The sequence below is a fragment of the Papaver somniferum genome, chromosome 5, assembly GCF_003573695.1.
Source record: "Papaver somniferum cultivar HN1 chromosome 5, ASM357369v1, whole genome shotgun sequence".
NCBI lineage: Eukaryota > Viridiplantae > Streptophyta > Magnoliopsida > Ranunculales > Papaveraceae > Papaver > Papaver somniferum.
This window is the reverse complement of record NC_039362.1, coordinates 94,008,512-94,080,600: the sequence shown is the minus strand read 5'-3', so window position 1 is coordinate 94,080,600 and position 72,089 is coordinate 94,008,512. Positions and strand designations below refer to the sequence as shown.

Genomic DNA, 72,089 nt, shown 5'->3' with positions numbered 1-72,089 from the left:
TCCGGTGAGTATGTCCTGGATTGTTTGTGAATCTACTCACTACTCCAACAGCAAATGCAATATCGGGGCGAGTACAATGCATCGCATACATGAGGCTGCCAATAACACTCGCATACTCTAACTGCGACACAGAACGTCCTTCGTTCTTTATTAACTTGACACTGGGATCAAATGGAGTATATGTTGTTTTACAGTGCTCATGGTTGAATTTTCTTAGGATCTTGTCAATATAATGAAACTGTGTCAAAGCAATACCATTTGATGATCTTACTATTGTGATACCAAGTATCACATTATATTCCCCCATGTCTTTCATATCAAAACAAGAAGACAATAATTTCTTAGTCTCTTCTGCTATTTGCAAATCAGTAGCAAATATCAACATGTCGTCGACATAAAGACAAATTATCATTCCTTTTCCTTGAGCAAATTTATAATACACACATTTGTCAGCTTCATTAATTTTGAAACCATTACTTATAACCTTTTGCTCAAACTTTTCATGCCACTGTTTAGGGGCTTGCTTCAAGCCGTATAGTGACTTCACAAGTTTACATACCTTGTTCTCTTGGCCTTTAATAATAAAGCCCTCTGGTTGCTCCATATAGATTTCTTCATCCAACTCTCCATTTAAAAAGGCTGTTTTAACATCCATTTGGTGAACAACCAAGTTGTAACTGGATGCCAAACTAATTAGAACACGAATGGTGCTAATTCTAGCCACAGGAGCATAAGTGTCGAAATAATCAACTTCTTCCTTTTGTCGATATCCCTTCGCCACTAACCTGGCCTTATATTTATCAACGGTTCCATCATCTTTGAGTTTCCTTTTGAAAATCCATTTACTCCCAATTGGTTTGCAACCTTGGGGTAAATCAACAAGCACCCAGGTCCCGTAGCCTAAGATGGAGTCTTTTTCGTCATTAATGGCTTCCTTCCAAAAAGATGAATCGCGAGAAGCCATAGCCTCGCTATAAGTCAATGGATCATTATCAATGGTGCAAATCATTTGAGTAATGATATTATCTTTATTTCCTTCCACTAAATATAAGTGAAAGTCTGAACCATACTTAGAGTACTTCTCATTTCTAGCTCTTTTGCTTCTTTTTGGTTGGAAACTATCGACCTTATTTGGTGTACCAGAAACACCATTATCCTGACCAGCACTATGAATTGGATTTTCAATGTCATGGTCAGCACTTACAGTTGGATTTTCTATAGATTCCACACGTTTTCTTTTCGAAGAAAATGTACTTTCATAAAATTCAGCGTCTCTAGATTCGATAATAGTATTATACGATACCGAATCATCGTAGCTCATATTTAAGAATCTATATGCCTTATTGTTTTGAGCATAGCCAATGAATACACATTCCAGCGCTTTAACGCCTAATTTTGGTCTCTTTGGATTAGTCAACCTTACCAAAGCTCTGCACCCCCATACTTTGAAATACTTTAGATTTGGTTTTCTATTTTTCAGAAACTCATAGGGAGACACAAGAGTTTGACGATGGGGAATTCTATTTAATATATAACAAGCTTTTATCAAAGCTTCACCCCATATATTCAAGCGTAATCCAGAATTCAACAACATACAATTAACCATTTCCGTTAATGTTATGTTTTTTCTTTCTTCTATGCCATTTTGTTGTGGGGTATATGGAGCAGTCGTTTGGTGAATAATTCCTTGGATTTCGAGATACTCAGAATCCATATATTTACCCCCTCGATCAGACCGTAAGACTTTAATCTTACGACACCATTGATTTTCCACCTCCGCCTTATAAATCTTAAATTTATCGAAGGCTTCATCTTTGGTTCTTAAGAGATACACATGACAGTAACGTGATGCATCATCAATAAATGTGATAAAATATCGTTTACCACCCCTAGTTAAAACACCATTTAACTCACATATGTCTGAATGAACTAAATTCAAAATTTCTAAGTTCTTTTCTGGTACTGATGGAAAAGGTTTTCTAGTAATTTTAGATTTCACACAAATATCACATTTATCATTAGAGATTTTAATGCCATCAGGGATTAATCCTAATTTAGTCATTCTTCTCATACGTTTGTCATTAATATGCCCTAGTCTAGCATGCCAAGTATCAAATGACTCAGAAAAATAAGCAGAAGAATTTATTTCATTACTCAAGTTCAACTTGTACATTCCATTGGTTACATAACCTTTGCCAACATAAAACCCTTAGATAATATGACTTTGTCCGATTCAAACAAGATTTTGAAACCATGTTTGTTAAGGACACTTACAAACATGAGATTTTTTCTAATTTCAGGAACATGGAGAACTTCATTCATCACGAGTTGCTTTCCGGAAGTAAGGTTGAGAACCACCTTTCCCTTCCCAACAATTTTGGCAGTAGCCTCATTACCCATATAAAGGTCCTGTCCAGCAATCTCAACATAGTCCTGAAATAGATTCCGGTATCTTGCAACATGTTTTGTTGCCCCCGAATCCAACAACCATTCAGTGTCATTATCCATTAAGAACACTTCTGAAACTACAACATCAATCTTAATGGGTTCTGATACATGATTGGCTTGGTCCGAACTCTTTTTTTTTTCACCAATCGACATTCCTTCTTAAGGTGTCCTGTCTTGCCACAATGCCAGCAAGAACCTTTCGGTTTGTCTCTTTTGTTCCTTTTGTTTGGTGTATCATTACTGTTTTCATCATGTTTTCGTTTATGAGATTTCTTTTGGGATTTCTCTTCTACAACATGAGTATTCCGATCAACTTCCGATAATTCCAGTTTTTCAAGATTTCTGGAATTTTCCTCTATTTGCAGACGCTTGAGAAGTTCTTGTAAAGACATCTCTTCTTTGATTAACTTGAGTTCTTTTCGGCATTCCTTCCATGATGATGGAAGTTTTGCAATTATAATAGAAACTTGAAAAGACTCTTCAAGCTTAATCACATCAGAAATAATGTATTGCATAATGATTTGTAATCATGAACTTGAGATAATACAGACTTCCCATTTATTATTTTAAAATCATAAAGTTTACTTACTAGAAATTTTTTGTTGCCAGCATCTTCTACCTTATACTTGTGGTTCAAAGCATCCCATAATTCCTTTGCTGCGCTAGTCATTGCTTCATAAACATCATATAAGATGTCTGACAGATAGTTAAGAATATGCCCACGACACATGAAATCGTCTAGTTCCTATTTCTTGCGTCGAACATCATCATCCGCGACTTCCTTTTCTGTTTCAGAAACTGTACTGTCTTCTACTTCTGTAGTTACACTTTGTTTCTCTGCAACTACATCTTTCTTTTTCTTTTCTGGTGCCGCATCAGTTAGTACATAGCCCACTTGCAGAAAGGTAAGATAGAAGAACATCTTTCCCTTCCAGCGTTTGAAGTTAGAGCCATCGAATTTGTCAAAGCAAGCAATATCGCTGGTTGTCGGTGCTTTGCTTGAAAACTGAGCCATGAATATTGTCTTAAGATTGTTAGTGATTAACCTGTAGATAGAGAGGAACTTATCTAGAAGGAAAGAATAGTGAATAGCCTGAGTCGAGGATCGCTCTTTCCTTAAGACAATATTTACACTCTCCTAAAAGATTTTCTGCAAAGAGTTACAACAAATTTGCCTCCCAAGATAAAACAGGCTCAGTTCTTCAACTGTGTTGGATATAAATTGCAGAGTAATATGTCCAACCACAAACACAGACTTGCTAATACAAAAAGGATGTCAGCGTTTTTCATGGATTGCACATGGCATGGATTGGATGTACTTATAGTGATTGAAAGGTTGCAACCAAACAATTGCGTTTCTTTGAAGAGATTAGCTAAGTGCCTATACATTTCAAACTCTCTAACCAACTGTCCTAATCCAAGTTTGAGTCTATTTGGAAAAGATACGACTCTTCATACCTGTAGTTATCCAAAAGTCATAACTTCTGAAAGTTATCTTTTTCAGATTTGAAAAATTCCAACACAGCCCGCAGTCAAGATCGTTGCAACACATTCCCTAAAAGAGTTCATCGTTTCTTCTCTGCGTCGCAACCACCACTTCATCACTATCACTTCTAGAATGACGAATGGGTATTTAAGACCAAAACATGACTATTTTTTTCAAAATAATTAACGTGGATGGAAAAAGGGTGATGATTTTATGAAACCAATTACGGGACAGAGACCATTGTGAAAAACGCCCTTTTTGTTTTCTTGTTTCGGCCTCACATATACAACCGGCAATATATGAGCATAACATCTCAGCGGAACGGCAAGACGGCGATAAATCGATGCACGTGACAAGACTTTAGTTGAGAGAGAGAGAAATTCTTTTGTTTTGATTCGGAGTCTTCTTTTTGGGGGTTTTGGAGTGATTTTTTTCTTTCTTCTTCACAGAGCTGTGGAACTCTACACTCAGTAGCGTGGTGGAATGCTAAAGTAAAGTCAGTGTTCTCTGCAAATAATCAATGGATCAAATTCAAAGAGGAGTAGGCGGAGGAGCTCCTCCTTCCAGAGCTCACCAGTTTCACCCTTCTCGAAATCCTATCGTTGATCTCTTCAACCTCTACCTCGGTGTATATTTCCTAGTCCCCCTCTCTCCCTATATATATTATTCGTTTAATTTGATCTCCTAATTGATATTTTTTTTTGTTTTAATTGAGCAGAGGAATTTGCGGCAAAAGACTGAAGATGTAATCAGAGAATCTCCGTAAGTTCTTTTTCTTTCAGTAGACTTGATTTGCATTGTTGGGGGTCAATTTTATCTAGGGTTTATGATTAAGTTGAAAATTGAAATTGGCTTGATCGTATAACACATATTACTGTTGATTAGTTGGTATCTTTTGATGTTCTGATTACTTGTTGTAAATAAAAATGATTTTTTCAGAAACAAGTCTCAAAAGAGGATAACTGCTTTTAACCGTGACCTTCCTCCTCGGAACGAACAGTTTGTTTCTGATTTTGAACAACTTCAGGCCCAGTTTCCGGTAAGTGTCTAACCGAAATTTTTTCATTTAAAGATTTGCATTTTGTAATGGTTGAGTTATTGATAGTAACAACATTGGGAGAGATAGTAAATAGTCGGAGTTGGAGAGACGTGTTTAATAATGGACTCATATAGTCATCTATTTGCATTTGTGACTTATTGACAAAAACTGCTAGAGGAATGTTGACCCAAATCTGAAACCAAAAATATGATTCTGTACGTGTTTATTATGGGAGATACTGGGGTAAAGGTTTTGTATCTCGGCGAATACCCTTGCCCCGAGCACAAGCTCTGCCTCCAATGTTTTGTTTGTAGCTGAGTCTTTGTTCTAGTTCGGTATATATGCAATATGTATGCTATCTCGGATGGATCTTTGACAAAAGAGAAAAGAAAACGTGACTTTGTTTTTATCATTTTGCAGGACCAGGAGCAATTGCGTGCAGTTACAGAATCTGTCCTTATTACTTTGGTTGTGCAATGTAGTAGTCACACACCGCGGGCAGAGTTTCTTCTGTTCGCGTTGCGTAGCTTGTGTACCATGGGTTATGTAAATTGGGACACATTCTTGCCTTCTCTCCTTTCTTCAGTTTCCTCAGCAGAGACATCCATTGGACAAACAAGTCATCAAGCAGCATCAAGTAGCCTTGCGTCTTCAGGTTTGACACATATTGGAATGATGCAATCATCAAGTGCAGTTCCTAACTCCACTTTTCATTCCACAAATCCTGCGTCTCCTTTAACCTCAATGCATGGCATTGGATCTCCTGCTCAGTCAGCGTCAGAACCATCTACAACTATGTCACCCATCAAGTCTTCAACTTTTGCCTCCAATGGGCAGAAAATTGTTTCTAGGACAAATCCTTCACTAAGAGATTCTGCTGTTAGCTGTTTACGTCAGTTGTCATGTAAGATCATTTTGGCTGGCCTTGAATCCAATTTGAAGCCAGTTACACATGCTGATATTTTCACCCAAATGCTGAATTGGTTAGTTAATTGGGACCAAAGAACCCAGGTTAATGAAACTGATGGACTAAAAGCTTGGAAACCAGATAGGTCTCTGAATGACTGGCTGCACAGTTGCTTAGATGTAATTTGGCTGTTGGTTGACGCAGATAAATGTAGGGTTCCGTTCTATGAATTGCTTCGCAGTGGCCTGCAGTTTATGGAAAATGTACCTGATGATGAAGCCTTGTTTACTCTGATTTTGGAGATCCATAGGAGACGAGATATGGTGGCCATGCACATGCAAATGTTGGATCAGCACCTTCACTGCCCAACATTTGGTACTCATCGATTAATGACTCAAGCTTATCCAAGTGTATCAGGTGAATCAGCAGCTAGCTTGCGTTATTCTCCCATCACATATCCGAGTGTACTAGGAGAGCCTTTGCATGGAGAGGTAAGAGCAATCTTTAATCTTTTGTGTAGCATGAACCTTAAAAGTCAAAAGATACTAGAACAAGAATGGTAGAGAGTTTTGATTTGACGGGCATGTGCCACACCTTCACCCGTAGGTGTATGCGTTTGAGAATTTTTCTCATGAGCTTGAGGTTCATTCAGAGAAACTATGAAACAGCATTCACCTCGGGCACACTGGCAGGGTGTCCTGTATCTGTCAAGCGCACACTCAATACTAGAATAACCTCTTGCACATGATCCCTGAGTTCGAATCCTTAGAGGCTTATACTAAAATTTGCAAAAACTAATTGGTCAGGCATATATAGGAACGGTTCATGTCAGGGAAGATACGCCTCTGTGATCTTCTCACCGAATCCTAGAACCTTAAAGTTTGTAGGGGTCAGCCTTATCACTTGGATTTTGGTGATAGTCTAATTCTAGCTGGTTTGGAGTCGAATAATATATTTATGTACACATGGATGAAATCATGGAAGAGTAAAAATCAGCTGTGTTAGGTTGATTATTAATTTTTCTGGGCGAAGGATTTCTTTACTTCATGTAACGTTGTTATGTTAGTCAGTTTGTTTTGTTAATTTGACATCAAGTAGCTGTAAGTTTTGTATATCATTTATTCATTTTACAGTTGTCAAGAGTCTATCTCTTACTACTTCAGGCTCACACTCTTCATATAGAAAGAAACCCTCGGTCAAAGGCATGTAGGACTTACTGCAGGAAGTCATTGCTTCACATATACTACTTGAACTAGGGACCTTTCAAGTTGCTAGAAAGTTAACTTTTCTCGCGGTTAGAGTTGATGCACATTTTTATTCCCGTTTCTAAGTTGAGGTAGTGGGCATTTAGCTATGAGATGATTTATTTGTTTCTGCTTGTATCAGAAAATCTAGCCTATGTCAACTTGTTTGGGACTAAAGTCTTGGTTGTCGTTGTATCAGAAAATCATGTTGGTCAGCTAACCAATTTTGCTTTCAACTTTGACAATAGCTATTGATGAGAAGTTATAAGCTTACATTTATTTTTCTGTAACTTGTCTTACTTTTATCATTAAGCTCTAGTAGGAGCATAAATAATCCAGGTAATTTTTGTTCAACTTTGGGGTTCACTTCATAACATATGGCTATAGTTGTTTTCTGTCTTACAGGCAACTCCCTGTTTTCTTTTATATTGGTGTAGGATCTAGCAACCTCCATCCAAAAAGGAAATATGGACTGGGAAAGAGCTCTTCGTTGTGTAAGACATGCTCTTCGAACATCCCCATCACCTGACTGGTGGAGACGTGTGCTACTTATGGCTCCCTGTTATAAATCTAATGCTCAAGGATCAACTCCTGGTGCTGTTTTCTCTAGTGAGATGATTAGCGAGGCAACCATCGAGAGAACAGTTGAACTGTTGAAGATGACAAATTCAGGTAATGGTTTCTCTTTCTTAATCTTTGAGCCTTCTCTGAGCTATATGCTTGAACTGAATTTGTACTTCAACAAGCATCCCTTTGTTGGGCTTTCTGACTGTTTATTTATTTAAAAGTCCTCGAGAGTACTGCAGGTGATCTTATGTTGTTTCTAAATGAACTAATTCTTTGCAGATACACATTTCTGGCAAGAGTGGCTTATATTTTCGGATATATTTTTCTTTCTCATGAAGAGTGGTTGTATTGATTTTCTCGATTTTGTGGACAAGCTTGCTTCTCGAGTTCTGAAGGGTGATCATCAGATTCTTCAGAGCAATCATGTGACGTGGCTGCTGGCACAAATTATTCGAATTGAGATTGTGACAAACGCCCTAAACTCAGACCCCAGAAAGGTTTCTTTCGATCTTTTCTTAAGTGTTGTAATGAGGCTTTTGCAGTCTTGTTTTTGTTTATTGCTTGCACAGCTGCCCCCCTTCTTGCCTCTGCAATATTTTCTTTAGCCATTTGGTATGGGGGATAATCTAACCATATCATCGTTGACATGCCAATAGAACATTAAGTCATTTGTATTCTGACTTTCTGAGATAAGAAAAGTTATACATTTCGTGGTATGCGGCTACTTGCAGATTGGTCTTATTGAATTTACTGCAACAATATACTGCATTATTTTATGTTAGGTGGAGAGTACCAGAAAGATTCTATCTTTTCATAAAGAGGATAGAAACTCAGATCCGAATAACGTTACCCCTCAAAGCATCCTGTTTGATTTTATAAGCAGTAGTCAGACTTTACGTATTTGGTCTTTCAACACTTCAATTAGAGAGTATTTGAATCACGAGCAGCTTCAAAAGGGCAAGCAGATAGATGAGTGGTGGAAGCAAGTAACAAAAGGTACATTCCCATTATCCTAGCCACAGTAGTTTGTTGGATTGAAGTATATGATGGGAATTAACAATGCAATCAGAAACTTTTCCTAAAGTGTTATTGCTTTTTTTTTCTTTCGACTTTTGTCCTGCTTTTAGTTTGTTTGCTTTGATTTCATTGTTCATGCATATTGTCTTCGCTAGTTGTTGGTAGTGCCTGAGTGTTCCAATGTGATGAGGGAACTAGAAAAAATACTATTGAAATTTTACATTGTACTGATTATTCCTGGTTGTTAAAAAGGTCTGGAAACTGTTTATGTGCTTGATTTCAAAGTTGTTATAGGAACGATTAAAATAACAAGCAAAGAAAACTTTAAGCACAGTTAATTTTTTTTCGTTTGTGAAGTGTGCTCCATGATTTATCAATTATATGGTCACTAAGCTGCTGTTTGAATGAGTAGAACACCTATTCTTGTTGTACATTTTCTGATACTTTACTAAGTAAAACCGGTCTCTTGTGGTTAATCAGTTTCTGGTAGTCTTTCTTGAAGCATGCATTGACCTTCTAATGTACCTTAAAGCCAATTTTCAATTTGATATACAGGCCCGATTTCAGAATGTTTCCATTATTGGTCTCTTATCCTGAGTATAACAGGTACTTTTAGCAAACATAATAACCAAAAATTTAATTGCAGGAGAGCGTATGCTTGACTATATGAATTTGGATGATAGATCAATTGGAATGTTTTGGGTTCTGTCATATACAATGGCGCAGCCTGCTTGTGAAGCAGTTATGAATTGGTTGACCTCATCTGGAGTAACAGAATTGTTACCAGGATCAAATGTGCAGTCTAATGAGAGGGTAATGGTGATGCGAGAAGTTTGCCCCATGCCAATGTCACTATTATCTGGTCTTTCCATCAACTTATGTCTTAAACTCGGCTATCAGCTCGAAGAATCTATGTTTTTTAATCAGGTAAATGTGAATATAGATTTATTTTTACCATACCTTCTCCCCATATTTTCATAACCAAATTACCAATATATCTGCGAATCCTAGAGCTAGTTTTACTTACTTGAGTAGTTTTTTTGGGTAATGGTTTTCAGCTGATCCCTTATTTTCAACGCAGGTTATTCCGAGCATTTCAATGGTTGAAACGTACGTCAGATTGCTTCTAGTTGCGCCTAATTCATTATTTAGAGTGCATTTTACGGTAATCGATATTTGCTTTTTGAGTTATTTTTTTTCTAAGCTGCTTATTGCTTGTATGCTTATTGTAGTTTCCATCCACTTCCGAATTTACCATGATTCACATATACTGTTATAATTATGTAATTCTCGCTACAATTATTTTCAAATATATCCGAGGATGACACTGTGATTATATTTTGGGAGCTGTATGCACAAATATGATGAGAGGAAGATGTATGATCAAGTGCAGGCAATCGGCATTATAAGCAGTTAACCAAAGTATATAAGACACCTGTCCCTCTTATCAAAAAAAGAAAAAGAAAAACACCTGCCTCAGTTTCTTCACTACCAGCAGAGAATATTCTTATCTTTTCTCAATTGCATATTTTTTCGGACTTCTTTTAATCTGACATTCTTTGTTTTCATGAATCTCATTGGATATATGAATATCCGTTAATGAATACTGAACAATTCATTGACATCTTTTTTTCAATTACCAAACTGATGATACTGCTGAAACTGAACCTTTCTTTTTTGTGTTAATATTACCAGTATGTACGTGTTATAGTGATATTGTTTGGTAGTTCCTCTTGCATGTAATGCACTTCTGTAATATTTTCTGTTTATGTCTGCAGAATTTGGCGACGAGGAATCCAGCTATACTAAACAAGCCTGGCGTATCCCTACTTCTGCTGGAAATACTAAACTACCGTTTCCTTCCACTTTATAGGTGATCTCTCCTGGACAACCTTGTATATAAGTGAAAAATGATTCTGTACATTATATATGTGACATACAGGCAAGCTGTTTTATTTTATATAACAAATGTCGAATATCAGATTCCATTTCTAAAGTTCAGTGTAGAATCTTAATAGCTCCACACATGATGTTTAAAGAAATTATTGTTTGCTTATAGTATAATTATGAGGATTCTCTGTTTGCAGGTATCATGGGAAGTCCAAGGCATTAATGTATGAAGTTGCAAAAATAATTGCGATGCTAAGGGGAAGACGAGCAGAGCATCGCGTATTCAGATTGGCTGAAAACCTATGCATGAACCTCATCTTGTCACTACGAGATGTGTTTTTGGTGAAAAAAGATTTGAAGGTGAATTTTTTTCAAGTTCTTAATTTTTCGAATGCTAGTTTGTTTTAATTAGCTAAATACACTTTACCATTTTTGCAGGGTCCAACCGAATTCACAGAAACATTGAATAGGATGACGATAATCAGTCTTGCTATTACTATCAAGATCCGTGGTATTGCCGAAGTTGAGCAAATGGTTTACCTTCAACCGCTTTTGGAGCAAGTAATGGCAACTAGTCAGCATACTTGGTCAGAGAAGACAATGCGCCATTTCCCTCCTGTTATTCGTGAAGCTTTATTGGGACGGATGGACAAAAGAGGGCACGCCATTCAAGCTTGGCAACAGGTTTGTAGACAATACGCTTTGAGGTCATCACATCTTTTAATTCCTGGCCATATTTTTCTGTCTCACTGTTTTCTTTTAAGACACATCACTTAGTTATATAGTTTTCTTTTCTTGTGGCAGGCAGAAACAACTGTTATTAACCAATGCACACAGCTTCTGTCCCCCTCTGCTGATCCATCTTATGTTCTGACTTACATTAACCATAGTTTTCCTCAACATCGACAATATCTATGTGCTGGTGCTTGGATTCTTATGCATGGCCACCCTGAAAGCATTAATAGTGCAAACCTCGTGAGAATCTCTCTCTCTCTCTCTCTCTCTCTCTCTCTCTCTCTGTCTCTCTCTGTCTCTCTCTCATGGATTCATTTGGTCCCTTTGCATCCAATCGTTTTTCGGAGTTTTTGTTGCAGGGACGTGTCTTGAGAGAATTTACGCCCGAAGAAGTGACATCTAATATTTACACTATGATTGATGTACTTCTTCATCATATTCATATGGAAATGCAACATGGGCATCTCCAACAGGTACTTTCTCTCTCTCTTCTCCTTTAAAATTTTTGGTCACTTCCAAATCTAATTTCTCTTTGTTTCTTGTTTATACAGGACCTTCTAGCAAAAGCTAGTGCCAACCTTACGTTTTTTATATGGACACATGAGCTACTTCCATTAGATATCTTGCTGCTAGCACTTATTGACCGTGATGATGACCCTAATGCTCTGCGGATAGTGGTATGTTTTTGTAGTGATCAGACCTCTGTTATCTTCCTTTAAGTGCTTGATATTCCATTACTGCAAACCATAACCTATCACAACTTTCATGGCAATTTAACAAACTTCTTTACTGTAGACTAAGAACACCAAAGTCCATGAGTGGTTGGGTACTTGAATTGGAAGGAATTCTTAAAGATAATTATGCAGATTCTTTGTGTCCATTTCGCAGATGGCTCTGATTGATAAGCAAGAGCTTCAACAAAGAATCAAATTATTTTGTATGAACCGTGGCCCCCCTGAGCATTGGCTTCACTCAGGAATTTTCAAGCGTGTCGAGTTGCAGAAAGCTCTTGGGAATCATCTCTCTTGGAAGGAGCGGTAATTTTCTGCAGACCAACATGCTAATTATGCTTTCTTTTCATGTAAACTTGTACTTTCATTCCCTTTCTCCACTTCTCGTCCTTACTTGTCCTTTCTCCACTTCTCGTCCTCACTTGTTAGTTGTCACCTTCATTTCTGTTCATTCTGAGTTGAAAAGTTATGACATGTATTCCCACAAATGAGAATTCCACTAACTTTTAGTCGCTCTGGTCTTCACAGGTACCCACCCTTCTTTGATGATATTGCAGCTCGCTTGCTTCCAGTCATTCCTTTAATTGTTTACAGGTTTATTGAGAATGATGCTCATGATGTGGCCGAGAGGTTCCTTGCTGCTTATTCTGCCTTGCTCGCCTACCACCCTTTGAGGTTCACATTTGTCAGAGATATTCTTGCCTATTTCTTTGGTCATCTTCCAAGCAAGTTGATTGTGAGAATTCTAAATGTACTCGATCTTTCCAAGGTACTGATGCTTTATATTTCTGGCTTATTGCATCTACTTATTTTTCAGCTGCGCTCTTTGCTGAATTTTGGGTTTTTCTTAGATCCCATTCTCCGAATCATTCCCTCGTCACATTAGTTCATCAAATCCTGCAACATGCCCACCACCAGACTATTTTGCAACTCTCCTGTTGGGAATAGTAAACAATGTTATTCCCCCTCTAAATAACAAATCCAAATCTGGAGCGATGGGAGACACTGTTACCAATTCTCGGACCGCATATAACAGAACCCAAGCACCATCGCATTCGGGCCCGATAAATGCTTCGGAGGTTCAGAAACCATTTTATCAAATTCAAGATCCTGGCACGCTTACCCAGCTTTATCTTGAAACAGCAGCCATTGAACTCCTCTCACTACCAGCATCGCCTTCTCAAATAGTAACTGCACTTGTTAATATAGTCGTGCATGTTCAACCCACACTAATTCAGTCCAGTAGCGGTCTTCAAGGAACATCAAGTGGTGTTAGTCAAGGATCTGTTCTACCAAACTCACCTACAGCTGGAAGCACAGACTCCATGAACACAAGCCGATCGAATCCTTCAACTACAGGAATCAACACCAGCAACTTTGTTTCAAAAAGTGGTTATACGAGCCAACAATTATCCTGTTTGATGATCCAAGCTTGTGGTCTTCTATTAGCTCAGTTACCTCCGGATTTTCATGTGCAACTTTATTTAGAGGCATCACGTATAATTAAAGAGTGTTGGTGGCTCACTGATGGGAAAAAGTCAGTTAAGGAGCTAGATTCTGCTGTTGGATATGCTTTGCTGGATCCAACGTGGGCCGCTCAAGATAACACATCAACAGCCATAGGTACTACTGTCACCTCCATTTTATTTCAGTATCTTGCATCTTCCTCCATCTTAGATTCAGGTGTTTATTTCAGTATCTTGCATTTCTTATCTGATGTTACTTAGATTCTGTAACTCTGTTTTTTCCCACCTGCACCACTTATGTTTTTGAGAAAATAGCCCAGCAACTTGCGAGCTTCTTTAGTTTGCTCTACTGATTTAAGACCACACCTGTTGTTTTCACACAATAATTTTGCGATTGTCAAAATACCCTCAAATATTAGTGGTGACAATTTTAAACCCAGAAATGAGACCAAGGTTGCTTCCCAAATACAATTCTTTTTTTTTTTTTTAACTTCAAATACAGTTTTTTCTCCAAGAGATGGACAGCAGTTGAAATTCAAATACACTATCCGACATTTGTTCGAGTAATTGCATAGAAGCAGGGTACATTTTGAGAGTTAATTGGCATATAGTATGATGCGTCCAGATGTTGCATGTAACTGTGTTTGTGCTAAAAAAATTTAAAATCATAAAACCAAATGGTAAATTACTGGGTTAACCTTTAAAACGAAGTGAATAGGGTTAGTCAATGTATTGTATATTGCTTTAATATGCAGCAGGCAAAAGGATACAGAGGAGTTGTCCAATTCTCACCGTTGTTATTGGCTTATGCTTATCGCCTTATTTTTCCTTCTTTATAGATTGTGTTTCCAATATACATTCTGACATTTAGCTTATAAATGTTTTATATTATAACAGGTAATATAGTTGCGCTCCTTCATTCTTTCTTTAGTAACCTTCCTCAGGAATGGCTTGAAGGGGCACATGCAGTTATTAAGCATCTTAGACCTGTCTCATCTGTTGCAATGTTGAGGATAGCATTCCGTATACTTGGTCCTTTGCTCCCTCGTCTTGCCTTTGCACGCTCACTATTCATGAAGGTACATAAGCTCACATCGAATCTTATGGTTTTCCTGTTATATTGAAACCCAGAACATTGGGTGCGAGCTAGACTCGAGACAGTATTATAACCGTAATCGTAAGAAAAACCAATTTTCCTCGCGGTATTATGCATTTCCTGAATGATTTTTTACAGCACCAGACTTCCAAAAAATTTAATGTATCGAATTTCATATTAAGGTTCCATAATAAATCAGTGCCGGTTTATCATTTTTCTGTTTATGAAGTAATATATTTAACGCTCTTTTACTATTATTTTAGTCTCTGGCTTTGCTATTCAACTTAATGGCGGATGTCTTCGGGAGAAACTCACAGCCTTCTACACCCACGGAAGCCTCAGACATAGCAGATCTTATCGATTTCTTGTAAGATTCTCGTTCCATTTTCTAATTCGATTTGCAGATCAACTTCTTCGGTTCATTTTTACTTTGGGAGCATTATCATTTGCTTTTTCTTTCTCAGACACCATGCGGTTCTATATGAAGGACAGGGAGGACCGGTGCAGAGTACTAGTAAACCTAAAATAGAGACCCTAGCTCTCTGTGGGAAGTTAATGGAACTTTTAAGACCCGACGTTCAACACCTTCTTTCTCACCTTCGAACTGATCCCATGTCTTCCGTTTATGCTGTTACTCATCCGAAGGTGGTGTCTCAGAATCCTCCTCAGTATTAAGTTTGTTTGGTGGTATATATCTTCTTTTTTTCCTGTCTTTTTTAGAATGGCAGCAGCATGTACTAACTCAACAATGTATTTATTGACGTATGATATATATGATACATTAGATGTAAGGGTGGTATGTCATTTTTGACGTATGTATCAACCCAAACAATCAACCAGTAAATCACTATTTGTCACTCGATCCTGAAATCTTGGGGTTTCTACAGTGATTCTGTTTAAGCAAGACTTGAAATGTTAGTAGAATTTTTATGTGTGCACTTATACTGCAAGGGAAGGCGCAACTCAAGTGGATTTATAACTTATAGCAAGCCGAGAGTTTTTTCTTTTTTTGTGGTAAGCCCAGAGTGAATAAGAGAACTTTGCCAAATGACTCGCTTCTAGAGAAAAGGGTCAAGTCAAAACTGAACACAGAGGAAGTTAATGATGCGAAACAGTAAAGTAAGCAAGTTTAGAGTGAATACCACATGAAAAGTAAGTAAGTTCATGACCAATCCATTGTAGTCCAGCCCGGTTAGGATACCTGGCTTTCACCCAGGCGACCCGGGTTCAAGTGGAAACATAAAAATAAAACACCCATCAAAAAGAAAAAAAAAAGAACACCACATGAAAACTAGTTTTTCTAACTAGTTTTCAAAATGTTTTATTAAGAATCATCATTTTTTTGTTAAAGCGAAAAAGAAAAATTTCGCTTATGACTTCAGAAAATTGTTTCTGCTTCTGCAGTAGTAGAAGCAGAAACAATATGCGGTGTGTGTCAACTGGAACTCGTTAAACAATTAGCATTTGGTAATAATGTATGAAGTGAATATAAAATGTACACTTTTTCTACAGAAAAAAAGAAAAAGAAAACCTCTAGTGGAACTGATAAATATAAGGTGGTGCGGGGCATTGTCTTTTTCGCAACGCAAAGCGCTGCCAAAAGTTTCTGACTTTTCAGGGGATTCATAATGGTTCAACTGGATTCATGATTCTTCTTCTATCCTTGCCAGTTGCCATCATCACCAGAAGAAGAGGAAGAAGAAAATGAGCTAACTGTGGGATGTGATGTTTATTTTCTGGACCCACTAATCATCATCCACGTGGTCATGACCGACCAATCGACGAATGCCCACACACAGAGAAAGTGTTCGGTAATTCCCCGCTGTGATTCCAATTAACGCACCAAGTCATGAGTGAGACAATGGGATATCTAAACCGCGTTTTTGTCACTCCTCTTGGTTGCCAAATGCGCGTACTTAGAGTAAGGCGTTCATATATTCTATATTTGGTTATATGCAATAGACAACGAGAGTCATTTGATGATTGATCCATTCATTTTGTCATTAATCATTATTAGTGTGTTTTGAGATATAACTTTAGATTTAGGAGTGGAGAAAACTGAAAGGGCCCAAAACGCACTAACAAACCAGTGGAAATTCACCTATGTGGCACAATGTGCGCCAATGGTTGAATGAAATTAGTCCCTGCAAACCGACCAGTCTTGGAGCATGCACACTCTGAATCTCCTGATGGAGCTATGGTCTTCTGCCACATTACCAACCTTAAACCTTAGCTTGATGGAGTGACGACTGAATTGACACACATACGCACAATCTTATCTCATTTTCATGCTTATAAATAAGCAATCGAGTTATAATTTCTTAATAAAAACCCCACACTTTTACTGAATATTCAATCAATAAATAAATTATATAGTCCATGTTTGCGATTCATCCTTCCACCACTAATGGGGCAGCAACAAAAAGAATGATGATATCCTTGTGCTGGGCCTTTTCTTTTCTACCTTCCCTTCTTCATGTAATGATTGTAAAGTCGGCAATACCCTTTTTAGTGGTTTGTAATCTTAGTTAAAAATAAAAGATAAAATGGTTTTTCTGTATATAATATGATACAAAAAGGGAGTAAGTCAGAAATAAATGGAAATATAATGTTTGTTGTTGTCTAGATGTCGTTTTTGGGTTAGTGGTGAATGGTTTTCGAAAGGTACAGATTTGATTCTTTCCATTACTGCAATTATTATCTTATATGCACTGTGGAGTGTGTTATAATTCTGCAGGTATTTAGATTTTGATTACATGTAGACATTATTAGTTTCGATTTAAGTTACACTTTCAGATTTCTATCACAAAAAATGGGAGAAAATAGAAAATCCAAACTTCTACGGTGAAAGTCGATTTCCTTGCCTCCAGCATTATGGAGGGAAAGGCTCACAAAAAATCACTAAATATATCAAAGTCAAAAATAACAACAGTATAAAGTGTTTGTATGCAGAGTAATTTTGTAAGAAAAAAAAAGAAAAAAAGAAAGAAAGTCATGCAATGCCAATTTTTGAAGAACTAGAGTCGACGTCCACGTCCGGTCTTGACAAAATGGAATTATCATGAAATTTGCACCATTTTTTTTTTTTGACATGACGGAGTTTATACAGTCAATCGAACAACCTAACCACCCGAGAATCCTCCATGTTGTCTAGGGCTGTTCATGGTCGGTTTTGGTTCGGTTTCTAGCCAAACCAAAACTGAAACCAATACTATCGGTTTCTAAAAATCTAAAGCAAACCAATCCATTAACCATTGGTTCGGTTTCCAAATGGTTCCAGCCGGTTTCGGTTTGTCCCAGTGATTTTTGGTTAACCAATAATTATGTCAAACGACTCAAACAAAAAACAAATACACAAATTTGCAGATAAAAAAATCGTAACTGCCGCTAGTATTGGTTTACACAAATTTACAGACAAAAAAAAAATCAAGAATAGTTAAAGCATACTCTAAATCTAGAGATTAAAAGAAGATATATAATATATCTTAATTTAGTTATTGACAAACAAAAAAAAAGGAAGAAGGGAAGTAGAAAGTCGAGTAGAAGCAGTGGCTGCTGTAGTTAGGGGCGGAGAAGGGAGGCGACTAAAAGGAGGAGAAAGAGGGAGAGTATTATAATGAAATATTAGATTTAGGGTTTTTATTTATCCTCTAAATCAATGGGTAGAATCTAATACTTGTAAATCAAGGTAAAAATTAAGTCTAAAAGTTAATCGGTTTTCCAACGATTTTTGGTTCGGTTTTAGTGGTCAAACCAAACCAAAACCAACACTATCGGTTTTTCACTTTCTAAACCATAACCAATCCATTAGTAAATGGTTCGGTTTGATTTCTTCCTAATTGGTCTGGTTCGGTCCGGTTTCAGCAGAAAACCGAAACCATGTTCAGCCCTAATGTTGTCAGTGTCGATCTGAAAACACAGGTGGTTGTGGTGATATGGTGCATGCATATAGGCGTGTGGTACCTGATCAGTGAAAACTGAAAAGTACATTTGGACGACTACTACTACCTGTTCTATTCCGGTGAATCCTTTCCATGTAGGTCATACTTTCTTATATGACATTAACATGCATGAAAGGCATGCGTTAGCTAAGCATACCCATTATCCTTGCGATGTACATTACTTTCCTGGACGAATTATAAGTAGTAACAAAGCACATTGACCCAAACGAATAAATCAAAATTTGTGGACTGTATAGGCCTACCGAGTGTGAATGCATTACGCGCAACTTTCAGTAGTTTGTACTTTGTAGCATGTGGTCTTCTCCCGTTCTTCTTTGTCTAAGTTCATTATCTCAAAATATTCCCCTGGCGGAAAATAGTAGCAGAATCTCCTAATCATAGAATGTATAGGTTCTAGTGGTGCTCAAATGCTGCAGTCTAACGTCTTGATATGTCTTAATCAGTTGCCATACTTTCTTTTATATATTTGGAGTTGTCTAACTTGCAATATTCCATACATGAACTTCGGTAGTCAATTACGTAATGGATTATTCTAACATTGTTTTAATAATTATGGATATGTATAATTAATATACTCCAAGAAATTAACAGAAAAAAATAACAGAAAACACGCTACTTGATCCTCATTTACGCGCTGCTGGAAACACACAATGTGTTTTCGGGCGTTCATTGTTCCAATTACTCATATTCTGATTGACGGGTTTTCTGTTATAGTGTGATTTAGTTGTCCAAGTAGTGACGTGCATATACTACCTTAGGTCGATTTCATCAACTAAGTAATCATGATTAATTGAACGTACGATGGTCCAAATGAGAAGAGAAAAAAACAACATCCCAAAGTTAGAAAGGATGTTTTCAAGATTTTACACTAACATATAAGCGAAAGAGATAGAAGAACATATGTAGTATTATCCATTTCATTCATGAGTCAATTTTCTTCTTAGAGTAGTACTCGTAGTGATGGTCATCATCATGATACATTGATACTCATGAGTCAATTCTCCCAACGCGTTTGCTTACAAATTATCTATCTATGCTTTGTCAAAGCCAAACAAAAAACTAAAAGTCAAGATTTAATTCTATCCATTTAATGTGCAACTTGTTTGAATATGCTATTTGTTCTTGTTCTTGTTTATGCTCAAGATTTTTCTTCGGCCTAGTTTGGGTTCATATTGATTTTCGAGACTCGAACAACGAGAAGGGAAAAAGAAAATTTTCAACACGTAATTATATACGGATTTGAAGTCAATATTCACAAACTTTACATGGTTCTAAATTTCATAATTGAAGATACACTCACATATAATCCCCTGGAAGTTTACACTCCGTCTGAACTCAAAATATGGAACTGTTGACTTACTTTCTTCCACTTGTATAACTAGTGCGACACGTGTCATTCCTCTTCCTACATGGGTTAATAATTTCCCAAGTGCTATTACTTATCATCTTCTCCTTCTCATTAGTGACCACTGTCCAATAATATTTTGCAAAAATTCTTTACGAACAGTACAAATAAACTCCATAAAAACCGTCCTCTCACATCTCTTTACATGATGGGGTCAAAAAATGATCACCTGCTAATCCTAAATGGGCTGGGCCCACCCTCATGTGAGGTGGCGGAACCACATGTTACTTGTGGGTGGCCATGGCCACCCAAAAATTTTCAAAATCCATACAACTATAAGTATACTGCATGGTTTCATTTTTACAAGCTGATGTTTATGGCCCCTCCAACATTTGAATTTTGGCTCCGCCGCTGCATGTGAGAGTGTGGTTTTTATGATATTTTTGGACATAGTTAATGTAGAACCACTGTATATATTTGTTGCCTATAGGGAAAAAAAATGATACACATAAACCACTTAGGCTTAATAAAATGTGGTTCAGAGACGAAATTTAAGAACGCGCGGTTGGGGATACTAAAACTAATTGGGGGATATATATTACTAACCCCATCCAATAGTGTCTGCTAAAGGGTGTTTTGGGGGGCAAAAATACTAAAATACCCTTTAGGTTAATATCCTTCCCTCTAAATTAAAATTTAAAACTAAAAATCAAATCAAAATTAAACCCCAACAAGTTCTTAAAGATAGGTTAAATTGAATTGTTGTGGAGCAAGAAGAAGAAGAAGAAATGGCTTCATTGGGAAGGTACGCGATACCCAATCTTATTTAAAGTTTGTTGTTGTTTTAAAACTTCATTTGGGTTAGCATCATAAACTGAAACTTTTCAGTTTCAGTTTCAATCCACTCCAACATTGTGTTCGTGATGAATACCCTGCTGATTTCTTTTTCCGGCATGGTCGATCGTTTGAATACCATGCCGATATCTGGTGCCGACATTGCTTTTAGGATGAATATCATGACGATATCTTGTGCATGCATGGCTTTTAGGATGAATACCATGCCGATATCTTGTGCCGGCATGGTTTTTAGAATGAATACCATGCCGAGACCAACATAACTCAGAAATTCTGTCCTAAAACTTGTTTGTGCCGGCATGGTCGATTCCCAAGTGTGTCGTGCCGATATGAGGAAAAAAACATACAAAAAATCTGTCTGAAATAGCAAGTTACAATACATTGCCGGCATACTACCGGCATGCTCGATAATGAACTTTCTGTGCCGGCAGTGTACTTACAATCTCAAAATTGGGGGATATTGTATATCGACATGGTTAAAGTATGAATACCATGCCGATTTGGTCCCTACCGACATGGTATCATACTTTTACCATGCCGACACTGAGTTTTTCAGCGTAACAATGGTGAATTCAATGAAAAAAATCAAATTTAAATACATTAATACCTATACATGAGTGATTGGAGCACTTATATGTTCAGCTTGTTTATTTTTCTGTGTTGGTTCTTCACCTAAAATTTCATGATCATAAATATCTTGATTTAATGTTGTTGCATTTACAAATTCAATGATAATGATTATCAAACTAATCTATTAACTTAACTAATTATATTTAACCACTAAACATGATTAGTGAGGGATAGAGTAGGAATTATATAAATTATCCGGATAAGAGGGGGTGACCTTGATTTACTAATTAAATCCCGTTTTTGTCTTTTTACTATATCCCCTAATTAATTTTAGTATCCCCAATCACGCGTTCAAATTTAAGGCAGGAGCTAGTTTTTTCATTTTGTTTTTCAAATAAGAAAGGGTATTATATTAAAACGAAGGAAAGTTATACACAAAAATATCCCAACCATTTACAATACCTTTAATAACATTAGGTTTGAACTAATACGAAGGGGACATCTACTACAAAAAAACACTCTTCTTACTCCTTACCCATTTAGCTAGTTTATCAGCTTCCTTATTTAACATTCTATTTGCATACACGACCTTAATATTCACATTCGACTTCGAAAGAACCTTCACATCAAATAATATCGATTTAGTTCTCTATTCATAGTTTGAAGGTTGATTGTTCGAAAAAAGAAACACATTTCTTCAATCACGTTCTATTTGAAAACTCTGTAGATATAGCTCTATTTCCCATTCGAAAGCTCTTTTTACTGCGAAAGCTTCTCCACATTCTGCGCTTGTACTGGATCCTTTAAATTTTGTACTGTAAGTAATACAATCTTATCTCCAAAGAATCTTGCCAATAACATATTCCACCGTGTTCTCATCAAAAAATACATTCACCTTTTTTTCAATGTTTCTACCGATACTGTCATTATTGTTTTTATTTCCACCCGACCTATCATAATCGCAATATTTACAGGTTTAATCCCCACATCTAAGTTATCTTTGTTTCCAATCACTAATGGAATTTATTATCAAACTAATACAATCTATTGGATTTTGGGAACACCGAAGTAACGAAGGTAGCTTCGTGTCCACAATCAATATTCACAGTGTAAAACAAAATATAACAAGTTAAAGGAATGAACCATACGAGGAAGAATAAATATATACGATGATGTGCATCAACCAACTACCATCGATATGCAAATGCAAGTAATGCTAATATAAAGGACATGCATAATTAATGATTATAATAAGACTAATACGATGACAATAATAATGCAGAATGTAAATGAAACGATGATATACATGGTTCAGCACTAAAGTCTATATCCACAGGGTATTGGGAGGTTTTCACTATGAGTTTAAGATAATTACAGAGTTTTAGTCAAATGTCTTTGAGTGGAAGATGAAGGTAAGATTGCATGGATGAAGCTCTCTTCTAATACATACCTTCTCTTTCCTAAATACTTTTCCTCTCATCTGTTGCAATTATCAAATTTATTAAAAAATTCTTTTTGAAATTCGAAAACATTTCATTTGGTAAATTTGGTACGCAGACAAAGTTGAATTTATAGGAACAATTTTTCCTGCCTGCGACAAGATTTTTCTTTCCATCTACTCAGAGATTTATAGGATCTATCCAATAAAGGTTCAAATTTAAAGCCTTTCTTCTTTTAGAAAACAATGGAGTTTCTAAAAAATTTCATCTTTAGAAATTCTTCGAACTCTCAGTATTCTAGCAATAAATTTCTCATGTTTTTTACGAACCTTTTTACTAAAATGTACCCCTGATTTGTGATAGCTAATAGTCGGAAAAGAAGAAGAAGTAAATGCATCCAAAATATTCATTAATTTTCTGAATTCCTCAATATCTGCCTTACAGAAGATAAAACAATCATATGCAATAGAAGGTGTGAAATACAAGGGCAATTCTTATTTAACTTTATGCCAGAAAACTGATTCTGGGATTCAACATGCATAAATAATATCAATAACCCATCAACTGTAGTGATAAACAAATAAGGGGAAGTGGGTCTCCCTGACGAAGACCCCTAGAAGGACTAAACTGAATTCTAGGAATTCCACTTATTAGAACAATTGAAATGGTTTAAAAAATTAATCACACCATTTTTGCGAAAATCCAAAATTTTCTAGACATATGAATAACAAAATTTCATTCCATTTTTTCGATAACTTTAGATTAAAGCAACTTCAAATCCAAATAACCTTTTTTGGATTTACTAATAGTTTTTAAACTATGCAACATTTCATGCGTCTTTATCTATATTATTCACTATCTGCCTTCTAGGAATAAATGTTGACTGATAGGCGAAATGATTTTAAGCTTATTAGTCTAGATGTCAGAATCTTAACACCTTCAAAACCAATTTAATCCTAGATGTCAGAATCTTTGAGATTAATTTATACAATGCATTACTCAAGCTTATCGATCTGAAGTCTACAGCGGTGACTGAGTTTTCTACCTTAAGAATTAAAGAAATAAAAGACTCATTCAATGAGTGCTGAAGTTTTCCAATTTCAAGAAGCTTTTTCAATTCTACCACATCGATTCTACCAAACTCTAATGTGGTTGAAAGAAACCTGGCCACAAAGATCCCCAAGCATTCGTACTAAATAATGCATTCCTTATATCCTCTACTTCTGGTGTTCTAACTAAATTCTCATTTTCTATATCTGAAATAACATTCTCAATAACATCATGAAAAATGTTATCTATTTGGTTACCAGGAGTGGAACTGATATTAGAAAAATGGATTTTAAGAAGTAAGTCCAACTGATCCTTACCCTCAATCCACAAACCAGAATCCTCCCTAAGAATATGAATTGAATTACGTCACTTTCTATTAGAAGCCACAACCCGAAAATACATAGTACATTTATCATGTTCTTTAAAAAAATTGTCTCTGTTATTCTATAACCATTAGATATTTTTGATTTTATTTCAGTTTTCTAATTCACTTTTAAGGTCACTTAACACCCTTTTCGACACCAAATAACCCGATTTAGCATTTTCCAATTCTCTTTAAAATCATCTCTTTGTTTTTAATTACATTCTTAAACACATTTTTATTCCAGTTTTTGAAATTCACAAAAGATTCTTTAAAGTTGTCCCAATACCAATTTCAGAAACACCTTCGTTTTCCAACCAAGCATTATCTATAAATATACTGTATTCGTTGTGTTTTTTCCACCCTATGAAATACCTGTACGGTATATTATATTTTACCCTAATAGGATCCATATCATTAAGAAGAGGGTTATGATCTGAAGCACCTAGATGATGAACTAGAATCCGAAAAAGTTTCAACCATTTCACATTTAATAAAATTCTGCCAATCCTTTCCCTAATGTTTTCAGATCTCTCTCTTTGGTTAGACCAAGTATAAGGATCTCCTTGGAATCTAAAATTTATGAAACCTATTTGTTGTATTTCATTATGAATCATATTAAACACTAGTAGAAACCTCATTTCCTCCCTCATTTTCATTTCCATCAAGAACAAAATTCATATTTCCAACTAACATCGAAGGTCCCTTATTTTGTTCATATATATCTGTATACTCCCATTACTCAGTTTTCTTCTGAGCATTCAAAGCTTAAATGCAAGAAAAAAACATATAATTCTTTTAATCTTAACTGAAACTATAATAATATTGAATTTAGCCTCCACCAATTTAGCATCAATAGAACTATTCAAAGCCACTAATTTACCACCAACTCTTCCTATGGTGGGAATACTCAGTCCCTAATTAAAGTTTTTTTTTTTTTTTTTTCGTATGTTCCATTTTTTCTAAACCTATTTTAGTTCCGACAAAAAGACAATTTTTGGCTTATATTTTTCTAGAAAAAACTTCAGATAATTAAAAGTTTCGGGACTATTACATACCTGAGTATTCTAAGAAACAATATTCATTTCTCCTAAATTATAGAACTGACCAGAATACATATTTCCTAACAACACTTAAAAATCCAGAGAACTTACAAAAGCATAAATCACCGAGCAAATATGTCACATACACAAAAAGAAAAAGTTTAAATGCCATCCCAATAAAATATTTGTCAGAGAAACTAATGCAGAGAATAAAAAGGTGCAAACAAAGTAAAAAACTGTAAAAATTGAGAAAGTTGAAATTGAGATACTAGCCAATTCAGAGCTTTTGGTACTAGAACTCCCTACTCCAACTTTTATATCCTTCAGTTTCTCAGACACCATGGCATCTTCTTTAAGAACTTCTTCTGCAACAATTATATGTGTTGGGTTGATTGGACTAGAATCCCCTTCACTGGCAGTCAAAGCATTAGAGATGATTTCAGATGGATCACATTTTCCCAAATCCTTATACTTTGCTAATAACCAAGAACATCCTTGCAAACAGTGCCTCCAGCTAACAAGTCTTGAAAATATATATTTTTCCTTCCTTTTTCCATATTCAGAGTCCTCCTCTTCCGCCTCACTCACTGATTTTTTCCTTTTATCTATTTCAGTTGTTTCCGCTGGATGAAGTTCTTCTTCAACGACAACAACTTTAGCTTTAAGAGATGGATTAGGACTTCTCTAATCTACATCCATTCTCTATCTTTTCCATTAACCTTGTTAACAACCTTTTTATCTATTAAATTTCTGAATTTATTGGAGGTTTCATCCATCTTCTTCCAATTCTTTGCCTTATTCTTTTTCAAAATTAAAAAGCTTTTAGCATCTTCTTTAGTTCTTACCATAACATGGGTATTTCTTACTGCGTGCAGAATATTCTTCTTACAGTCAAAACCATATGGATGAGAACCACATGCAATATAAACAAACTCTAGTAGGTAAACCAGTGTAACCTATTTCTATTTGCTTCTTATTATTACCCATATCGTCCATTATCATATCCACTTTGTTCACTAAAAGTTTATTCAAATCCACTATAACTATAGCTTTATAAGTACCATTGCATGGACCAATCAACATCAGCTTTTCTCCTACTGTTGCAACTACTTTTCTATCCATACAAACTCTTTCAGAGAAAAAATTACTGAAATTTTAATTGAATCTAGAAAATGTATTTTGAAAAATCCAAATCTGATAGTAGCTTTTCATCCACAAAAGTAAAAGACATTATTTACATCTCTAGCAAATTCATCAGGGTCTTCAAAGGCTAAGAAAAACATATTGGTAGTTATAGTATCCCTAATTACCTCTAGTTACCATTACATATCCCATTTATTCTTCAAATCTCTTTTAACTTGATCAATTCTGATTTTTGTGTTATAAAATCCCTCTTCTTTAAAAAGTTTACCTACCAGCTACATAGGAATTTGCTTAGTGTGGAACAGAGTTTTAATACAAGTAGTAGTTTTCTTAACAAATTCCAGAAGCTTGTTATTTCCCATATCTAATGGATTTTTCTTTTTTCCCATTAACTTAGCGACTGTACTAATCTCTTGTGAGATGATGGGATCATCATGATTGAAAACTGAAGATTATAGCTAACAAAAGAGCAACCATAAACAGAATTTGAGGTAAGATATTTACTTTTAGAAAACTTTTCCTAAAGCTTGTGCAATTTATATGACTCTAACCTATTAAAATATAGGAAAATCTTTTCTTTCTTACTGCCACTTGTAAGTTTTTTCTTTTTTTTTTTTTACAAACTTTCCCATGCAGTTAGCTGCAGTTCTTACAACAAAGATATCCAACTTTTCTTATAAACAATGAAAAACAGAAATTTGGAAAGCCTCATGATTACTAACCTCTGGTTTCAAAACTGCGAACATTTATTCTTGAATATGATAATCTTCCACCATCAAAATACCCAGACGCGTGGAAATCTGCTTCTTCCATATGTACATAAACGAATTAGTAAGAACACCACCTATTAAGAATCCATCGAAGAGGATCCACCTAATTATATCTTGCATATTTTTCCATGAAATTCGGTAGTTAAGATTCTTTCCTAAAAACTCCAATTTATTAAGATGAAAACATACCCATGAAATCAAATCGATTAGTTAATCAACAGAAAGATCAAAACAAAACCCTAATTCTCGAGACTCTACAAAAGCTTTTCGTACTCAGATTAAGAAACTAATTTAAATTAACATGGAAATTTAATAAGTATGGATCAAACAATCATACAGAATTACCACAATCCAAAGGTGGCAGAACCACCAACTTTTTGGCGCACCACTAGGAAAACCACAAATTACATTTTGCACTGCTCCAACGCTTCCACACCTTTACCTGTTTCTAATTTACAATAATTGGAATATTATGTATCTGGTTGTTCAACTTTCAGACTAATCAAAACTCTATTCCACACTAAGAAAATTCTCAGAAAATGCAATTGTGAACACTTTGGAATATTTTACACTCAAATTGTTAAAGTTAAAGCTCAAAATTGGCCATTTAATAGCCCATAAGACTAGTCTTAATGATCCTAGCTAGCATTGATTTTTTGAAAAGCAGACTGAGTCATTGGTATGACTATGAATATGATTTCTGGAAACAAAGATGTAAAGATAATGAACTCCTCGTAGGTGATATAAACGCTAATTATTTTCATCATAGAACTAATTTTAGGAGGGGGAAAACTCCAATAGACACTTAGGAAAATGAATTAGAATTGTGACTTACTGACAGGTTGGGCATCGCTAGTAATCTTAAAGCTCATTTCTATAAAATAATGAAACCAATTATCCTCCTTGTTCCGGTTTTTACTATAACTTCATTACTCCATGCATTTATGTTGATGATAATGCTAGACTAATTAACGTACATTCTGTGTTGTTTTGATATGAAAATCTGGACTAATCCTGGATAGATGGATTTCCACCAGGTATTTTCCAAATTATGTGGGATAATATATGCAATGATTTATTTAGTTAAGATAGTGTAAGTTTTCTTTTCCCTCTCAATGCATATTTTGAAACAGCTAAATCATAATTTTACATATATGATCCCAAAAAATAATCTTCCTAAACATGTTGTGGATTTTAGATCAAATAGCCTACGCAACACTTATTATGAAGTCATTTTCAAATTGTTAGCATCTAGAATGAAGGTCATTCTTGTAAAAATCATTGTGCCTCATCAAATTGCTTTTATTTCAGGGAGATATCTAACTTATAATATTGTAGTGGCTCATAAATTAGCGGACTCTATGAAGAAAAATAAAGTAAAAAAAGTTTAGATGGCTATCACACTTGACATGTTTAAAGCATTTGACATGGTGGAACAGAACTTCGTGGTTAGTACTTAACAAAAAACTTGGCGTTTGTAACTTGTTGGCAATATGATTGAACAGTACATGTGTACTCTCTCTATTTCAATCCTATTATATGGTTCTTATGGTGAAGTTTTCACCCCTCACAGGGGCTTGGGACAAGGTGGTCCTTTATCTTCTTATCTATTTATACTTTGTACGGAGTCATTCTCCAGAGTTTTACTACAAGTTAAATAGAACAATCAAATACATGCCATTAAGGTAAACAAACATTGCCCTGCTATATCTCACTTATTCATTTTTTTTTTGCAGATGATTCCCTTTTTTTTTTTTGAAAAAAGCTAATGGAGTTGAAGATAGATATTTCCATAACCGTTGAGAAATTCAGTTACTTTTCTGGCCAGTCTATTAATTTTAAAAATCAGGATTGGCCTCAGTTCATGGGTGCCTAACCATGTCAGAAATGAGGTTTATTTTGAATATGAAATTTTTTGCCTTTATTGGTAAGTATTTAGGAGTGTGTTTCTCCAAGGCAGTAAAATTCATTATTTTAATTCTCTGATAGATAAGTATACTGATAGGTTTGCTAATTGGATTTTTTTTTTACCGAAGTAACCTGGCAGAACTTTCATTGCTCATTCAGTTCTAGATTGTCTAGCTACTCCTTGTATGCTTTCCCAATCCTTAAGGAGTTAACTAACAAAATGGATTCTGTTCAAATGAAATTTGGAGGAATAAAAAGAAAGGAACATACGAAGGGTGTGTGTCTCAAAATTGGAAGAAAGTTTATCAACTAAAGGATCTTGGAGGAGTGGACATCAAGCAAACTACAATCTTAAATAAACTCTCTTAGCTATATTTACCGGAGACTGTTGATTTTCCAAGTGCTCTTTAGGTTCACATACTCAAAGCTAAGTATTTTCATGATTATGATCTTCTGAAAGATATTGTTTCTTTTCATGGTTCTTGGATTCAGAAAAGTCTTAACGAGGGACTTGAAATTAGCAGCAAGTTGCCGTTGAAAACGAATAGTAAATTCTAAGTTAGGAACCAAGCACCTTGGCACGTTCTTCCACTACACTAGCAATTCATTGGCCGTCGAGATAGTGTCATTTTTTCTTTTGATCGGTTAAAGAAAAAATTCATTGAAAAGAAAAGGCATTTAAGAGGGGTACCTCAACCCAATGAATACAAACGGGAACACAAAAGAATAGAGAACCAAAAGTGAATTCAGCAATCAAAACAACAAACAACAAGCTCAAGAAGGCCGGAATAAAGAGTCACATAAAGCCACTACCATATTTTCCGATAGACATAACATTCTTGTGTTTGATTCGACCCAAAAGAAAGCTTGTAGTCTAACGTTTCCAATGAGGCTAACCAAATTTTAATTTTTTCCCCCCAAAGATTTTGCGTTTCGCTCTCTCCATATGCACCACCATATTGGGACCGAGATGTTATTCCATATTCGGCTAAGTCTTTCGTTTCCCCAATTAAACTTCTAAGATTTCACATTTGTGGTGATATTTGAGCTATAAGTCCAACAAAAATGACATCCTTTAACAAATAGTCCCAAATTCTCCAGATCCTCCAGCATTCATAGAAAAAATGCGATCTAGTTTCATCGTTTTTGTCACAGAAAAAACGTAAACTAAAATCATCTGTACCCCTTCTTAAGAGCTTATATGCCGTCATTATCCTATCATGAGAAAGAATCCAAATAAAAAAATTGATTTTGTAAGGATAATCACGACTCCATACAACATCGATTGAAAAATTTGGCACATCTTGATCTTCTTCATTCCTAATACCATCCTTAACCGTATGTTGACCGTAATCATTTCCTTTCCAAAGTCGGCTATCCAAACACCTTCTTGAATAGATATGGAAGAAACAAGATTTGATATGTTTATAACTCACTTGAAATAACCCGAGAGTATATTTTTCTAGACATAAATCCTCACCTTATACCATCCTCATTAACTTCATTCATACTAGCCACCACAAACTCCTTGGTCCTTGAAGTTTCTTTGATTAAGGAGATAGTGTCGAATTAACAAAGGTACTGTGACTATGAAAACCAGAAATATTCACATGCATGCCGACTACTTACATTGGCGAGGGTGTAGGCCCATGTGCGAGGTCCCCCAACTCGATATGAACATGTCTGAGAGAAGATCATAATGTGTAGACGAGACGCGATCAATACTTGCCGGATGAGGATACGAGTAGGATTGTTTATTATGTTCCTATCAATGTACTCGATGGCAATGTAATATACGGTTGTTTGGACCTGTCGTTGTTACTAGTATATTACGGTTATAAATTTGCACGAAAAAGCAATCTCTACATCAAATAGTATCTTTGTCCCTGACATTAACCATACGAACTCAATCGTCAATTAATTAAAGCCATTACAGTGCAGTGAAGTGAAAATCCACAAAGGTACCAACAAATAAGAATAACTCATTTGTAAACTAACACCATGTTTGTTTACTCCTGACTCATCTGAGTCGTCTGGATCTGAGTCATCTAGATCTGAATGAAATCACTTGACCATCTGGATCTGACTCAATATATTTATTTTGAGTCAGATCTGACTCAAAAATATGTGAGTCGGTGGTTTGGTCCTATGAGTCAAGGATACTTTGTTACCTGACTCAAACGGTTCCGAGTCAAAGGTCGAGTCAGATCTGACTCAAAGCAGAAAACAAACAGTCTAACTGATGACTCTGTGCGAGTCAGGGATTGACTTAGACCCAGACGCCGAGTCAACTGCAAACAAACAAGGTGTAAGATCATTGCAATACTTCTCTCGTTGTTTGTCTGGCGGTCCTATTGCCAAGCCTAGTAACTCAGATGGGTTTAAGATGGAAGCAAGCCCAGAGTTCAAAGAGAGGTGCAACTCCACCAAGTGTATAAAGAAAAAGATTGAATTACAAATGCTAATGATAGAAAACAGTAAACAAAAAGTAATTGAAAAAGGTTAAACTAGTGTGCTAATAGAAAAAGAAGCCTAATCCGACAAAGTTAACTAATGTACTAATAGAAAAAAAACACTTATAACTTTTTTTTTTATCAGTAAAAAAAAAAAAAAAAAAACTTATAACTTAGTGGCCTCTTCTAAAATGATCTCAACGATTGACTTTGTGCAAACTCTAAAACAAACAATATGGGCTCTGTATCAAACTAGAACTCCTTAATTATCTGCATTAAGATTTGTGAAACAAAGTGTACACTTTTTAACACTATTAGGACTCATGTATAATCCAGGGGAAAAAATGCTTTAGTGGAACTGATAAGAGATAAGGGGGTACTTAAAAGGTGTGGGCATTGCCTTTGCAACGCATTGTAAGAGTAAAACAGCATTGTTCGTTGCCAACACAGTTTTGACTTTTCAGGGGATTCATAATGGTTCAACTGGTTTCATGAATTTTCTTTCATCTTAATCATCATCACCATGATAATCATGGAGGAAGAAGAAGAAACAAGCCAACGGTGGGATGTGATGTTTATTTTATGGACCCACTAATCATCGTCCACGTGGTCACGACCGTCCAACCGATGAATGCCCACACACAGAAAAAGAAATGAGTGAATCCCCGTTATGATTCCAATTAACCCACTAGGTATATCTAAGCCGCGTTTTTGTCACTCCTTTTGGTTGCCAAATGCGAATAAGACGTTCATTCTATTGTTGTTGCGAAAAGTACCGATGGAGTGGAAAGCAAAGACTAGTAGTGAAAAGACACCTTATGGTGGATCTACTTATAAATGTAGAATGAAGATCGACCACAATATGCTGCAATTTTTGCTTTTTGACCTCATTAGAATAGTTTCTATCATTCTATGGGCTTTACATGTAGGACATTATCAGCAGCATAATGAGATGGAAATGTTAATTTTCTAATACTGATCATGCATTCTTCACCGGAACACCCTCCGACTATACATAAGTATGAACGCATGCAATAGATCAACAAGAGTCATTAATCCATTCATTCAGACATTATTAGTGTGTGATATCTTATTGGGATTAAAGTATATTTGTAACATATTTTTGTTTACTTTGCAATATTTTCTTACTTCTTTTACGCTGAATGTCGGCATCTTTCTTTACTATGTATGTCGACATCCTTTGTAATATTTTGCAACTCTCTGTATATAAGGCCACACCTAATACTCTAACCATCAATGGGAATATTTTGTAATTCCATTCACGTTTACATTATGGTATTTTAGAGCCAGAATATTTTTTTTTCCAACTTTTTTGAGAGTAACAATGGAAACACCTTCTAAGGATACAGAGATCCCACCATCATCTTCTTCACGTCCTTCCAATCTTTTGTATGCTCTAGCTCCTAATGATGGTCCAGGGACAATCATCATGCACATTGTTCTTAAGGGATCCAACTACGAAGAATGGGCTAAAGAGATTCGTGTTTCGTTGGGAGCAAAACACAAACTCGGTTTCATCAATGGTAAAATACTTAAACCTAAAACTGATTCTGATGATCTTGAGGATTGGTGGACGGTTAACTATATGATTGTAGCTTGGATTTTTAATACTATTGATCTGAATATTCGTTCTACTATTTCTTATCGTGATATGTCGTATGAGTTGTGGGAAGATATTCGCTTACATTTTTCTGTTGGAAACGGTATTAAAATTTTTTAATTAAAGTCTGATGTTGCTGCTTGTAAACCAAAATATGGTGAATCGATTATGGCCTATTATGGACGGTTAAAGAAATTATGGGATGATATCAATGACTTTGATGCTTTGCCTTCTTGTTCTGGTTGCACATGTGGTTTGAATCAAATCCTTCGTAAAAGACGTGAAACGGATCAGGTGCGTGAATTTCTAATGGGTCTTGAATCTTATTATGTTAATGCATGTTCTAATATTTTATCCGTCGACCCATTGCCATCTCTTCACTCTGTTTACTCAATAATTACACAAGAGGAAGAGGTTTATCTTTATACCCAACGAAGGACTGAGGAAGCATCTCCAATGGCTTTTTCTGTTCGTGGTAGTATGCCACAAGGTCTGAAATCTGGTCGATCATCATTGAAGTGCATTTTTTGTGGCTATCATGGACATCTTGAGGAACGCTGCTGGGAGAAACATGGTTATCCACCTGGCCGTGAACCTAGGCGTCCGCAAGCCACAGGTCGTAAAAAACAGAGCATGAATACCCCTGATAAAGTTGCTGCACCCAAAGTGAATGCTGTCTTGGGTGAAATATCTGCACCTACTAATCCCATTCGATTAACTGGTAAGGGAGTTTATACTTGGATTATTGACACCGGTGCTTCGAATCACGTTTGCTGTGATGAAAATCTGTTTGATTTCTCTCGTGCCATAACTCCTATCCACGTTGGTTTCCTAATGGTGCTACTATTAAGGCCACCAGAATAGGGGAAGTTACTTTAACAGATTCTTTGGTCTTGAAAAATGTGTTATTTGTCCCTTCATTCACTTGTAACTTACTCTCTGTCTCGCAACTTCTGTCTTCTCGAAAGTTAAGCATACAATTTACATTCTCTTACTGTGTTGTACAGGACCTTGTCTTGAGGATGAAGATTGGTATGGGTGAGCTTATTGGGGGGCTTTATCATTTGCCGATGAGGGAACCAACTCGTGTTAATGTTGTTCATGGGAAAGACGTGGCAGATTTATGGCATAAACGGCTCGGACATCCTTCTCGACAAGTAATGGAGCTACTACCTCAAGTTTATCGTAGTAATAATAATAAGTTGGAGTTTAAAGATTGTGATATTTGTTATCGGGCTAAACAAACTCGTAGTATCTTTCCGTCAAGTGAAAATAAAGCAGTCGATTTGTTTGATTTAATTCATTGTGACGTTTGGGGTCCTTATCGTGCAAATCGTGCTTGCAATTCTCGGTACTTTTTGACTATTGTGGATGATTTTTCTAGATGTGTGTGGGTATATTTGATGAAAACAAAGGACGAGGTTCCACGTTTATTAATAAATTTTTTCGCCTTGGTTGATCGTCAATTCACCAAAAGAGCAAAAGTTTTGCGAAGTGATAATGGGACAGAATTTAAGGGTCTTGGCACTTATTTTCGTACGAATGGGATAATTCACCAGACATCCATGGTTAAAACACCTCAGCAAAATGCTAGAGTAGAACGTAAACATCGTCATATTCTTAATGTTGCTCGTGCTTTACGTTTTCAAGCTTGTTTACCTATTGATTTTTGGGGAGAATGTGTTCTAACCGCTGCTTATCTGATTAATCGTACTCCTTCTCGTGTGCTTGATTCTAAGACACCTTTTGAAATGCTTTATGGTCGTGCTCCTACTCTCGATCTGCTTAGAGTTTTTGGATGTTTATGTTATGCTAAGAATATTAATCCTTGTGATAAGTTTGATAGTCGAAGTTGTCGGTGTATCTTTCTTGGATATCCTTTTGGGAATAAAGGATGGCATCTATTTGACCTTGCGACAGGGGATTATTTTCAGTCTCGTGATGTTAGTTTTGTTGAAGATGTTTACCCTCTAGCTGATCCCGAAGAAATGGATCGTCTTCACTCATTATATCCAACAGAATTTGGTGACTTACATAATTCTGTGGACTGTGGAGATCTTTTTGAGGAATGTACACAGTCATCAGTCCCTAAACAGTCGCAGCAAAGGCCTCCAGAAGCTTCCATACTTCCATCTAGCACGTCAGTTTATGATGCACCTTCACCCACGTCTTCTGAGGATCTGCCGACTCTTATTCCACTTCATACACAGGCACTGCCCAGTGACGCTCAACCTTCATCCACTGACAATGTTTTGTTACCAGCAACTTCTGAAAATTTGTCTGTTTTGGGAGAAAGTTTGGTTGAAAATGAAAGTGTCCCGACAGATGGTGATGGAAATATTTTGGTTAATGATACTTGTGGTGCTGAAAGAACGAAATTGGTTGATGAGAATCTTGGTCGTGGCAAACGTACCAGATTCGAAAATGTCCGACAAAAAGATTTTGTAAAATGGCAAAGTATGGATCCGAAGACTAACACGACTTTGGTTCCCCCTCACACTTCACACATACCAATCCATTCCTCAGGTACTCCGTATCCTATAACACATTATGTAAATTGTAATGCTTTTTCTGTTGCGCATCAACATTTTCTTGCAGCTCTTTCGTCTGATAAGGAGCCTACATCCTTTAAGGAAGCAATGAACGATCCTTGCTGGAGAAAAGCGATGGAGGAAGAAATTGCGGCTCTTGATGCCAATAGAACTTGGACAATTGAAGACTTACCTCCGGGAAAATTGGCTATTGGATGCATGTGGGTGTTTCGGATCAAGCGTCGTTCTGATGGTACTATTGAACGATACAAGGCACGACTGGTTGTCTTCGTTAATCATCAACAAGAGGGAATAGATTTCAGTAATACCTTTGCTCCTACTGTAAAAATGGTTACTGTGCGTACTTTTTTAACTGTTTCCGCTATTCAAAATTGGGAGTTAGTTCAAATGGACGTTCATAATGCTTTTTTTTCACGGTGACTTGGATGAAGAGGTATATATGCGCCTTCCTCCCGGTTTTAGTAATGGCGTGACTGGCAAGGTATGTAGGCTACGTAAGTCTCTGTATGGTTTGCGACATGCCCCTAGATGTTGGTATGCCAAGTTAGCCACAGCCTTGCGTGCATATGGTTTTTCCTCAAGCAAATCTGATCACTCATTATTTGTTTATCGTAAAAAGGGTGTGATATTGAATATTCTTGTTTATGTGGATGATCTTGTTATTGCTGGGAATAATAGCGATGCTATTTGCAAACTGAAATCATATCTTGGTGATTGTTTTCATATGAAGGACTTGGGAAAATTGAAGTATTTTCTTGGAATTGAAGTAGATAGAAGTTCGAAAGGGAATTTTCTTTGTCAACGCAAATATGCTCTTGACATATTGTCTGAAACAGGTCTTATAGGTTCTAAACCGGCTAGTGTTCCAATGGAAGAAAATCATCGCCTAACTCTTGCATCGGACACACCTATGACAGATCCTGCTCGTTATAGACGACTCGTGGGGCGTCTAATTTATCTTACCATTACTCGCCCTGAGCTTTCTTATGCGGTTCATATATTATCTCAATTTATGAAGCATCCAAAGCAATCTCAATGGGATGCGGCTTTGAGAGGTGTTCGTTATTTGAAATACAGTCCCGACCAAGGTATATTACTTCGTTCTGATTCCACTTTAGTTCTTGATGTTTATTGTGACGCAGATTGGGCTAGTTGTCCAATCAGTAGACGTTCTCTTACTGCTTATTTTGTATTCCTTGGGAACTCTCCTATCTCTTGGAAAACAAAGAAACAAGCAACTGTCTCCCGCTCCTCTGCAGAAGCGGAATATCATGCCATGGCCTCAGCCACTTGTGAAATTATTTGGTTGAAGAATTTGCTTCGGAGTCTTGGTGTTGAGCATGCTGCGCCCGTATCTCTTCACTGTGACAGTCAAGCTGCTCTACATATTGCAAATAATCCAGTCTTTCATGAACGTACAAAACACATTGAAATGATTGTCATTTTGTATGTGATGAGATTCTCAAAGGTACTATTGCTCCTGCGTACGTTCATACTACTGTGCAGCTTGCTGATATTCTTACTAAAGCCTTGGGTCGTCAACATTTTCAATCTCTTCTTGCCAAGTTGGGCATTTCCAATCTTCATGCTCCAACTTGAGGGGGTATTGGGATTAAAGTATATTTGTAACATATTCTTATTTACTTTGCAATATTTTTTTACTTCTTTTACGTTGAATGTCGACATCTTTCTTTACTATGTATGTCGACATCCTTTGTAATATTTTGCAACTCTTTGTATATAAGGCCACGCCTAATACTCTAACCATCAACGAGAATATTTTGTAATTCCATTCACGTTTACATTATTATATCTGTCATATGTTCCACGCAAAGGACCCAAAAACCCACTAACAAACCAACGGCGATTCATCTATGTGGCACGATGTGCCAATGGGTTCATTATAACTTGACCCTACAAACCGACTAGTCATTGAGCATGCTCATGACTCTGTGTCTTTCGGATGTCCAATGGAGCTATGATCTCCTGCCACATTATCATCCTTAAAAAAGATGAAAATTAGAAAAAGAATATAACTCTGAAAAAAACCTTAGCTTGATGGGAGTGATGACTGAACTGAAACACACACGCAGAATCTTATCTCGTTTTCATGCTTACAAATAAAGGATTAAACCCCACACTTTTACTGAATTCAATCGATAAACAAATTATAAAATCCATGTTGCCAATTCATCCTTCCACTAAGAGCAACCACAGTCACAATCAAATTTGGGGACTATAACCAAATTTAGGCCGAAAATGAAACACAATGTAGAGGACCATAGTTATATTTATCTGAAAAACTAGGACTTGAGACTAAATGTAGTCGTCAACCCATACCAAATCAAAATACAGTGAGGCGTAGGTATAACGAGCGTGTGATGTTAGGCGTGAGTATAACGAGCGTCTGGGATTAGGCGTTAGTATAGTGAGCGTCTGACTGTGGAGCGTTAATAGAATTAGCGTCTGAATGAGACGCGGTTATAAACACTGCCAGGAAAAACGGTTGCTATATGTACGCCTCACACCAAGCGATGTTATAGTCTCCGCCCCAATTACATAATACTTTATGAAAATTGAAACAATCATACTTCACATAACTAACCCATGTCAGGCGAGAGTAATATTTTCGCCCCACGCCAGGCGAGAGTAATATGTGCGCCCCACGGCAGGCGTGAGTAATACTTGCGCCCCATGTGTACGTACACAATACCCACTCCTCACTACCATAAGCACCTTATACACCCGCTTAACTTCATGCGTTGTTATATCGTCCGCCAGACTAAATTTTAATCTTTTATCATTGCGCTTCACCTCCACTAAAACCGCTTTTTTTTTAACTTTTAGTCTGGTTTATAGTATTTAGTCCCGCCCATGACTGTGGTTGCTCTAATGGGGCAGCAACAAAAAGGATGATGATATCTTTGTGCCGGGCCTTTTCTTTTCTACCTTCCCTTCTTCATGTGATGATTGTAAAGGCGGCAATACCCTTTTCAATGGTCTGTAATCTTAGTTAATATCCATGTTGGAAGTGGCATCTGTGTATAATTTAGAAAATGAAGGGAACAAATAAATGGAATTATAATGTTTGTTGCTGTCTAGACGTCGGTTTGATTCTTTCCATTACTGCAACTATTATTTTGTGGACTGTGGAGTGTCTTACTTCCTCTGTCCCACTATTAAGTGATCTAGTTCAAGTTTGCACAATTTTTAAGACAAGTAAGGGGAAAAGTATTTTTAAGCATTTTTTACAATCATACCCTTATGAATAATAAATAGTGAAATTTTGAAATGATTTATCTCTCAAACTACACCACGGATGTTCGCAAGCTTCGTACCATTGAAAAACATTTTAAAACACCTACGTAACGAATATAAACATGACTATCAAATTATGCATATTTCTTATATTTCTTATAATGAATAAAAGGATAATTTTAGAAATATCTCCTTATTTAGTGATATAAGTCACTTAATGGTGGGATAAAATCTAAAAGTAATTAGGTCACTTATTAATGGGACAGACGGAGTATAATTTTGGAGTATTTAGATACATATAGACCAATCACATTATTAGGTTTGATGTAAGTTACACTTTTAAAATTGATCGTGCCGAGGAAGTTGGAGAAACCAAACTTCTCTTGCGGAATCGATTTCCCTACTCCTACACGTAACTTATGGCCTAGTTGCCAACCTCTCTAAGAGCAACCACAGTCATGACCAAATTTGGGGACTATACCCAAATTTGGTCCCAAATTCAGCCGCAGTGGTACTGACTAAAACCATATTTAGTCCAGTTAATTAGGGTTTGCGACCAAATGTGGTCGCCAACCGAGACTAAAATGATTATAGTGGGACGGAAGTATAGTGGGCGTATGATTTCAGACGGAAGTATAGTGGACGCTCCACATCGGGCGTACTTATAAATAACGTATGATAATGGGACGGATGTATATAGAGCGTTTGAGTTAGGCGTTATTATAAACACCGCCGGGCCATACGTAGATAAAACCTACGCCCCATAGCAGACGCAGTTATTAAAAACGCCTGGTTTGGACGCAGTTACTAAAAGCGCCTGCTCCGGGCGCATGTATTATGACCGTATGCGGGAGACGGACGTATTATTAACGTCTGTGTGAGACGCATGTTTTATGGGCGTATGAGTGAGACGCATGTTTTATGGGCGTATGAGTGAGGCGCATATATTACGACCGTATGGAGTGGGCGCATGTTTTAGAAGCGTCTGGGATGGGCGCATATATTAGGACCGTCTGGAGTGGGCGCATGTTTTACGAGCGTCTGGGATGATTTATATGAGTATTATTGAACTTTTGAAACTGCTAAAGATGTGTGGGATGTATTACAGAAAAAATATGACACTGAGGAAGCTGGCTCAAAGAAGTATGCTGTGAGCCGGTATTTGAGATACCAAATGGTGGATGATAGGTCAGTTGTTGCACAGGCTCATGAACTTCAAAAAATTTACCACGAAATTATGACCGAAGGTATGAAAACTGATGAACAATTTCAAGTTTCTGTAATGATTGACAAGTTACCACCTAGCTGGAAAGATTTTCGTAATACTTTGCGTCACAAGACTAAATAATTTTCTCTTGAAATTTTGATTGTTAAGCTCAGGGTTGAGGAAGAAGCTCGAAAACAAGATAATAAGGAAGAGATTCTCATTGTTTCTAACAATAAGACTCATCCTAGTTTGAAACCTAAGAAGAAGGACCTGAAACCTAACCCGAACCAAAAGAAATGAGGAAGACCTACTCAAAACAAGAACCAACACCCATCAAGAAATGGACAGAATTCCAATTATGAGTTTCTTTGTTATACCTGTAATAAACCAAACCACGTGGCTAGGAATTGCAGGTTTAACAAGGAAAAGAATAACGCACAAGCTAATGCTGTGGGTGACGTTATAATTGCCATGGTCTCTGATCCAAAGTTCTACATGGTTGGTGGATCTGATGGGTGGTGGATAGACAGTGGTGCTTCGCATCATTGTTGTTTTGATAGGTCCATGTTTAAGACTTATGCTGAAACCAAGGATAAGAAAGTGCTGTTGGGAGACTCTCACAGCACTATGGTGAAAGGTTCTGGTACGATAGAGTTGAAGTTTACTTCTGGGAAGACACTCATGCTGAAAGATGTCCTTCACACTCCAGAAATGAGAAAGAACCTTGTTTCCGACTATCTTCTCAACAAGGCTGGGTTGTATCAAACTATTGGGTCTGATATTTACACTATAACTAAGAATAAGAGTTTTGTAGGAAAAGGTTATGCTACTGATGGAATGTTTAAGCTTAATGTTGATGCTATGAATAAAATTGAATCTTCTGGTTATATGATTTGCAATTTTAATGTTTGGTATGGTAGGCTTTGTCATGTGGGTAAAAAGTTAGTAAATAACATGAGCAAGTTAGGTGTCTTCCCTGAATTTTCTGAAAATGAATTTGAAAAATGTGAATACTGCAGTCAAGCAAAAATAACCAAAACTTCACATAAATCTGTTGTAAGAGAATCCAAACCACTAGACTTAATACATTCTGATATGTGTGAATATGAAGGTATCCTAACTAGAAATGGAAAAAGGTATATCATGACGTTCATTGATGACTGTTCTAGTTATACTTATGTTTATTTGTTGAGCCGTAAGAATGAAGCTAATGAAAAGTTTAAGATTTTATTGCTGAAATTGAAAATCAATTTGGTAGAAAAATTAAGAGGTTTCGTAGTGATAGAGGAACTGAATATGAAGGTATCCTAACTAGAAATGGAAAAAAGGTATATCTATATTACTTAATAAAATCCGGGAGAGCGGGGCCTTGGGGGTGTTGGGAGGTCTGGTGATTCAGAAACTGATTTTTTGCAGGTTTTAACTCTTGATTTCCAAAACGGTTTTCTACTTAATATTCTCTAATTAACTCTATTAATTTTTGGTAATTATATTGTTACCGTTTTATGACTGTTATGGAGGATTTTCAGTGAGCACTAATTACGAAATTTATTTTCATTAAAAACCGTATTGATTTTTTTTGAGATATAAAAGAAAAGTTTCTGGAGAAGATGAAATATATTGTTTTTCATCTATTTTTGAGTTCTGAGCAAGTGAAGAAAGAGTAGTTGTTGGTTCGATTTCTCATAGTGCAGAGAAATCGAACAAGAGAGTATCAGCTGTTTTATCCCATAGGGTTTTCGACAAGCTTTGACTGCTAGCACAATCAAGAGGCAGAGTCGCGAAACACCTTAAAGATAGCGACCTAGTCCGCGACTCAGCTGTTTGAGATTTATTTTTGTGAATTTTCTATATTGTTTCCAACAATTTTAAGGTGTTTGATTTTGCTATGGAGGTTGAAAAGAAGCGTGTTCATGATACCAACGAGCCATTCAAATTTGAAGGGTTGCATTTCAGAAGATAAAAGCTGAAGATGTTCTTTTATCTCAAACTCATGAAGCTGCATATGATTGTGTCGAGTGTTCATCCCTGAACCCTAGAACCTGCTGCTGATAAGACTGCTGATGTTGTTGCTGATGCTGATGATGGTGCTGCTGCTACTGATCCACCTCCTACCGGTGGTGCCAAAGACGTTGTTTCTCAAACTCCTGAGGAGAAACAGAAGGCCATTGACAAATGGGTCGATGATGACTTTGATTGCAAAAACTACATTCTTAACGCATTATCTGATGATTTATATGAGTATTATTGAACTTTTGAAACTGCTAAAGATGTGTGGGATGTATTACAGAAAAAATATGACACTGAGGAAGCTGGCTCAAAGAAGTATGCTGTGAGCCGGTATTTGAGATACCAAATGGTGGATGATAGGTCAGTTGTTGCACAGGCTCATGAACTTCAAAAAATTTACCACGAAATTATGACCGAAGGTATGAAAACTGATGAACAATTTCAAGTTTCTGTAATGATTGACAAGTTACCACCTAGCTGGAAAGATTTTCGTAATACTTTGCGTCACAAGACTAAATAATTTTCTCTTGAAATTTTGATTGTTAAGCTCAGGGTTGAGGAAGAAGCTCGGAAACAAGATAATAAGGAAGAGATTCTCATTGTTTCTAACAATAAGACTCATCCTAGTTTGAAACCTAAGAAGAAGGACCTGAAACCTAACCCGAACCAAAAGAAATGAGGAAGGCCTACTCAAAACAAGAACCAACACCCATCAAGAAATGGACAGAATTCCAATTATGAGTTTCTTTGTTATACCTGTAATAAACCAAACCACATGGCTAGGAATTACAGGTTTAACAAGGAAAAGAATGACGCACAAGCTAATGTTGTGGGTGACGTTATAATTGCCATGGTCTCTGATCCAAAGTTCTACATGGTTGGTGGATCTGATGGGTGGTGGACAGACAGTGGTGCTTCGCATCATTGTTGTTTTGATAGGTCCATGTTTAAGACTTATGCTGAAACCAAGGATAAGAAAGTGCTGTTGGGAGACTCTCACAGCACTATGGTGAAAGGTTCTGGTACGATAGAGTTGAAGTTTACTTCTGGGAAGACACTCATGCTGAAAGATGTCCTTCACACTCCAGAAATGAGAAAGAACCTTGTTTCCGACTATCTTCTCAACAAGGCTGGGTTGTATCAAACTATTGGGTCTGATATTTACACTATAACTAAGAATAAGAGTTTTGTAGGAAAAGGTTATGCTACTGATGGAATGTTTAAGCTTAATGTTGATGCTATGAATAAAATTGAATCTTCTGCTTATATGATTTGCAATTTTAATGTTTTGCATGGTAGGCTTTGTCATGTGGGTAAAAAGTTAGTAAATAACATGAGCAAGTTAGGTGTCTTCCCTGAATTTTCTGAAAATGAATTTGAAAAATGTGAATACTGCAGTCAAGCAAAAATAACCAAAACTTCACATAAATCTGTTGTAAGAGAATCCAAACCACTAGACTTAATACATTCTGATATGTGTGAATATGAAGGTATCCTAACTAGAAATGGAAAAAGGTATATCATGACGTTCATTGATGACTGTTCTAGTTATACTTATGTTTATTTGTTGAGCCATAAGAATGAAGCTAATGAAAAGTTTAAGATTTTATTGCTGAAATTGAAAATCAATTTGGTAGAAAAATTAAGAGGTTTCGTAGTGATAGAGGAATTGAATATGAAGGTATCCTAACTAGAAATGGAAAAAAGGTATATCTATATTACTTAATAAAATCCGGGAGAGCGGGGCCTTGGGGGTGTTGGGAGGTCTGGTGATTCAGAAACTGATTTTTTGCAGGTTTTAACTCTTGATTTCCAAAACGGTTTTCTACTTAATATTCTCTAATTAACTCTATTAATTTTTGGTAATTATATTGTTACCGTTTTATGACTGTTATGGAGGATTTTCAGTGAGCACTAATTACGAAATTTATTTTCATTAAAAACTGTATTGATTTTTTTTGAGATATAAAAGAAAAGTTTCTGGAGAAGATGAAATATATTGTTTTTCATCTATTTTTGAGTTCTGAGCAAGTGAAGAAAGAGTAGTTGTTGGTTCGATTTCTCATAGTGCAGAGAAATCGAACAAGAGAGTATCAGCTGTTTTATCCCATAGGGTTTTCGACAAGCTTTGATTGCTAGCACAATCAAGAGGCAGAGTCGCGAAACACCTTAAAGATAGCGACCTAGTCCGCGACTCAGCTGTTTGAGATTTATTTTTGTGAATTTTCTATATTGTTTCCAACAATTTTAAGGTGTTTGATTTTGCTATGGAGGTTGAAAAGAAGCGTGTTCATGATACCAACGAGCCATTCAAATTTGAAGGGTTGCATTTCAGAAGATAAAAGCTGAAGATGTTCTTTTATCTCAAACTCATGAAGCTGCATATGATTGTGTCGAGTGTTCATCCCTGAACCCTAGAACCTGCTGCTGATAAGACTGCTGATGTTGTTGCTGATGCTGATGATGGTGCTGCTGCTACTGATCCACCTCCTACCGGTGGTGCCAAAGACGTTGTTTCTCAAACTCCTGAGGAGAAACAGAAGGCCATTGACAAATGGGTCGATGATGACTTTGATTGCAAAAACTACATTCTTAACGCATTATCTGATGATTTATATGAGTATTATTGAACTTTTGAAACTGCTAAATATGTGTGGGATGTATTACAGAAAAAATATGACACTGAGGAAGCTGGCTCAAAGAAGTATGCTGTGAGCCGGTATTTGAGATACCAAATGGTGGATGATAGGTCAGTTGTTGCACAGGCTCATGAACTTCAAAAAATTTACCACGAAATTATGACCGAAGGTATGAAAACTGATGAACAATTTCAAGTTTCTGTAATGATTGACAAGTTACCACCTAGCTGGAAAGATTTTCGTAATACTTTGCGTCACAAGACTAAATAATTTTCTCTTGAAATTTTGATTGTTAAGCTCAGGGTTGAGGAAGAAGCTCGGAAACAAGATAATAAGGAAGAGATTCTCATTGTTTCTAACACTAAGACTCATCCTAGTTTGAAACCTAAGAAGAAGGACCTGAAACCTAACCCGAACCAAAAGAAATGAGGAAGACCTACTCAAAACAAGAACCAACACCCATCAAGAAATGAACAGAATTCCAATTATGAGTTTCTTTGTTATACCTGTAATAAACCAAACCACATGGCTAGGAATTGCAGGTTTAACAAGGAAAAGAATAACGCACAAGCTAATGCTGTGGGTGACGTTATAATGGCCATGGTCTCTGATCCAAAGTTCTACATGGTTGGTGGATCTGATGGGTGGTGGATAGATAGTGGTGCTTCGCATCATTGTTGTTTTGATAGGTCCATGTTTAAGACTTATGCTGAAACCAAGGATAAGAAAGTGTTGTTGGGAGACTCTCACAGCACTATGGTGAAAGGTTCTGGTACGATAGAGTTGAAGTTTACTTCTGGGAAGACACTCATGCTGAAAGATGTCCTTCACACTCCAGAAATGAGAAAGAACCTTGTTTCCGACTATCTTCTCAACAAGGCTGGGTTGTATCAAACTATTGGGTCTGATATTTACACTATAACTAAGAATAAGAGTTTTGTAGGAAAAGGTTATGCTACTGATGGAATGTTTAAGCTTAATGTTGATGCTATGAATAAAATTGAATCTTCTGGTTATATGATTTGCAATTTTAATGTTTGGTATGGTAGGCTTTGTCATGTGGGTAAAAAGTTAGTAAATAACATGAGCAAGTTAGGTGTCTTCCCTGAATTTTCTGAAAATGAATTTGAAAAATGTGAATACTGCAGTCAAGCAAAAATAACCAAAACTTCACATAAATCTGTTGTAAGAGAATCCAAACCACTAGACTTAATACATTCTGATATGTGTGAATATGAAGGTATCCTAACTAGAAATGGAAAAAGGTATATCATGATGTTCATTGATGACTGTTCTAGTTATACTTATGTTTATTTGTTGAGCCATAAGAATGAAGCTAATGAAAAGTTTAAGATTTTATTGCTGAAATTGAAAATCAATTTGGTAGAAAAATTAAGAGGTTTCGTAGTGATAGAGGAATTGAATATGAAGGTATCCTAACTAGAAATGGAAAAAAGGTATATCTATATTACTTAATAAAATCCGGGAGAGCGGGGCCTTGGGGGTGTTGGGAGGTCTGGTGATTCAGAAACTGATTTTTTGCAGGTTTTAACTCTTGATTTCCAAAACGGTTTTCTACTTAATATTCTCTAATTAACTCTATTAATTTTTGGTAATTATATTGTTACCGTTTTATGACTGTTATGGAGGATTTTCATTGAGCACTAATTACGAAATTTATTTTCATTAAAAACCGTATTGATTTTTTTTGAGATATAAAAGAAAAGTTTCTGGAGAAGATGAAATATATTGTTTTTCATCTATTTTTGAGTTCTGAGCAAGTGAAGAAAGAGTAGTTGTTGGTTCGATTTCTCATAGTGCAGAGAAATCGAACAAGAGAGTATCAGTTGTTTTATCCCATAGGGTTTTCGACAAGCTTTGACTGCTAGCACAATCAAGAGGCAGAGTCGCGAAACACCTTAAAGATAGCGACCTAGTCCGCGACTCAGCTGTTTGAGATTTATTTTTGTGAATTTTCTATATTGTTTCCAACACGAATGCAGTAGTATGAAGCTGATATCAGCCCACCAATGTAAGAACTGTCGCGTCATAATTCAAACTTCATAGAAGAATCCATTTGAAACAAGTAATCGTCGTAATAACAATATATGTCCTTTGAACGCTGGCTGTTAACTGACAATAACAACACCAGCATCTATCCTTAAAATCACACCTTGATCCACCGACTTATCAAATATTTGGAGCAAATCTTATGGTGGAATCCAACCTATTCCAAGTGTGGAAAAACCATGGAATGTCAAGTCTAATGGCTTCCAAGTTGGGGTCTTCCACAAAAAATCCAAGCAAGGTTTCACCGTTTCGTGGAAGGGTTCGTGGAATCCATGGAAACGTCAATAAGAATAGCGTTAAACGCTATTCTTAATAGCGCTAAGAAAACGCTATTAAGAATAGCGTTTTTTTTTGTCCGTAGATTTAGGATGAGTTGTTGAAATCTAACGGCTGAGAAAATAACACTATTCTTAATAGCGTTTTTTTAGCGCTATTAAGAATAGCGTTTTCATTATTCCACCACTACACTTGCACTTCCATCCATGGTTCCAAATGATGAGGTGGCGTGGAAGATGAAAGATGAAACTCTTCCACCGTAAGACTTGCTCTTAAGAGAAATTTATCTAGGAAAAAGACTCTTTGGGCGTATAAAATGTGGAATTTGTGCCCGTGAAAACTAGCACATTCCAATCGAACCCCACTTTTCTCCGATCAACACATGCCAACATTAGTATATTTTACTAGGACTGCACAACGCGTAGGGTGGGTAGGATATGGCCTATTTCGCCACCCTACCCTCTAAATGGCGGGTACGAAATTTTTTTTTACCTGCCACCCTACCCGCTATTAAACGGGTAAGATCATATCTGACCCATTAATTGGCGGGTCGGGTAGGATAGGGTGGCGGGTATAACTGTTTTTTCATTTTTTTTTTGTTGTTCTTGACTTTCTGGTTAGTTGTTACTACTGTGTATATAGAAAATGCTTCACAAAAAATTAAAAAAAAAATCTTGCAACAACACAGCAAATAAGAGCCAGGCTATCTAAATATGTACCCAATGGTACTGTCAATCTAATTAGGGAAAATGAACAAACAAAGTATACTGCTAGGCACAAAGCCATTTATAGAAACAAGAGTTATATTCTTTTCAAAATCGACGGTGAATCCAACATAATTACATGTTCTTCACGTAACCGTGTTCTTCGTATAAGAGTATCATCATCAAAAGCTCTTCATATGACCTTCTTCTTCAATCATCATCTACAATGATGGAATACGAACTAAGATCACCAAATAAAGCTTCATAACAACATATAAAGCGAATCAACACCAAAATCTCTTTATACGCTGCATATCAAAGCTAATTAACAAAGATTAATTAAGAGTCGTAACATATCAACAATGCAGTAGTACTCAAAGACGCACTAGTTGGCAACTACATAACATCAGAATAACAAAGAACACCTTCACAACAGTCTTCCACTCAACAAGGCATTATAATTTTGTTGGGTGAATACACAACTTGCTACTACAACATATATATAGTTTGTTCGAAAGAGAGTGGTGAGAAAGAGAGTGTCTCAAATCTAAGGTAGAAAGAAGACTATTAACCAACTGATTACTCCATCTGACAAGTTAACTATATCATATGCTTATCACGAAATCAACTGTATCTAGTTACTCAAACCTTATGTAGCAATATTAATCAGTAATCGGTATCAAGAAATCTATTAGTTTTCACCAGTTTAGAATTTTTGATGGCCCCAAAAACAACATCTGTTAGTCTGTTACACCTTTAGCTAAGGTCACTGACAATGAGAAGTTAACTAAGATATCAAGAGAAACCAAAAAAATCTATATGAAAGGAAAAACAATGGTTTCCCTAGACAGAACCAGTAATTTGTGTACCATGTTTCCTAACAAACTTGAAGGTTAGAAAAGTTTAAGAGCATACATACATATCTATTGATAACCAAAAAGTTTTTTTATCTCAAGACCAATCACAAAGAAGGAAAATATAATGCTGAATCTGAATAATGTAAGGTGTGATCTCAGTTGGTCTTACCAGTTTAAGAACACTAGCTACATATGCTGATGTGAAGATCAGTCTCAAAAGAAATTTAAATTAACAAGCCTCGGAATTGCAGAATACGTAACCAAGGCGTTAAGCCATTCAGTCCCAAAAGATGGTGTTCTTTATGATTCAATATCCTCATAGGCTGCATCTAAACTACAATTTGTTAAAAATATGTAAGTGACCAATAACGTCATCGAATGGGGAAAATGAAAAAGCGTCGTGCTCATTGTTTTACCATTCCAAGTAACATTTGGACCTTAACAAAAATTTACTAGAAAAACACAAGGAAAGGTGTAAGCATAGTCAGTGGTGACTCAGTGCATCTGTAAGGCACATCACATGGTTTACAAAAAGCAAAATGAAAAATCAAATCCCAACATAGTAATGCAATTCCTGGTCTACAAAGACTAAAGCAACTATAAGAGCTACAGACAGTATTTAAATCATGGTAGTGGCTATTAACTACACAATAAGTCTCAACCACTAGAAGAAATTTTTAAAAACAAAACCTGTTAGAAAGATCCTTGCCTCTCGCACCCGAAATTGACAAACCCCAATGCTTAAATTTTGCTGAAATCCTGAAATTCTTGTTTTTGGAGGTAAAGAAGATACTCGATGGAAATGGTTACTTCAGATTTCTACTGATACATACGTTTTGATTTCGGTTAGGACGATGAATGATTTGTGACAGTGAGTTTCGACCTTTGATGTGAGAGTGAGGTTCCTCTTCGATTTCTAACTGTGATTTCTAATTATTGAGAAACAAATTGGATTTTCAATCTAGGGTTCTGGGAGTGTCTGTGGAGAGAGGAGAAGTATGAAGAGGAAAATGAAAACGAAAATGAATTTAGTTTTTAGGTTGAGTTGATTAATAAAAAACCAAAGATAGAGATTATCAATAATAGAAATATCAACGGCTACTATTAACTGTTATATAAATAGTCGGGTAGGCGGGTAGGGTAGGATAATTTCGAGCTTTACCCGTCACCCTACCCGTCTAGCGACGGTTAAGAAATCTTTACTCACTACCCTACCCGCCAAATAATGGGTAGGATAGGATACGGTTAAAAAACTGACGGATATGATATGATTGGCAGGTATGGATAGGGTATGTGCACCCCTAGTTAGTACGGTACTTGATCCCATTCATGTACGAGCTTTCCCCTTTGGGGGAGGTTTGGTATTCCAAAACTTTCCAATTTTGTCATGACATTTGAGAATAACACGACATGTGCAAGAATGACATGACATGTGGGGAGACTGAATGAGATCAGTATTCAATTTGGTATACAGTTTTGTCATCGAAATGTGGAGGGAAAAGAATTAGCGGTCGGTATTCAATTTTGTCATCAAATTCGATGAAACTATTTGATGACTTATGTTGATTTTGTGGGTTTGCCTTTATCAGGAACGAAGTACACCTGTAGTAAGCCGCCAAATAAGAAGAACAAAATGGATTGTTTTCTTTTCTCTGCTGGGAAGATCATTTTCTAAATGTTATCTTTAAGCACCGTGTAAGATCTTTTTTGGATTATTTTCCAATCGAGTTATGCCAAATGAATTCGGATTGGGGAGCTTGTCCTTATTAATTTCAATTAGTTTGGGTTAAGGCATTAACATAATTCCTTTAATGAATGAACGGTGAGAGTCTTTTCCTTTTAAGTTGTTTTTGCCATGAGAGTTTGAATTCTAATTGTGTACACCATAAAATATTTGGACACATGGAGGAGGATTAGAATCCGCAGGTGTATACAAGCATACAACGCCACATACCGCATCAGTTCTGAGTTAGCTTAGAATCTAAGTAGATGTCATTTTCGTAATAAACTAGTGTCTCTTTTCCTATAAAGCAGGAAATATAAGGTGAAAAGAGGGGACAGACTTTTGGGAGCTAGAAATGGAGGGAGTAAGAGATCCACTACCTCTGAGGAGAGGAGTAATAGCTGGGTTGTCTCTCACTACCTTCGTTATACCTTCGTATTACCTTCGTGATACCTTCGTTGCTGAAACTTTCACTGAACTTCATCATCATTAATGGAGTTCATCAACCTTGTAACAGATCAAAAGCATAATAAACTTTCTTTTACCTTCCCGTGGATGTAGACACTCCGTTGTCGAACCACGTTAATTATCTTTGTGTGAATGTATCTTTTATTTACTTACGTTTCATCATTTGCTTTTCATTTTAATTTATATCTTGTTGTTTTATCATTTTTGATCAATTAGTTGTGATACTAGAAAAATGGTATTCACAATTTGGCGCTAGAATCAGGTTATGGGTAAAGAATTTATTCTACCTGTCGTATTAGCCTCTTAAGCATTCCGCTAATTTTTTGACATTGATTTTTTCACCTGAGTTTTCCTTGAATCTTTGTTTTCAAAGGGAAAGTTTGTTTGGGTATCACCAAAATCTAACGATTACCATCTGAAAACTCTATTTATTATCTTTTAAGTACTTTATAAATTTTTTGGAAAGTGATTTTCAATCTGATAAAACCCATTTATCCATTTCTTTGAGAGTTCAGTAAAGACTCTTCTGTACTTAATTTTTATCTTCGTTTTACTTTCGGTGCACTATAAAATGGGTATTATTATACCATCGTTTCCTTTGAGTTTAGCTTTCAAAAGCACGATTTCCCAGTTACTTAAAATTTTGTTTTCCCATTACGAGTTCAAGTCTTGAACTTCCTTTCAACTGTTTGCAAAAATGAATGAAACCTTTATTTTTAAACTTGTTTATTACTGATATTGGTAATTTCAAACCAGATCTGTTGGTTTACAACCCAATACTCTTCTTTACTTGAAAATCATTACCTTTTAAGCGTCTGATGTGCTGAGAAGCTCATTTGTGGATCTGAAAATGCTTACTCTTTTAATCTGCGTTTAAACGTACAAAATTGGAAGTTTGCAACCAAAGTTTTGAAAAATGTTCATAAAAACTAGGTCTTTTTCTTCAAAACTCGACCTCACTTTGGAAATTTTAAACAACATCAGTTTGAACTGCATATTCACCATTAGTTGATCTTCGCCGGAATATGTGCCGGCATTGTTATTCTATTGCATCCATTTTGTCTCCCTTCGTTTCTTGCTTTATTTTTAGAAGAAAAGAAAATGAAAGTTTCGGCATTTTTCCTAGATTTGAAAATGGATGGAGTAAATATCACTTTTTAATGAATATTCATTGCAGTCTCGCACGTTTTACCTCAATAATTCAAAAGAGAAAGTGCTTTTCAGAATACATAAACTTTTAAATAAAGAAGTTCATTATTCTTAGGGTGAAAACTTTGTCAGATGTGAGTCTATTAGTAGTCAAATTACTTTATCTTTTCTACTTTATACTTTATGTCTTTATCTTGTCAGAAAATAGTACCTTATCTTACTGATGTCTCAGTCTTTATGGGTGAATAAAGTTAAAAGTAGACCTTTGATTTATCTTTGCTATAGTTTGTACTTTGTACCAGTACCCTAAGAAGATTAGGCTTCGATCCAAAGCTCACATGATAGATCCGGTCCTCATGCTTATGAAGATAAGCCTTGATGGACTAGTTCTGATGACCGACCATACCAAGAAAAACAATTAGCTACCTGATATATAGTGTTGCTGCTGCACTAATGCGATGCCTGCGACGATGGTATAAATGACCAAAGTGTCACGAAGCACAACCTCAGCAACAATGGTCCAATCCCAATGATGACGAAGAGCTAAAGTCGATGATCCCAAGGACGATGCAAAGTCAACGACGATGATGCAATTTTGATTCTCAACCCGATGTTGTTGCTGCTAGAATCAAAGTACTGATGTTGTTGTTTTGGTCCGAGAATGAGAGCCCTAGTCAGTCCGATGATGTTGCTTGTTCGACTCAAGGGGTTACAATAAGTTGTTGCAGGTGTAACCTTCGTTGGTACAACGACGATAAAGGTTCTACCCCTAGTGGTGCAGCTTCGGTCTATCAACACGATGATATATCTTCAGCCCCATATCCAGATAATGCAGCCCACGATCCTCACACCAAGGATGTGGCTACTCCGATGATGCATCTCCAGCTCAAGATACTACAAAGCTAAAATACTAGTATCGGAATACATCTAGAAGCCACGGTTTAACCCAAGTCTGATGTCGACGATGGCATGAAGATGCCAAGTCTGATGTCGATGACGATGAGTTAACCTACTTCTTGGATTATGGTAAAACTCTCGCCCCCTTCCTTGAGGGAGAAGGGGCAATATATATTATTATTATTATTATTATTCAATGAGAATATTCTGGGTCCTACAAATATGGCAAAATATAATCTATTACACCCCCTTAGTCTTAGCGGGAGAGGAACAAACACTTAGACTAGTACGAAAATGAATAAATAATTGTCTAGGAAGACCTTTTGTAAAAATATCAGCATACTGATTTTCAGATGGAATGTGCAACACTCGAATGTCTCCAATATGTACGCGTTCACGAACAAAATGAATGTCGATTTCTACATGTTTTGTGCGTTGATGTTGAACAGGATCACCAAACATGTAGACAGCACTCACGTTGTCACAACACACGATAGTAGCGCGTCGTAGTGGTATATGTAGCTCAAGAAGTAAATTCCGGAGCCAAGTTGTCTCGGCCACAGCATTGGCCACGCCCCGATATTCAGCTTCAGCACTAGAGCGAGAAACAGTTGCCTGACATTTGGAAGACCAAGAAACAAGGTTGTCACCCAGAAAGATGCAGAAACCAGAGGTTGATCGTCGTGAATCAGGACAGCCCGCCCAATCAGCATCGGAGTATGCATGGATGCCAGAAATGGTGGATACAGATAAAAACAATCCATGATTGATAGTTCCCTGGAGGTACCGAAGTATACGCCGAAGCGCCTGCATGTGAGGTTCTCTAGGGTCGTGCATGAATAAACATACATGTTGAACCGCGTAAGATATATTCGGTCGAGTAAAAGTAAGATATTGTAATGCCCCGGCCAAACTTCGGTATAAGGTAGGATCCTTAAGAGCTGGTCCAGAGGTAGCGCTAAGCTTGGATTTGGCGTCGATCGGAGTGGATACTGGGTTGCAGGCATTCATGGATGCACGAGAGATGATGTCCTTCGTATAGAGTGACTGAGATAAAAACAGCCCGGAAGATGACCGAGTAGCAGTAATGCCCAAAAAATGATGTAATGAGCCAAGATCAGTCATACAGAACTCTCGTTTCATCATGTCAATAAAACGGGTGAGAAGAACATTAGTTGAGGCAGTGAGTATGATATCATCAACATACAGTAATAAGTATGCGGTTTCCTGTCCTGACCGATAAATAAATAGAGATGGATCACATACACTACCCTGGAAACCACAGCTAATGATGAAAGTCGCAAACTGCTGAAACCGCGCCCGAGGCGCCTGTTTTAGACCATAAAGAGATCTACGAAGGCGGAAAACATGATCCGGGCGAGTAGGATCAACAAATCCCGGAGGTTGATGCATATAAACTGTCTCAGCTAGATCCCCATGGAGAAAAGCATTCTTGACGTCCAATTGGTGAATGGGCCAATATTTGGAGGTAGCAATGGTGAGGACTGTGCGGATAGTTGCGGGCTTGACGACCGGACTAAACGTCTCAAAGCAATCAACTCTAACTTGTTGTGATTTACCGTTGGCGACAACACGGTCTTCGTGACGTTCCAAGGTACCATCTGCATGAAACTTGTGACGAAATAGCCACATGGAGCGAATGACATGAGCACCAACAGGTCTCGGCACTATATCCCAAGTGTGAGTTTTCAACATTGCAATGTATTCATCTATCATGGCTTTCTTGCAGTTTGGGTCGCTAAGGGCATATAGGTGAGACTTTGGGAGTTTGGAAATTTGTTTTTGGATTTGAACATGGAGATTTAGCTTGTGACAGGGAAGGAAAATCCCATGGGACGCCCGAGTGGCAGGGCGAGAAGGAGCAACAGGAGTGTTGCTCGGACTGGAACTGTTGGCAGACATGGAAGGTACAGTGGGACCTGGAGTGGAGCTGTGTGATGGGGGGAGCTGTTGTGCTGGAGTGGATGAAGACGTGGGTGGAGTTGGTTGAGAAGGACCTGGAGTGGTATTTGGGGTGGAGGAAAACTCGGTGTGTTGTGCTTTACGGGACCGGGCAGGAGAATTGGAGGAGCTGGAGGGAATGTCCGTGTCCATGAGCGACGGACAAGGAGAGGGAGAACAGGAGAGTGGAAGTGGGGAGACAGCGGAAGGAGGTGGCCGTTGACGGCGATGAGGTGGGGTATAGAGTTGGTGAGAGATAGGAGAGGACGGCTGTGTAGTAGGAGGAGATGGGTATACCAGTGGAAGTTGGAACATAGGAGAAATGGATTGGGGAAAGGGATCGAGATTTTGAGAGTGATTGTTGGAAGGAGTGCAGAAGGGGAAAACGTTTTCATCAAATGTTACATGTCGAGATAAAATAATTTTGTCAGTGGCTAGGTCGAGACAACGATAGCCACGATGATGGGAAGAAAAACCAAGGAAAACACATCTAGAGGACCGAGGGGAAAGTTTGTGTGGGGTGGTGGCGGAACGATTAGGATAACAAAGGCAACCAAACGTACGTAGGTGATCATACGTCGGTTGGCGTTGGTAAAAAATTAACACAGGTGAGGTGATGTGAAGAACGGTTGAGGGAAGGATGTTATGGAGATAGACGGCCATATGGAGTGAATCGGCCCAATATTTGTATGGGATAGAAGCATGGTACATGAGAGTGCGGGTGATGTCGTTAACACGACGAATCATACGCTCCGCTTTCCCATTTTGAGATGAAGTGTGAGGACAGGAGAAACGAAAGACTAAACCAGCGGTTTGAGAGAAATTGTGAAAAGAAGAGTTATCGAATTCACGTCCCATGTCGGACTGAAAGCATTTAATATCACGCTCAAATTGAGTTTTGACAAAAGACCGAAACTCCAAGAATTTGGAGTAGACTTGAGAATTGAGTTTCAAGGGATATACCCATAGATAATTAGTATAATCATCCAACAATATAAGATAATAGCGAAAACCAGTATCAATATGTGAAGGACAAGTCCATAAATCACTATGAATAATATCAAAAGGAGCAAAAGTGAAAGAATTTGAGTCATAGAAAGGTAGACGAACATGTTTACTAACTTGACAAGAATGACAAAGTTTGGCAGACTGTTTCTTATTACATTGAATTAAAGAGTGGGAACGTAAATTATCTAAAATAGCTTGTCCAGGATGGCCAAGACGTCTGTGCCAGACATCAAATGAGCAGGCGGTAAGAGACAGGGGAGGAGACTGGGATGGTTTTGAAGTGGGCACGGCAGAAGCTGTGAGAGGATAAAGTTCCCCAGAACTATCACAGCGAAGAAGGATCGTCCTCGAATTCAAATCCTTCACAGAAAAACCATATGGATCAAATTCAACAGACACATGATTATCAGTAGTGAATTTACGAACGGAAATAGGGTTTTTGATAATATCAGAAACAACGAGAGTATCTTTGAGGTGAAGAGTTCGGGAAGATAGATTTATAGAGTGGGTACCACTGGCCGTAACTGGGATAGAGTTGTCGTTGCCAACTAAGATGGATTTAACATTGCGAGTGTTGAAAACAGTGTGTAACGTACCTGGATCCGCAGTAATATTTGAGGTTGCACCAGTGTCCATATAGAACGTGTCGTCCGGTGACTGCAGACTCATAGAGCTGTAAGCTTCCGCAAAGTCCGAAGGATGCAACATATCTGTGGAAGGAATGGCATATGTTTGGGCCTGTCCATAGGCAGCAGCTCGTGGACGCTGTTGGGTCTGGCGGGAGCGAGCTGGAGAAGGCCCGCGGAGAGGAGCAGTGGGCTTCCAGTGGGGGACGGTAGGGTATGGGCTTGGAGGTGCAGCCCAATAAGGCATATAGGGTGTTGGGTATGCTGGGTTTGGGTAGACTGCAGCTCGTGGGTTATTGGGCTGACGGAACTGGGTCGGGGTTGGAAGAAGTGGGGGTTATGCTGAAAGCTGTTGGGTTTGAGGGCGTTGATGGTGCTGATTCCGCTTGCTGTAGCCGGAGCGCTGAGGACGCTGTCCTGTGGAGGAACCGGTGGCTGCTAGGCCTGTAGAAGAAGCCATGGAGGTTTGTTGTGTACGACGAATTTCTTCGGTGCGCAGTTGTGAACGGGAAGCATCAAACGTTGGCATAGATTGTTGAATGAAGGACGCAACAGTGTTGTATTCCTCCGGAAGACCATTGACAAGTTGGATAACTAACCGTTTGTCATTCATGGGGAAGTCAAGATCATTCAATCGATCCGACAATGACTTAAGCTTGTCACAGTAGTCATCAATGCTAGCACAATCAACAAACTTTAGATTGAAAAATTTACTTTCAAGTGTTGCATCACCATTACCTTTGTTATCTTGAAAAAGCTTTTGAAGATGATCCCAAAGTTCTCTAGCGGTTTTTCCGGATTTCAAAACCGTGAGTATCAAGTCCTTGGCCATGGTGGAGAACATCCATTGACGGCACAAAGCGTCGAGTTGAGTCAAGATATTTTTTTCAATCTCGGTTGGTGGTGTGGATCCATCAATGAGGAATAGAAGACCGTGAGCTTGAAGATGTAGTTCAAAGAGAAAAACCCATGAAGAATATTCATCCTTTTTGATATCAAGGAGAATAGGGATTAGGGTTTTTATGTTTGTCAAAGCAAAGGCTGGATGCTGGGATTTTTTATCACCTGCCATGGATTTTCTAGGGTTCTAGGGAAGAAGGAGAAGAAGGAGAAGAAGGATCGGTTTTAGGATCATGATACCATCTTGGATTATGGTAAAACTCTCTCCCCCTTCCTTGAGGGAGAAGGGGCAATATATATTATTATTATTATTCAATGAGAATATTCTGGGTCCTATAAATATGGCAAAATATAATTTATTACTACTTTCTACACGATGAGTTAATTACGAAGCGTACTTAATTAAGAAAAAGAGGGAGTAAGGGATTGAAGGTTGAAGAGCATTCTTTCTCTATCGCTCGCTCAACAACTTCTCCAAACTCCGGTTCTTGTCAAAGCCAATCAACCGAAGAAGCTCTCATGAAGTCAAAATTCTTATGCAGGTCTATGACTGGAACGTTTGTAATGGTCGAGGTTGCTGCAGTCTAGTTCGATGCCATTGTAAGGCCGATGCCTCATAATGGACGATGAATCAAATACAGATGACAATGGAAAAACACCAACAGCTAAAATTCCTCAGTATCAGCAAAGTCTCATTGTCTATGAAAAACAAGTCTAATATATCGTACGATGATAATTAGGCAGTTGTTTTGATAATGTATTTTCACATGATTCATGATAAGGGTCTCTACAACATCCCAATGTATTTTTTACATTATTTCAAGTATCCAAAGGCTAACGATGAGCCAAAGCCTTACAACGATGATTCACAATCCGGTGGGGGTGCTCCAAAGACGTACGTACGTTGATATAAAGTCTCGGGACGATGTGCAAAAAATTGGAAGACGGTGAGAAAAAATCCGACGATCAACAAAGATGATCTTTGATGACAACGATCCAAGGACCAACGGAGATGATGGGCAGTACTTATTAACGGTGAAGAGTGGTATATCTCATTACTTCATACTTCTAATTGATTATGGTGAGATACATACTTCTTATCGGTCATACTTCATACTGCTAATTGGGTATATATACTTCATACTCCTTATCGGGCATGCTTCATACTTCTTATATTAAGAATACTTAAGAGATGGAAGGTTGAAGAGCCTTCTCCAAGGATCGATGTTTCTTATTTCCGAAGAATGCTTCAGAATTTTTCTTATACTTCTATCCTTTAGTGACCATTACTGTTACTTCGTGTCTTTCCACGACGACGATGGTTCACTTTTGGTGAAGACAAAGAGCTACGATGATCCAATACCGAAGACGATCCAAAGCCTTACAAAGAAGGTGTAGCAATGATGTAACCCCCGAGAAATTTTTTGATGGGGGCGAAATCCGAAGGGGGTGTGGGGGACCAATCACAAGCCGGCAGTTTTTCTTCTTAATTTGGACGGTTTCTAACTAACTTTAATTGTGATTGTACACTCCCAAATTACCCCTCCATTAATTCCAGAATAAATATCATCAAATATCTAAAGTAATAACTAACCGGTCAAACCAACCGATGATATATGGAAACAAATAAAACACGATCTCACTGATATCTCACTCCCTCATATTGAAAAGATCTTTTGAAAACCTGAAATTTGTTTTCCTCTGTTATTTACGGTTCTTCAAGCAGAGGTAAGTTCTTGATCTAAACTCTAAGACTAATTATTCACGATCTCACTGATATCTCGTTCTATATCACATGGCTATGCTATCCAGACATCTATATTTTTTCTAAATTTTAACCAATTTATAACTTATTTTTCTATCAACAGAATGGAAGAGCAAGAGAAAAGCTATTCAATTGATTTGAATGAAACTGCTGATCCAGGAGAATCTATATCGGAGGAGAACTATGTTCAAACAATTACCGAAGTGAGTGTGGTTACTGGAAAGCCTATGGAAAATGACGTAAACATAATAGGAAGAACCTTCAAGTCTGACGATGATGCATATGAATTTTATAATGCTTATGCAAGGACAGTTGGATTCAGCATGAGAAAACAATCTGCTTCAAAAACAAAAGCAGATAAAGAAGTTATGGGAAGGATATTTTGTTGTTTGGGTGAAGGAGAACGCGAAAAACACCCTAGGGGGACACCAACTAAACCTCGAGCGCTGACGCGAACTGGTTGTATGGCAAGAATGCAAATTAGGATTAATGACGACGAAACATATTCTATTGTGAGTTTTGTGACGGAGCATAACCATGAGCTTTCTTCCCAAGATAAGGTGCATTTGTTGCGATCACAAAGAAAAATACAACCTGCTCAAGCTACTTTAATAAATAATATGGTTTCTGCAGGATTTGGAGCAACTAGGATTTTTTCGTATATGAGCGAAGAAGCAGGAGGGCCGCAAAATCTTAATTTTACTCAAGAAGATTGTAATAATTTGGTGCAGGAAAAACGTATTGATTATCTAAAAGTAGGTGATGCGAAAGTTCTTTTAGCTTATTTCAAAAGAAATCAAAAAGAAAATAAGTCATTTTTCTACACTATTCAAGTTGGCGATGACGACCGTATTATGAATTGTTTCTGGTGCGATGCTAAATCTTGACTAGATTATAGCATTTTTGGCGATGTTGTTTGTTTCGACAACACATTTAAGACTAGTGGTTATGACATGCCATTTGCACCGATTGTTAGGGTGAACAATCATGGTCAGACTATACTTTTCGAATGTGTTTTACTAAAAAACGAGACTACAGATTCATTTGTATGGTTGTTTGAAACATTCCTAGATATAATAGAAGGAAAAGAAATGAAAACTATATTCACTGATCAGGAAAGTCATATGGCTACAACAATTAAACAGGTATTTCCTAATGCTCATCATCGTTTGTGTTTATGGCATATTTTTCAGAATGTTGCTAAGCATTTGTCGAATATATTTGGTACTCATAAATCATTTTCAAGTGATTTTAGAAAATTTATTTATGATTACGAGACTGAGGATGAGTTTTTGTTGGGCTGGGAGCAATTACTTGAAACATACGACTTAAAAGATAACAAATGGTTGAATAACTTGTTCAAGTTACGTGAGAAATGGTCACAAGTATACGGAAGAGAACATTTTTGTGATGGTATGACAACCACTCAAAGAAGCGAGAGTATTAATAATTACTTCAAGAAATACTTTAAGAAGAAACAAACTCTTTCAGAATTTGTGGTTCAGTCTGATAAAGCAGTGGATGTGCGGCGTGAAAAGGCTAGAAAAGCATACCACAAATCTGTGTCGACGCAACCAGACCTGACATCAGTATGGGAAGTAGAAAAAAAAGCGGCTGAAATATATACTCGAAAGATTTTCAATGAATTCCATTCGGAACTTCTGAGGCTCATTGATCTTTATTTTGAACTCGATACTGATGACGGAACAACAAACATATATAAAGTATCATCATATATTGGAGAAAGGGAGCCTCGTACAGTACGTATCACTTCCTCTAACCTTACATTTCAGTGTAGCTGCAGAAAATTTGAATTTTCCGGTATATTATGTGCTCATATCTTGAAAGTACTCCGCCATTTAAAGTTATCTGATCTCCCATCTCATTATTACCTAAAGAGGTGGACCAAAGAGGCGTCAAATATTACTATAGTATTTGATTCTCAGGTAAATAACATAATGGTTGATTGCGATCTTTCGCTATCTACACGTTATAGTGAGTTGTCTCACTTAGCATTATCGGTAGCTAAAATTGGTTGTGTAAATGAGGAACTAAGTATAGTTACAAAACAAGCGTTATTGAGGGTTCTAGAAGAGATTAAGTCTCACTCGACGACCCAGCCGAGTAGCATGGAAGATGTTTATGAAAGGAATTTGCTTGAAAGAGATGACGAAGATATTCAACAAGTGAACATAACTGTTAAAGATCCCATTCGGGAAAAAACAAGAGGAGAGTCTTCCAAAAGACACAAGGGCGGTCCAGAGAAAGGAAAAAAAGGGAAAAAAACTCGCAAAGGTATCACTTGTAAATTATCCTGAAATTAATTTGTTGTAAAATTTATTTCGATTTTGATTTGCTTTATAAACTTCATTTGAGATTTAAATTTCCAGTTCACTAAGTTAGTTTCTCCACTAGGTCTGTTCCCTGCAAAAGGGTGTCATTTTTAATGTTCTAGACTGCTAGAGCAGTAGTAAAATCACTGAAATAGATATTAAGATGTTTTATAGATCTTCCATTTCCAGCAAAATCACTCCACCGGTTTGGTTTTACATAACTAATATATGTGATGGAATTGTTGACAGGTACAGGTGTTGTTGACAAGTCTGATCCTTCCAAATCTGACAAGGAAGCGGCTAAACTTTCTTGGGATGGAGTAACAAACAACCAGAAACTTGGGCATGGGAAAATAATCCCAATCCCTGCCAAGAAGAAAATGTAGCTTCCTTTTATTGTTTTTGTAGTGGGTATAATCCCCTGGTTTTAGAAGTTATTCTTCTGTGTGTTTGTTGTCAGGCTTTTGCTGTGGCCGTTGTAGCACTTTCTCGTGCATAGATTAAACAGTATAGACTTCATTGTGCTTAAATATGATTTTAATTAGAAATCTAAAGCTTTGCTATTGGTGGTGGTGATTTTAACTACAAAACCAAGAGATAGAATATTGCTTGTTTTCACATCTTCATTAATGTAAGCATCAACTTTATAATGGTGTTACTGTGTCCATTAACATTGTCTACTTCCAATTCCATGGTCTATAATGACAAGTGGTATCCACCAAATGACTTTCCCTTCCAGAAACAAAGCGAACCAACTTGATGAAAGTGGTTCATAATTTTTACTTGATAAAAAGATCTTTTCAATATGAGGGAGCGAGATATCAGTGAAATCATGTTTTATTTGTTTCCATATATCATCGGTTGGTTTGGCCGGTTAGTTATTATTTTAGATATTTGATGATATTTATTCTTAAATTAATGGAGGGATAATTTGAGAGTGTACAATCACAATTAAAGTTAGTTAGAAACCTTCCAAATTAAGAAGAAAACTGTCAGGCTTGTGATTGGTCCCCCACACCCCCTTTGGATTTCGCCCCATCAAAAATTTTCTCGTAACCCCCGGTCATCCACTCCAAAACCCGACGGTGTACCTTCGGTCCTATAGTTCAGGCTAAAGCTCAAAGCAACAGAGTTACACGAAGGTTACAAGCATCAATTTTGGCGAAGTCCAACAAGGGTGCAAAGCCGAGGGCGACGACGGTGTAAAGCCAAGGACGATGATCTAGGTCCCGTAATGATAAATCCAGAAGGTGATACGTTTAATGACGATCAAGATGAAGAATATATAACCTGGCGCGTAACTCTATGATGTTACTGTGGAGATCGAAGTCCATTGACGATGATGCAAGGTCTGGTGACGATGATGTAAAAGCTCGTGATTCTCATGATTCCGATGCATGCAACGATGAGATGATTCCGATGCTAATGATCCAGCTGATCCGAAGTACTCGAAGTTAAACCAACCCCTCCCCTTTTAACGTCCGCAGTTCTGCTCGACGCTCCAATCCAAAGTCGCAGTGTAGCAGCTATGTAACACCAGCGTAGCCAGACTCCAGTATGACCATGACGATGCAAAGTCCAGTATGACGATGACGATACAAGCCAACGATGATGCAGCTCCAAATATCCACTCCAACGATGCACAATTGTGCAACAATAAACAAAAGTCTGATGCAGACTATGCAAGCCAGACGACGAAGAGCCAAGATCCTACGAAGATCTCCGAAGACGATACAACCCCAGCCCTCAGCTCATGGTAAAGATTTCTATGGATGGAATGCAAAGTTTAGCTTGTGGTAGCAACTCAAGCTTAAGCAAAAATGACCTCTACTTACAGCATAGCCCAGTTTAATATCATCTATCAGAACAATTCTTTGTTCTACTTTCTTGGAGGCGTGTCAAGGACCCAATAAGTACGAAGGTGCATGGCCGACGATGCAAAACCTCGTAACGAAGGTGCACAGCCTTATGGAGAAGGTACAAGGAACAATTTACCTACAACTCAAGTCTAAGAACGATGCAGTCCCGATCCCAGATGGAGTGCCAAGCTAAAAGGGCTTAGCTCAAGCTCGGTTAAAGACTATTGTTGGAATACATCTAAAAGATACGACATAACTCAAGCTCTGGTCCTCAACCCGATGATGCGAAGTTTTCTGACGAGGTGCCAAAGTCCGAAAACGGTGGACCAAAGCCCCATGATTCATATTCTGATAACAATGGCGCAGAACACCAGATTCCGATAACTGCTCCTCGTCTCTGACGCTGCAGATACAATGATTTGGAAGGAGTTGCTGCTTCAAAGCATTAAAGACCTGGATGGTGCGGGGAAAGTCTACCAATGGAGTCAAAGAGGAAGTAGCATAACCAGATCCACCAGCGATGCATAAAGCTGATCAATGAGCAACACATTAGCAAGTTGAGAGCAAAGGCTCTTCGACTTGGGTGATGAAGTCGGTAAAGAATATGGGCAATCACTTTTACTTTCACAAGCTTTGTCAACCAGCTTCACAAACCAAAAGGGGGCATACATACATCACACATAACTAAAGAGTTTGCAAATACTTACTCTTAAATTTTGTATACTTTTCATAAAAGACATACATTTTGCAAATCCAATGCACACATTTTTATGAATAGTGCATACATTTCTATGAAAATTATTTCATAAAAATTGCACACGTTTTGAAAATTTAATACATTTTCAAAACATTCTAAGTAATGCATACATTTCATACACTCTGAATAATGTATACATGACATACATTTTCGGATACTATTGTATACAATGGAGGACCAGGGCAAGCACCACCGTCCTCAAACCATCATATTGGGTAAAGTATTTGCGTGCAATCTCTTCGGACTCTCCCATAAGTGTCTATGAGTGTATGATCAGGGGAAGGCTACCATAAGAAAGAAATATCCAATATGACATGCCTTTGGCAACTCGGCGGAACGAGTGTTTGCAAAACATTCAGTTTTACACGTCTCCGGGAGATTCTCAAACTCCCACCGTTCGGTAATTTCCTAGCCTGAAATTAGCCAACGGGATGACAGGTTCAAACACTCATTTTGCCTCTGCGACCATGAATTTATAAATTTTCATAATACAAGGGCAAGAACAACCATATTATAAGCATTTATATAATAATTTTTATCATTCATACCATGAATTCAATTTATTGCTTATAACATACACTGATGCTTTTATGACAATTGAGACTACACAGGAATGTAGTAATCCTAAGCAATCTGATGCTTACTCACTAAAGCCAACGAGAAGTCACTATTGCACTCTCAAACCTACGGAATGGATCTGCTAATACCCACATTAAGGCCTCCCACTTGGACCACTTGGAACTATGATGAACACGCCGCTGATTGCTATATAAAACCGACGGCTGCTATCGATTCCACTCGTACCACCGCTACTGCGACTCTGCCGAAGCACCCCGATGCTCAATCAAGATGGAGGATGGAGCGAAGCCCACTGCTGTGGAGATACAATGTTGCAGAATTCCTCCAACTCGAAGTAAATGAGAAAAAGCTCACGAGCAGGCGAAAGAGGGCATATCCCGACGCGAAAGGGAAGGTAATAATTCCCAGCAATCCAACAAGATCAGTAATACCAACGGACACACAAGATGGAGAGTAGAACGAAGCCAGCGGGGTGACAAAGAGCCCAAGCCATTCAACAAGGGGCAATACTTCTTATTACTCCTTATTGAGGGTTAAGAGTGGTATTACTCTCTTATACTTCATACTTATTATTGGGAAAAGAATTACTCGAAGGATCGATACTCTTCACTTTTTATACTTGATGCTGCTTCTTGTCGAAGAGCACTTACTGCGGAGTTCCTTTTATTCTTATTATACTTCTATTCATTATGAATTGGTCATCGTTACTTCCAGTACTTCATGTACATGACGAGAGATGATGATGCTACAACCGAACTTCTGAAAAATACAAGAGGATGCGTGTCGAGAATTGATAATAATAATTTGGTGTGTTTATTCTTATTCCATAAACATATATTTATACAAGCCAAGACTTGGGACTCAAGGAACAAAGACTTTCCTAACACACATATAATTCCTTTTCCTAAACCATATCTAAGACTGTCTATCTGAGTCTTAAACAAATTCCACCTTTAAGAGACTTATATATGGAATACTTTCCATATCAGTCTCAGATAGGTGTCTTAATACTCCCCTCAAGACGGAGCATGCAGGTCACAAATGCCCATTTTGGACAAAATTCCATGAAACTGAGCTTTCCCTAATGATTTAGTGAAAATATCCGTCAATTGCACTTTGGTAGGCGTGTAAGAAGGTGATATAATCTTCCGCAATATTGCAGCCTTACCAGATGACAATCCACCTCTATATGCTTGGTACGTTCATGAAAAACTGGATTTTTAGCAATGTACAATGCTGACTGACTATCACAAAGATGACTCATTCCTTGTGTATGTTGAACTCCCAAATCTCGGAGTAATTGTTTTAACCATGTCAATTCACACGTTGCTGCCGCCATCGAGCGGTATTCTGCTTCAACTGAGCTACGTGACACAGTGTGTTGCTTCTTAGTCTTCCAGGACACTGGCGATTCTTCAAGAAGTACAAACCAGCCTGTTAGAGAGCGCCTAGTTAGAGGACAACTTGCCCAATCTGAGTCACACCAACCTCTCAAGTTTAGACTACTATCCGAGCGCAGCAGAATTCCTTGTCCAGGACTCTTCTTCAAATATCTAACCACACGCAGTGCGGCTTCCCAATGCTCCAGTCTAGGTTTTTGCATAAACTGAGACAAAGTATGTACAGAGTAAGCAAGATATGGTCTTGTGACTGACAGATAAATTAGACGTCCAACCAGTCTTCTATATTTCTCCACATCATTGAGCAACTCACCTTTTGCCAAAGCAAGACAATGATTCGTTTCCATTGGAAATTCCGCAGGTTTTGCTCCCAACAAACCTGTTTCCATAATAATATCCAACGCATATTTTCTTTGGCATATGTAGAAACCTTGTTTACTACGAGCCACTTCCAAACCTAGGAAGTATTTTAATCTTCCCAAATATTTCATCTTAAAACATTGACCCAAGTATGTCTTAAATTTTGTATGCTCAACTACATCATTACCTGCAATAACCAAATCATCAACATACACCAGTACATTAAGTTGCATCTTTCCCTTAACCATAGTAAAGAGAGAATAATCTGAGTATGATTGACGAAACCCATAATTCTTCAATGCGGATGACAATTTTACAAACCAACACCGGGGAGCTTGTCGTAGACCATATAAGGATTTCTTCATCCTACACACCATATTCGGATTACCCTTGGCAAACCCAGGGGGTATCTTCATATACACTTCCTCCTCCAAATCTCCATGAAGAAATGCATTATGTACATCCATCTGATGAACTTCCCACTCTTTAGCCGTCGCAACGGCCAGAAACATACGAACAGTTGTCATCTTCTCCACTGGTGCAAACGTTTCATTGTAATCTAATCCTTCAACTTGATGATTTCCAAAGATTACGAGTCTCGCTTTTAATCGTACCAACTTCTCGTTCTCATCATACTTTTCTGTATAGATCCACTTGCTGCCTAGTGCCTTTTTACCCGGCGGTAACTCTGTCAAATCCCATGTACCTTGTTCTTCCAATGCTCTTATTTCTTCTGCCATTGCTTTCCTCCATCCTGGATACTTCATTGCTTCTCTGAAACTTTTAGTCTCAGACTTTGCATTTAGCGCTGCAACATAAGTTGTATGTATTGCAGAAAACCTATCACAACTAACATAATATGTTAAAGGATAAGGTGTACCTGAGGACGACGATTGTGCGGAATGAGTTTGATATGTACTATTTTCTCGAATGGTGTGTGTCACAAATCCTTTGAGCCTACTAGAAGGAACCTTCTGACGCTTACCCTTACCCATCTCTTCTCCTGATGTCACATCTTTGCGACTACCAACATCTTCTGTAGCATTGACATCCCCTTCAGTCGGTTCTGGAGTAACTTCTTGTGTGTCTGCGACTGCGTCTGCGACCTCACCTATGCTCGTGACTGAGCTATCCTCATCATCGCTCCAACTCACATCTGGACTGGATGGATGAGTCCCTGTCACAGCACCTTCTGTATCCGTCTCAATCGAGTCTCCATAACTCGACAGATCCTTGACAGGCGAAGCATTAGGACCCGACTGTCCTTTCTTATTCAAAACACTTTCCATATCAGTCTTATATGGAAACTGATGTTCATAAAACCTTACATATCTCGACACCAGAAATTGTCTTGTGTCCAAGTCATAAACTTGCCATGCCTTCTTACCAAAAGGGTAACCAAGAAATATACATCTTCTTCCTCTACTTGCAAACTTATATCCTTTACTACTTTGATCATGCACATAACACAAGCATCCAAACACCTTCAACTGATTATATGGAGGTTTCTTTCCAAACAATATCTCATAAGGAGTTTTATTGTTCAGAATAGGTGTAGGTGTACGATTAATTAAGTATGCTGCAGTCAGTGCACATTCTCCCCAAAACCGTATAGGCAAATTCGCTTGAAATCTCAAAGCCCTTGCCACATTCATTATATGATGGTGTTTTCTCTCAACTCTTCCATTCTGTTGAGGTTTACCTACACACGATGTTTCAAAGATTATCCCATTAGTCTTGAAATAAGCACGCAATGCATTAAATTCAGTTCCATTGTCACTTCTAACAATTCTGATTTCTTTGTTAAACTGTCGCTTTACCAGAGCAACAAAATTACGAAATATTAATTCAACCTCAATTTTACTTTGAAGTAAATATATCCACACACCTCTTGAAAAATCGTCTACTATTGTCAGAAAATATTGAGCTCCACATGATGAATTTATCTTATATGTACCCCATAAATCTATATGAACTAACTCAAAAATACAGTTTGATTTACTCAGACTCTTAGTAAAACTACTTCTACGATGTTTTGCTCGTGGACAAATATCACAAACATCATTATTCTTCTTTATTAATCTACTCACTCCTTGTAACTTCTGTAAAACTTTTTCTGAAGGATGTCTCATTCGTCTATGCCAGAGATCATATGTACCTTCACTCACGGCCATAACTTCAACCTGAGGCACACCACAGAAAATATATAGTCCACCTTGTCTCTCAGCCACTCCAATCATCCTCCTCGTCAACCGGTCCTGTATCAGACATAAACTATTAGTACATTGGATAATACATCTCATCTCATCAATAAGTTGTGTAACAGAAATTAGGTTACAAGTTATCTGAGGCACATAAAGTACGTTATCAAGTCTCAATCCACCAGTAAGAATCACAGTCCCTATTTTCTCAGAGTACGCATATTTTCCATCAGGCAATCCAACGGAACTTGCCTTAATATCCCTTACATTTAACATGTCACGTATTTCATACGTGACATGGTTTGTTGCTCCTGTGTCAACAATCCAAGAAGTTTTATTCTTTTTACCTTGTAGATGTGAACCGGACTTTCTTGAGTTTAAACACTCCATCACCTGTTGAACCTGTGCTGCTGTAACTCCCACCAGTCCTGATACATCGGCTTTCAACGCACCACCAGATTGATTTGTTGCTGGAATATGTAAGTTGTGTGCACGAACAGTATTACCACCTTGTCCTCTGCCACCTCTTCCGCCTGCATAACCAGTACGTCCTCTTCCTCCAGTTCGACCTCCTCTTCCACTTTTTGTTCTATCTACCCACCATTCAAGGTATCCAATAATTTTAAAACACCCATCATCAGAGTGTCCTTGTCTGTTGCAATGCTTGCAGTGCTTAGAAGGATCATAGGCGCTATTTAGCATACGTTGATCAACTTGTACTTTGAAAGCCATGATATTGTCTTGTACATCTGCAGACACACCTACATCTCCAATTCTCAGACGCTCCGAGTTGACAATTGTTTGATACGCAACGTCTATTGACGGGAGTGGATCCCTAGCTAACAGTTGTTCACGCACAGAACTGTAAACAGAATCCAGGCCAATCAAAAAATAATGCAAGAAATCTTCTTCTCTTAATGTACTTACCTGAGTTGCAATATTACAAGTGCATAGTCCACACTTGCACTTAGGTATCTTCATATAAGTCACCATCTCATCCCATATTTTATTCAATCTTCCATAATATACAGCAACTCCCTCTTTTTTTGTTTTGCTTGCAATCACTTAAAGACGCTTTTAGTTGGCATATTCTTGTTCCACTCACAACACAGAATCTTCTCTTCAAGTGTGCCTATAACAGACTCGCATCATCATAGTCTCCTAAAGTTGATCTGACTGATGCCTCTAATGTATTACTAATCCATGAAACTAGCATCGAGTGAACTGCTATCCAATCTTCCAACTGTTCTGGTTCTACAGGTTGTTTGATGGTTCCATCAACAAAACCAAATTTTCTCTTGGCTATCAACGACCTTCGTATGGCTCTAGCCCATTCATCATAATTAGTTCCTCTTAGAATAATTGGCGTGATGATAATTCCCTGTCCATCACTAGATCCTAGATGATATACTGGGTTCTTCTTTTGTATATCATACTCCACCATCTTCCCTTTGTATGATTCTATTTCGTCACCCGTCTTTTAGGCTTTGAATTTTTTTTTTTTTTAAAATTTTGTAACTGGCTCTTGATGCCATGTCAAGAATTGATAATAATAATTTGGTGTGTTTATTCTTATTCCATAAACATATATTTATACAAGCCAAGACTTGGGACTCAAGGAACAAAGACTTTCCTAACACACATATAATTCCTTTTCCTAAACCATATCTAAGACTGTCTATCCGAGTCTTAAACAAATTCCACCTTTAAGAGACTTATATATGGAATACTTTCCATATCAGTCTCAGATATGTGTCTTAATAATGCGGCACCAAGAGGTTGTTGAGATGACATTGGGAACGGCGTGAACGAAATGATATGTAGGGCCTAGTGCCGCGGTGATAACTAGCAGAGCGATTTAGAGGAACGACAGCAATCGAGAAAGGTTTTGTGCTAAAATCTTTGTAGCTGACATGCTTCTGTTGTGGCATACTTGCTTCTGCTATTGCAAGACTACCGACGAAACCGTTTCTCACTGTTGCTCACTCGATGCTGCAACTTTAGGCAAAACGTTGTAAATTCTCCACAAAGAGCCCAAGCCATTCAACAAGGGGCAGTACATCTCATAAATTGCAAGAAGTGGTACTTCTCATTGATTATACTTCATACTTTTTATTGGGCATACTTCATGGTAATTGTTGGTAATGCTTCTCACTTCTCCAAGGATTGATACTTCTTATTTTGGCACTTAATGCTTCTCACGCGAAGTATACTCCCCCAACAATTTACACTTCTCACTTCCAAGTTCCAATGCTCCTTATATGAAAAAAGCTTACTCAAGAATTGGTATTTCTTACTTCTCATACTTCATGTTTCTTGGCGAAGGGTACTTACTGCGGAGTCTTATATACATTGTTTCGAAAGTGGTTGATGCTAGCATACCGACTGACCAAGAAAAGACGAGCAACCGCACAGCCAAATACGAGAGAATTTATCCCGATGAAAAAAGGAATTTGGGCTTCACGCATCCAACTCATACTTTCGATAATTGGTCTTCCCCTGCTATACTTCTGTGTGGAATTATCATCAGAATGAATGATCGAAGCAAGTCTTCGGTTTACTCGTAATTTTGCAGCATCGGCACAGGACTTCAATCCTTGCGATCAGATTTTACGCCATCGAAGTCATTGGACTTCACACCTTCATTATCGAACCTTTGGTTTATCTGCATGGGCATTGAACCATCGGTGCAGACTTCACATAATCGTTGCCAGACTTCGTATTTTGTGAAGTTTTCACGATGGTTTAGTGTCGGATTCTACGTTGGTACGTTGGCTGCACTATTGGATCGATGGACCGGAGCCACACCATCGTATTGGAGGACCTGAGCTGCATATATATATAGTTGGTCATCGTCTTGACCGCCTACTTTGCTGCTAGATGGTCATCATGCCCGAAGCTGCTGCTAATAAGGTTTTGTCACCACTATGGGAACGGAACATCGGCGCTACAAGCATCCGGCTGTGGACATGCTTGCTGATGTTTTATCTTACTTACCTGAGTTGTGTCTCAATCAACATCGTTGCACACCGTTGATGTTGTTCGTGGATATTGCCCAACTAAGCGCCATGAAGTACTTTCGACTTGGGTGATGAAGATCACTCAAGTCGGTGAAGAATAGGGTGAAGAACCTTCGCTTACTTTGATACAAATGAAGATCAAACCAGGGTACATGTTTTATTATTTCTGGATGTTCCAGAGCTTCGGTGAAGAATAGGGGCAAGTATTAATACTTTGTCGTGTTATATTCTTCGCCAAAGTTCCTCCACAAAGAACGCAAAAGCTTCTCGACCAGAGGCATTAGAAGGAAACAACAACCAATGCAATGACAAACTAGGTGGAAGTGATTTTTTTCAAGGATCGTTCACCAACAACCCTCAAGA

At 37.5% G+C, this 72,089-nt stretch overlaps 4 protein-coding genes and 1 non-coding gene across 5 annotated transcripts; 3 read left to right on the top strand and 2 right to left on the bottom strand.

Annotated features, from left to right (window-relative positions):
• Window positions 1-4,340: 4,340 nt before the first annotated feature.
• LOC113282257 (mediator of RNA polymerase II transcription subunit 23-like) lies at window positions 4,341-15,540 on the top strand. The gene is made up of 21 exons (XM_026531245.1): window positions 4,341-4,562; window positions 4,653-4,696; window positions 4,874-4,973; window positions 5,394-6,371; window positions 7,562-7,796; window positions 7,971-8,188; window positions 8,474-8,687; window positions 9,355-9,635; window positions 9,790-9,873; window positions 10,487-10,581; window positions 10,796-10,958; window positions 11,037-11,282; window positions 11,403-11,573; window positions 11,693-11,806; window positions 11,885-12,010; window positions 12,222-12,370; window positions 12,593-12,833; window positions 12,916-13,687; window positions 14,428-14,609; window positions 14,890-14,993; window positions 15,091-15,540. The coding sequence occupies exons 1-21, from the start codon at window positions 4,455-4,457 to the stop codon at window positions 15,299-15,301; spliced, it is 4,836 nt and encodes a 1,611-aa protein (XP_026387030.1). The 5' UTR covers window positions 4,341-4,454; the 3' UTR covers window positions 15,302-15,540.
• A 33,413-nt stretch (window positions 15,541-48,953) lies between these two features.
• LOC113284775 lies at window positions 48,954-49,045 on the bottom strand. Its single transcript, XR_003328388.1, has one exon. It is a non-coding gene; the product is annotated as a small nucleolar RNA SNORD96 family (small nucleolar RNA).
• A 7,844-nt stretch (window positions 49,046-56,889) lies between these two features.
• Window positions 56,890-57,384, bottom strand: LOC113279330. The gene has a single exon (XM_026528023.1). The coding sequence runs from the start codon at window positions 57,382-57,384 to the stop codon at window positions 56,890-56,892; it is 495 nt and encodes a 164-aa protein (XP_026383808.1).
• A 687-nt stretch (window positions 57,385-58,071) lies between these two features.
• LOC113279328 (protein FAR1-RELATED SEQUENCE 5-like) lies at window positions 58,072-60,104 on the top strand. Its single transcript, XM_026528022.1, has 3 exons — window positions 58,072-58,164; window positions 58,277-58,347; window positions 59,321-60,104. The coding sequence occupies exons 1-3, from the start codon at window positions 58,072-58,074 to the stop codon at window positions 60,102-60,104; spliced, it is 948 nt and encodes a 315-aa protein (XP_026383807.1).
• Window positions 60,105-60,308: 204 nt separating this feature from the next.
• Window positions 60,309-62,049, top strand: LOC113279327 (protein FAR1-RELATED SEQUENCE 5-like). Its single transcript, XM_026528021.1, has 3 exons — window positions 60,309-61,512; window positions 61,800-61,870; window positions 62,011-62,049. Exons 1-3 carry the CDS (start codon window positions 60,309-60,311, stop codon window positions 62,047-62,049), a joined length of 1,314 nt encoding a protein of 437 aa, XP_026383806.1.
• The last annotated feature ends 10,040 nt before the right edge of the window (window positions 62,050-72,089 follow it).

Excerpts from the sequence above, each read along its gene's own strand:
- LOC113279330 (XM_026528023.1), bottom strand. The coding sequence starts at position 57,384 with ATGGCCAAGGACTTGATACTCACGGTTTTGAAATCCGGAAAAACCGCT.
- LOC113279328 (XM_026528022.1), top strand. The coding sequence starts at position 58,072 with ATGGACGATGAATCAAATACAGATGACAATGGAAAAACACCAACAGCT. Across the intron at positions 58,165-58,276 it reads TCATTGTCTATGAAAAACAA|TATCCAAAGGCTAACGATGA; the intron begins GTCTAATATATC and ends CATTATTTCAAG. Across the intron at positions 58,348-59,320 it reads GGTGGGGGTGCTCCAAAGAC|AATGGAAGAGCAAGAGAAAA; the intron begins GTACGTACGTTG and ends TTCTATCAACAG.
- LOC113282257 (XM_026531245.1), top strand. The coding sequence starts at position 4,455 with ATGGATCAAATTCAAAGAGGAGTAGGCGGAGGAGCTCCTCCTTCCAGA. Across the intron at positions 10,959-11,036 it reads TGGTGAAAAAAGATTTGAAG|GGTCCAACCGAATTCACAGA; the intron begins GTGAATTTTTTT and ends CCATTTTTGCAG. Across the intron at positions 11,807-11,884 it reads AACATGGGCATCTCCAACAG|GACCTTCTAGCAAAAGCTAG; the intron begins GTACTTTCTCTC and ends TTGTTTATACAG.
- LOC113279327 (XM_026528021.1), top strand. The coding sequence starts at position 60,309 with ATGAAAACTATATTCACTGATCAGGAAAGTCATATGGCTACAACAATT. Across the intron at positions 61,513-61,799 it reads AGGGAAAAAAACTCGCAAAG|GTACAGGTGTTGTTGACAAG; the intron begins GTATCACTTGTA and ends AATTGTTGACAG. Across the intron at positions 61,871-62,010 it reads CTAAACTTTCTTGGGATGGA|GCTTTTGCTGTGGCCGTTGT; the intron begins GTAACAAACAAC and ends GTTTGTTGTCAG.